The sequence below is a fragment of the Symphalangus syndactylus genome, chromosome 1 (assembly GCF_028878055.3).
Source record: "Symphalangus syndactylus isolate Jambi chromosome 1, NHGRI_mSymSyn1-v2.1_pri, whole genome shotgun sequence".
In the NCBI taxonomy this organism is placed as follows: Eukaryota; Metazoa; Chordata; class Mammalia; order Primates; family Hylobatidae; genus Symphalangus; species Symphalangus syndactylus.
Genome location: NC_072423.2, coordinates 26240768 through 26312856, shown reverse-complemented (window position 1 = coordinate 26312856; position 72089 = coordinate 26240768). Strand labels below are relative to the sequence as shown.

At 35.9% G+C, this 72089-nt stretch overlaps 1 long non-coding RNA gene across 1 annotated transcript; it reads left to right on the top strand.

Moving 5' to 3' along the window:
* The first annotated feature begins 37205 nt into the window (after window positions 1-37205).
* Window positions 37206-44380, top strand: LOC134731981 (uncharacterized). The gene is made up of 3 exons (XR_010114747.1): window positions 37206-37743; window positions 43674-43763; window positions 44031-44380. It is a non-coding gene; the product is annotated as an uncharacterized lncRNA (long non-coding RNA).
* The last annotated feature ends 27709 nt before the right edge of the window (window positions 44381-72089 follow it).

Below are 72089 nucleotides of genomic sequence, written 5' to 3'. Positions count from 1 at the left end.
TATTCAGGAAACCCATCTCACATGCAGAGACACATGAAGACTCAAAGGTATGGAGGAAGATCTATCAAGCAACTGGAAAACAAAAAAAGGCAGGGGTTGCAATCCTAGTCTCAGATAAAATAGACTTTAAACCAACAAAGATCAAAAGAGACAAAGAAAGCCATTACATAATGGTAAAGGGATCAATTCAACAAGAAGTGCTAACTATCCTAAATATATATGCACCCAATACAGGGGCACCCAGATTCATAAAGCTAGTCCTGAGTGACCTACAAAGGGACTTAGACTCCCACACAATAATAATGGGAGATTTTAACACCCCACTGTCAACATTAGACAGATCAACGAGACAGAAAGTTAACAAGGATACCCAGGACTTGAACTCAGCTCTGCACCAAGCAGACCTAATAGACACCTACAGAACTCTCCACCCCAAATCGACAGAATATACATTTTTTTCAGCACCACACCACACTTATTCCAAAATTGACCACAGCAATCTCCTGTGCTGTGATCTCCTCAGCAAATACAAAAGAACAAAAATTATAACAAACTGTCTCTCAGACCACAGTGCAATCAAACTAGAACTCAGGTTCAAGAAACTCACTCAAAACCGCTCAACTACATGGAAACTGAACAACCTACTCCTGAATGACTACTGGGTACATAATGAAATGAAGGCAGAAATAAAGATGTTCTTTGAAACCAATGAGAACAAAGACACAACATACCAGAATCTCTGGGACACATTCAAAGCAGTGTGTAGAGGGAAATTTATAGCACTAAATGCCCACAAGAGAAAGCAGGAAAGATCCAAAATTGACACCCTAACATCACAATTAAAAGAACTAGAAAAGCAAGAGCAAACACATTTGCAAAGCTAGCAGAAGGCAAGAAATAACTAAGATCAGAGCAGAACTGAAGGAAATAGAGACACAAAAAACCCTTCAAAAAATTAATGAATCCAGGAGCTGGTTTTTTGAAAAGATCAACAAAATTGATGGAGCGCTAGCAAGACTAATAAGAAGAGAGAAGAATCAAATAGATGCAATAAAAAATGATAAAGGGGATATCACCACCGATCCCACAGAAATACAATCTACCATCAGAGAATACTACAATCACCTCTATGCAAATAAACTAGAAAATCTAGAAGAAATGGATACATTTCTTGACACATACACTTTCCCAAGACTAAACCAGGAAGAAGTTGAATCTCTGAATAGACCAATAACAGGCTCTGAAATTGTGGCAATAATCAATAGCTTACCAACCAAAAAGAGTCCAGGACCTGATGGATTCACAGCCGAATTCTACCAGAGGTACAAGGAGGAACTGGTACCATTCCTTCTGAAACTATTCCAATCAATAGAAAAAGAGGGAGTCCTCCCTAACACATTTTATGAGGCCAGCATCCTCCTGATACCAAAGCTTGGCAGAGACACAACCAAAAAAGAGAATTTCAGACCAATATCCTTGATGAACATTGATGCAAAAATCCTCAATAAAATACTGGCAAACCGAATCCAGCAGCACATCAAAAAGTTTATCCACCATGATCAAGTGAGCTTCATCCCTGGGATGCAAGGCTGGTTTATCATATGCAAATCAATAAATGTAATCCAGCATATAAACAGAACCAAAGACAAAAACCACATGATTATCTCAATAGATGCAGAAAACTCCTTTGACAAAATTCAACAACCCTTCATGCTAAAAACTCTCAATAAATTAGGTATTGATGGGACATATCTCAAAATAATAAGAGCTATCTATGACAAACCCACAGTCAGTATCATACTGAATGGACAAAAACTGGAAGCATTCCCTTTGAAAACTGGCACAAGACAGGGATGCCCTCTCTCACCACTCTTAGTCAACATAGTGTTGGAAGTTCTGGCCAGGGCAATCAGGCAGGAGAAGGAAATAAAGGGTATTCAATTAGGAAAAAAGGAAGTCAAATTGTCCCTGTTTGCAGATGACATGATTGTATATCTAGAAATCCTCATCATCTCAGCCCCAAATCTCCTTCAGCTGATAGGCAACTTCAGCAAAGTCTCAGGATACAAAATCAATGTACAAAAATCACAAGCATTCTTGTACACCAATCACAGAGAGCCAAATCATGAGTGAACTCCCATTCACAATTGCTTCAAAGAGAATAAAATACCTAGGAATCCAACTTATAAGGGATGTGAAGGACCTCTTCAAGGAGAACTACAAACCACTGCTCAATGAAATAAAAGAGGATACAAACAAATGGAAGAACATTCCATGCTCATGGGTTGGAAGAATCAATATCGTGAAAATGGCCATACTGCCCAAGGTAATTTATAGATTCAATGCCATCCCCATCAAGCTACCAATGACTTTCTTCACAGAATTGGAAAAAACTACTTTAAAGTTCATATGGAACCAAAAAAGAGCCTGCATCGCCAAGTCAATCCTAAGCCAAAAGAACAAAGCTGGAGGCATCATGCTATCTGACTTCAAACTATACTACAAGGCTAAAGTAATCAAAACAGCATGGTACTGGTACCAAAACAGAGACTTAGATCAATGGAACAGAACAGAGCCCTCAGAAATAATGGCGCATATCTACAACTATCTGATCTTTGACAAACCTGACAAAAACGAGGAATGGGATAAGGATTCCCTATTTAATAAATGGTGCTGGGAAAACTGGCTAGCCATATGTAGAAAGCTGAAACTGGATCCTTTCCTCACACCTTATACAAAAATTAATTCAAGACGGATTAAAGACTTACATGTTAGACCTAAAACCGTAAAAACCCTAGAAGAAAACCTAGGCAATACCATTCAGGACATAGGCATGGGCAAGGACTTCATGTCTAAAACACCAAAAGCAATGGCAACAGAAGCCAAAATTGACAAATGGGATCTAATTAAAGAGCTTCTGCACAGCAAAAGGAACTAGCATCAGAGTGAACAGGCAACCTACAGAATGGGAGAAAATTTTTGAAACCTACTCATCTGACAAAGGGCTAATATCCAGAATCTACAAAGAACTCCAACAAAATTGACAAGAAAAAAACAACCCCATCAAAAAGTGGGCAGAGGACATGAACAGACACTTCTCAAAAGAAGACATTTATGCAGCCAAAAAACACATGAAATAATGCTCATCATCACTGGCCATCAGAGAAATGCAAATCAAAACCACAATGAGATACCATCTCACACCAGTTTGAATGGTGATCATTAAAAGGTCAGGAAACAGCAGGTGCTGGAGAGGATGTGGAGAAACAGGAACACTTTTACACTGCTGGTGGGACTGTATTAGTTCAACCATTGTGGAAGTCAGTGTGGCGATTCCTCAGGGATCTAGAACTAGAAATAGCATTTGACCCACCCATCCCATTACTGGGTATGTACCCAAAGGACTATAAATCATGCTGCTATAAAGACACATGCACACGTATGTTTATTATGCCACTATTCACAATAGGAAAGACTTGGAACCAACCCAAATGTCCAACAATGATAGACTGGATTAAGAAAATATGGCACATATACACCATGGAATACTATGCAGTCATAAAAAATGATGAGTTCATGTCCTTTGTAGGGACATGGATGAAACTGGAAACCATCATTCTCAGTAAACTCTCTCAAGGACAAAAAACCAAACACTGCATCTTCTCACTCATTGGTGGGAATCGAACAATGAGAACACATGGACACAGGAAGGGGAACATCACACTCTGGGGACTGTTGTGGGGTGGGGAGAGTGGGGAGGGACAGCATTAGGAGATATACCTAATGCTAAATGAGGAGTTAATGGGTGCAGCACACCAACATGGCACATGGATACATATGTAACAAACCTGCACATTGTGCACATGTACCCTAAAACTTAAAGTCTAATAATAATAATAAAAAAAAAAGAAAATGGAGTAACAAATAGCAAATCCGAGCAGATCGAAAGCAAATGCATTGATTTTGGAACAATGACAAATCATATAATGTGATTAAACTGTGGGTGAGAGGGTGTGTGTGTGTGTGTGTGTGTCATGCTATTGGAAGGCAGCTCATAGCTGTGGATCTCAGGGTGACAGGAAATGTAGAGAACAGAGGCTGGTAATCTATTTTTTTCCAATAAAAATACAGCAATTACATAAAATTAAATGGAATCATATGCATAAATTTTAAATCCAGCTTGTCCAACCTGTGGCCCACGGTCTGCATGTTGCCCAACACAAATTCATAAACCTTGTTAAAACGTTGTGAATTTTTTTTGCAATTTTTTTTTTTAGCTCATCAGCTATCATTAGTGTAATTTATGTGTGGCCCAAGACAATTCCTCTACTTCCGTGTGGCCCAGGGAGGCCAAAAGATTGGACACCCCAGTTTAAATCATTATGGACTGAACATTGCCATACCCTAGAAATCACAATCTTCTTTTCCTGATTAATTAGAATGTGTTAATAATTTCCTTGCTTTCCTCTATAATTTCTATTTTTCAAGTGTGTATCCCTAAACTACAATGTTGCCTTTGTGTGTTTTTGAACTTCTGCGAATGGAATCATTTTATGTGTAGTCTTGTGTAACTTGCTTTATTATTTATTAATATTATTTTTGATTGACAAATTGTAATTGTAGACGTTTATGAGGTACAGTATGTATACAATGTGGAATGATGAAATTAAGCTGATTAACATTTCACCTTAGTTACCTATCATTTTTTATGGTAACTTGAAATTTGATCTTTTAATTACTTTTAATTATACATTATTATTGACTATAGTCACCTTGCTCTGCAATAGATATCAAAACCTATTTTTTCTGCCTGAAACTTTGTACCCTTTGATTAACAGCTCCCAATACCTTCCCTTTGTCCATCCCCAGGCCTCTGGTAACCATCATTCTACTCTCTACTTTGATGAGTTCAACTATTCAAGTGTCCATACATAAGGGAGATCGTGAGTTATTTGTCTTTTTTTTTTCTTGGCTTAATTATAATTTCTGAAACACAGGTTTAAATGAAGAACTGTAATTCATATGGAAAAGATAAAAATGACGATAAATAATTTATTAATACAAAGGCTTCTCAACTATCCAGAATTTTGAGTTAATTGTCTTTCTATGCCTGACGTACATGTGACTTGCTTTAACTGATAAACAGTATGTTTCTGAAATTTCTTTGTATGGATATATTATAAGGAGCAGAATTCTCTTGTAAAGATAATTTATAACTTTCATAATTTCCTTAGTTTTATAATCTCACAGTTGATGGACACAATGGTTTTTTTGATTTTTATGAGCAATGCTTCTACGCAATCTCTTCTTATTTATGTGTAAGAGTTTAGGGCATATACCTAATTATGGAGTATATAATAACCTTGTAATGTTCCTTTGAGAAATATTTTTAGTAAGGAGGGTGCTGACTCCCCCAAAGAAACTAAAGATACATATTCTGCCCACTGGGATGCCCATTGCCATGCTCTAATGCTCCTTTTGTCTCCAGGAGAAGGTGAAAGCAGCTCCAGCTAATCATGACTTAGCTGGATGGAGGTAGGTTATGCAGTTGTTCAGTTTTGCTAGAGAACATTTTCCTAAGTGGTTAAAACAATTTACACTCCCATCAGCAGTGGTGAGGATTTATGTTGTTTCTTATGCAAATGATACTTGGTATTAAGTAGCCATAATTTTTGGCTAATATGGTATGAGTGTGAAATGAAATCTCTCTGTTTTTGTGTTTCTCTGATTATAAATGAGATTGAACATCTTTTCATATGACTATTGGTCATTGGTGGTCTTCTGTGCAATTTTTAATCAATTCTTTTTATCATTTTTATGGGGTCACTTTTTTCCTGTGCATATATAGAAGTTCTTTGTGTTTTCTGAATACTAATCTTTTGCCCATTTTGTGTGTCACAAAATTTTCTCATAGGTTGTAGTTTAATCTTTCTACATTCTGTATGGTGGTGATTTGTTTATATTTTAGTTTACCTGAGCGTTTTCCCTTTTTAATAGGTGAAGTATGTTGGTTTCATATTTTAAGATCCTTTTTACAGTTTGGACTTTATTCTGATGGTAATATGGAGTCATCAGGAGGCACTGCATCCAGAGATGGGAGACCAGTTAAAAAGCATCTGCAAAAATGCAGATTATGAGGGCTTGAAAGTAAACACTTGCATTAGGAATTAAAAGGAAGAAGCATTTGGAGTGTTATTTAGAATGTCTAATTGACAGCCGTCGATAAGTGGAAACGTCTGTGAACACAGAGTTTAGAGGACAGGTATCTTTGTTTATGATGCCATTAACTAGATAGATTATTGGCATAGATATTTAAAATATGTTAATTTTGAGACCATTGAACTATAAGATCTTCCGAGAAGGTAAGATGTGGGTCTAGCTCTCAATAGTGCATGCTGCAAGGTGATACATTAATCTAGGAGTTATCAATTCACAGGAAGTAACTAAAGTCGTGGAAAATCACTTAGGAAATATTTAGGATCTTGGAGAGTCTAATTTCCACACAAAAAGGGATAGTTTTTATCTTTTTCTCTGCTTTGTCAACAGTATCCAGCAAAATACATGATATGATAGGTGCTCGGTAAATATATGTTGAACTAATGGATACCTTGAACTACTATTTAAGAGCATGAGAAGGAGGGAGTAGCTAGGAAAGGAGCAAATTAAAAACTTGAGAGAACAAACAAACCCAGTGGTGAGGCTAATGAAGACCATTTTCAACAGAATCAAGTGACACAGAGTGGGAGAGTAGTTTCTGTTGACCAGTTGGAATAGATGTCTGATTTCAGAGTTGAGGAGTGCTAGGAATGGGGCGGTAGACATAGCAAGATAGCCTATGTTTCACTGTGTGGCAAGACAGAATATTGTGGTAACTGGTCCCTGCTAAAGAGTGCATATTGATGGATGAGTTCAGTTCTAACTTAATACCTATAAAAGAGATTAAGTGCTAACATAGAGACTGTCCAAAGAAATGATTAGAGAGAGGATAGAAAAGGATTAATAGAACAGAAGGGGAGCTTGGAGCTAAGCAAGAAGGAAACCAAGCAATGAAAATCCAAGGAGCAAACAATGGCTTGGACTGGGAAAGGTCATTTGGCAACAGAAACTGGAGACAGCTGTGATATGTGTTATGAGAAAAATTGTGCTGAGTAGTTTACAGGTAGATTCATATTGTTTTAATGGGCCAACGAAAATTTCCTAAGGGCATGCTTAAATAACTTTTATGAACCCTGACCTCTGATTAAGGTGGATGTCGGTTCAAGGGAAGGTAGTTTTTAAACTAGAAGACATTCAAGCATGATCATTGACCAAGAAAAATGTTTTTGGTAAGGATTGAGACTCACCATTTCAAACCAGTTTAAACATTTTTAAAGAAAAAATAATCCCAGTATCCTCTGAGTTTAATTCATTTCAAAAAGGATGGATTAACAGGGAGAGTCCTAGGGTTCCAAAAATGTGAATGAATTGCTCCAGGGCTCTAAAGCTTGGAGAAGAAAAGTCACCTACAGGTCAGTGGAGATTTGCTGTGCCAATTACTTACAGAAGACTTGGGGGGAAATTATGACCCAGAACTGACCTTTATTATTAGTCTAAACAGATAAGCTAGGGCTAACTTTCATAATTTTATTTTGTAAAGGATTTTTTTAAAAGGAAACTACAGAAAGCATTCTACAATTTTCTGAACAAGTTCTTTTTTGTTTGTTTGTTTTCTTTACTCTGAGTGCTGTCTTGAATTCTTTCCAGTCTTTGTTGTTTAGTTTTTTGTGGGCTTTTTCCAACCTAGAGTTACAGAAATAAGACCCACAATTGTTCAAATTCTGAAAAGAAAATGTACCTCAAATCTTGTCACTCATCTGTCAATATTTGACGTGAAACAACTGCTTTTTCAGATGCTGTCCTGAGTTGAATAGTGATCTTCCAAGATTCATGTCCTTCCCAGAACCTCAGAATGTGAACTTACTTGGAAATAGGGTTGTTGCAAATATAATGAGTTAAGATGAGATTATACTAGAGTAGGGAGTACCCTTACTCTAGTATGACTGGTGTCCCCATAAGAAGAAGAAAAGAGACACAAAGAGAGACATGATAGTGCCATGTGACGATGGAGGCAGAATTTAGAGTGGTGTTTCTAAGCCAAGGAATGCCAATGATTACCAGCAATAATGGACCTTAGAAGATAGGCATGGAATTGATTTTCCCCTAGATCCTTCAGAGGGACCATGACTTTGCTGGCACCTGGATTTTCAGACTTCTGGCCTTCAAAACTGTGAGAGAATGCATTTCTGTTGCTTTAAGCTAACCAGTTCATCTAACTGTTACAACTGCCCAGGAAAGGAATACACGTACCATTGGTTTTTTTAAACAGTTCAGGGATAAAAGGCGGTTGGTCCACTGCAGACTTCTGAAATGCCTGTTTGAAAATTTGATGGATAGGTAAAAACAGAACTGGGAAGAGTGATGCTAAAGAGCAGGGGGGAAATCATCACAATCCGTTTAGATTAGTATGATAATTTTAGACTGCTACCAAGCAGTCAGAAAGTTAAATAAATCAGGGTTTTCCCCTGGTTCTTTAAGATTTGTTGGCTGTGGGAGGTAGATTCCAGGAAACTTACTTGATCGGGGATACATGGCCATTTGTATCTTGCTGTGAGATTTTTTAGATTTGAAGGCGTTGCCGAGGTAACTTGTCCATGGCTGAGCAATTCTGGTATGAACAGAAATGGAACTTGGCTGACCAATTAGACCTGGTAGAAGAGGTAGCAATTTTCTGCATTAGTATTCCAGGCTGCCATAACAAAATTCCACAGACTAGGTGGCTTAAATAACAGAAATTTATTTTCTCACATTATTGAAGATGGGAAGTCTGAGATCAACCAGCAGGGTGCGTCAACTCGGAAATCTTTCTCCCTGGCTTGCAAGATGGCCACCCTCTTGCTGCCTCCTCACGGGCTTCTCTCTGCACATACCCCCTGGTGTCTCTCCGTATATCCAAATTTTGTCTCCTTGCAAGGACACCAGACACCAGTCAGACTGGATTTGGCCCTCTCCTGAAGATCGTGTTTTAGCTTAATTACCTCTTTAAAGGCCCTAACTTCAAATACAGTCGTATTCTGAGGCACTGAAAGTTAGGTCTTGAACATATGAATTCTAGGGGCACCTAATTCAGCCAATAACATATCTAGGAAGGGTCAACGTTCAAGATAATTGAGAATTATTTATTTCTCTGTTCTGTAATTGGGAAGAATACAAATGTAAAGGGGAGTAACATCAAAAAAGATAAAAATATTGCCACTTATTGAGGATGTCAAGTGAATACATTCCATGGATTTAAAAAAGGGTTCCTGAGTTGATCCTCAGAATGGAGAAAATACACCACTCTGTCATTTAAATGTAGCTAATATTTTCATGTGTTCTGTCATAAATGAAATAGTAGAACAGAAACTGAAGATTTATTATTGAGATCAGAGCCACTGACATTTACTACAGAAAGAAATTAATTTCTTTATGAAACTTTCAAGCTTTACTGTTTTCTCTGATTTCTTACCAGAATTGTTTTGTTCATCTGTGCAAATACTCAGTAAGACATAGGGATGCTGTGTTCCTCATTCCTATCTGGAAATATAATAGCCACACACAGTGTCTACTCATAAATAACACATACTAATAAAGCTTCTGTAGAGCAGAATAATTTAGACAAACTGCCAGCCTCAGGGTTGCGAAATGTGGATTCAACTATTAATATTTTCTTACATTAAATACATGTTGTGCAACTTATCCCTGACACTTCTTTTGCCATTGCTGAGAAACCAAAAGACTATTTGCCTATATAAAACTTTAGAATGATAGGAAATATATTCCCTTATTGATTGTCCCACTAAGAGTAGGCCATAATAGGATTAATGTCACCTGTAGGCATCAGAAGCAACATGGCAGGAATGATAGGGACGGGGGAGAAAGCAGGATCTGTAAGTGATGTCTGAAAGACATTATAGGTGTAGAAGGCAAGATGCCTTTTCCTGAAGAGTAATTCTACGTCATATTTACTGGGTGTGCCTGGAACTGTTAAGTGCTTTGCAACTATGAGATTTCTAAGGTGGGTACCCCTTATTTCTACTAATAGAAGTAGAAATGAAATCAGAGATAAGTAAGTTGCCCAAAGTTGGCAAACCTAGCAAATGATAAATTTGGGATTTGAGCCCAGGTCATCTAAGTCCAGGGTCTACACTCTTAACCATCAGCCTGTACTATCTCTCTTTAAAGCAAGGTTAAAAATCTAGTGTTATTTAAAACAGGTAATGGAGGTCTCAAGTCCAAAGACAAGAATCAACAGGTCTCAAGTTTCAAATAATCCACTAAATTTGAGATCTGGGTGGTTTGGCAATAAGGGATTATGAATTTCAAAAAGTCTACCCAAGTGGCACAGAAAACCCTCCATAGGAAAGAGTGTTGTTGAAAAATGAGTAAGAGTTCTCCTCTTGCCTTCTCACCTGTGAGAGAAAATATCCTCAGTTCGTGGAAGGACTGAAACCTGAACATGATGGCAAATGGAGATATCTGAACAAAACAGAGGAGAGATCTGGCTTTCAAGGGCTTGCTTTTTCTCTTTTTCTTTCTTTCTTTTCTTTTTTCTTTTTTTTTTTTTTTTTTGAGATGGAGTGGAGTCCCACTCTGTCACCCAGTCTGGAGTGCAATGGCGCGATCTTGGCTCACAGCAACCTCCACCTCCAGGGTTCAACCAATTCTCCTGCCTCAGCCTCCTGAGTAGCTGGGATTACAGGCGCCCACCACCACTCCTGGCTAACTTTTGTATTTTTAGTAGAGATGGGGTTTCACCATGTTGGCCAGGCTGGTTTCCAACTCTTGACCTCAGGTGATCCACTCGCCTTGGCTTCCCAAAGTGCTGGGATTACAGGCGTGAGCCACCACCCCGGCTTCTAGGGCTTTTAAAGCTTGTTCACATTCCTTGGGGCTGCAGGCTCCGGATGGCCAAAGATGTCAAAGTTTCAGAAGAACACACACAGCCCCTATGGAAGATTATACTCCGCATAAACTCCGAGTCTATTCAGAAGAGACAGAATGGCTGCTTGGCACAGGCACTGAGTCCTGGCAAAATCTGGCTTCCACTTAAAGCAGCTGATAGAGTGCCTCATTGATAGCTGACTTGGAGCTATCTGAATCATCCTAGATAATTGAATCCCACATCCTGGTTTTCTTGGTTGCTTTCTTTTCTCGCTGTAGCTCTGATATGTTCTGGTCAAACAATCTTCCTGCTTTCACCACTAATCTGGCCTCGACCTCATTCATCACCAGCATGTCAGTCCCCATAGCAATGTTGTCAGCTTCCATTTGGAACAAGATGATATCTTAGTCACTTAATAGTTTATTATGTAGCTGACTCTTTGACAGCACTCTGGGCATGATGTTTTTCTCAACCTTGGTGCAGAACGACACGTCCCACGCCATAATAGGACTGTGAACAGTTCAGAAACTCATATTTTATAGTTGCCCTTTAACTAGTTTAGAGTTAATTTGTTCAGTGTAACAGAATGTACTCAGTACTCTGGTAATAAATATGAACATCTTATGGGGCTTTAATCCTGACATATTGTGGTCATTTCTTTCCAATCAGCAATTTAGCAAATTGAGTTAAAAAGTGTAGCGTCATGGCTCCTGGATATTAAAGTATATTCAACTCTGAAATGAAATTCTATTTACTTTTATTTGTTTAATCATACGAAGTTGAAATCTGTTACTGAAATATTTCTTGTAAGAAATATTTTTCTCCTTGAAAGTGGAGTGAAATTTCCAGTAAGTTCGTTGTAGATTTTCCAATTCTTTTTACTTAAAAATCAAGTTTGATTTTTCTGTCTATCTTTCCAGAAATGAAACTGTTTTTGAAGGTTGTGCTTTGTTTTAGTTAGAGTCTGATACATTGGAGAGTTGGCAAGACACTTTTTGAGTGTTTCTTTCATTTTGCAGGACCTTCCATATTGTAAAAATCAATAAAGTGCTTGCTTGCTTTTGGTTTGAAATACATGATTTTGCTCTCATTGCTTAATAAAAATGCCCTATAAATGCCCCTTAATCCTTATTTACTAAAAGTTAAAAAATTGGGCAAATTCTTATTAAGTCACTAATCTATGCAAGAGACTTTGCCATGCATGTCAAGCCTTACAGAGAGGGATATTTTTATCTTTGCCCTACTTCCATGCCTTAGACTACAACAAGTATAATATAAGACCTCTTAGACATACTACAAATATTGACTGATATATAGCTAATGAAAATAATTGAAGGAAGACTTTGCTTGTTAATATACTTAGAAAATCCATTAAAGAATGCTGATGGCCTTTCCAGAATGCTTTACAATCATATTTGTGGTTTTTTTCCCTACAATAAATCTGAACCAAGTTGGCATTTATATTCCTATTAGTATTTATAAGCAAAGAAACAGGAAAATGTGAACAACTCAAGTGAATTGTGCAATCACAGAGCAAGTGTGAAAGGAAACACCCTGTTTTAAGTTTTCTGAATGGCACAAAGATTCTTGTCTGTTCACTGCTGTACTCTCAATAAGGCCAGACTGCTTGTACCTTATTCAGCTGACCACCATGGCATTTAGCCAGCCACTGTTGCTAATGTCACCTTGTTGCCATCTACGAACACTTGCCCTGATTGGACTAAGTGATCCTAAACACTGTGCTTATTTCAGAGCCTGTTGCTTTTCCACCCTGCCTCCCCGTGTCTCATCTGTTTGAAATGCATTCCTTTTGCTCAATATAACCATTCCAGCACTCCCCTAATTATTCCTTTTCACCATGTACTAGTCTTCAGAAGTTTCAAATTGCATCGTATCAGGTAATGTTTTTAAAGCAGAAGCTGAAGATGACATAAATATTTTGTTTTCTGCAGCACTAACCTGGCAGTAACACTTGGAATCAATTTTCAGGTCTCCAAATTTGAACCTTATCTAATACCACTATCTTACAATAATAAAGTAAAATTAAGATAAGTTGTAGTCAAGAATGACTCTGAAATGGAATAGTTATTTGAAGTTCAGGTATCTCATTATCTTTGCCATTTCTGTTGTTGTGGTTTTGTCTGCAATTTGTATAAGCCAATGTTTATTATATTTTTTGTAATGATGTGATTTGGAACTAAATTATTTTTCTGTCACACCTTCTCAATCAGTGGAAGCTAATGCACTAAAAAAAAAAAAAAATGTAGTGCAGGCCAGGCACGGTGGCTCACGCCTGTAATCCCAGCACTTTGGGAGGCTGAGATGGGTGGATCACCTGAGATCTAGGGGTTCGAGACAAGCCTGGCCAACATGGTGAAATCCCATCTCTACTAAAAATACAAAAATTTAGCTGATCATGGTGGCGGGTGCCTGTAATCCCAGCTACTCGGGAGGCTAAGGCAGGAGAATCGCTTGAACCCAGAAGGTGAAGGTTGCAGTACGCCGAGATCATGCTACTGCACCCCAGCCTGTGTGACAAGAGCGAAACTCCGTCTCAAAAAAAAAAAAAAGTACAAATGCCTGGGGTTCAGTGGATTACTAAAGGAAACTATTTAATCTATTTAAAATAATTTCTGATTAGTGAAGATTCTGTATTAACCATCTCTAACTCTGAAAGAAGCACAGCACTTCAATCTAATTATTGGTTGACTTGGTCTATTAATGAAAAATGTCATTGATACTACTAGTAGAATTTTAGCAAAAATAATAAGCTATATGTGGTTATTAACATACCATATAAGGTAGTAAAATAATATTACACTGTACTGTTGATATGTATGAATTTATCATTATACTATAAACAGTTGGACCAAAATAATAAAAACTTGATTTTTTAGTGGATTTGCTTTTTTAAAAAATAGCAAACCATTTTATCCTCCTCACTCTAGCATAGTCAGGAAATATAATAAATTAGCTTACATTCGCTATTACTCATTATCATAAAATAATTTATCATGGAATTACATTTTAAACATTTTATACTTCAAATTGGAGCATATCCAAATTATTTTTACAGTGTAAAGGCATCATTGAAGACACAGTTCTAGAAACCAAAGATAAAATTTCAAAATACCAATATTTCCATCTGGCCTTTTTAACCTTTGCTGGTTTTTGAAAGTTGACTAAAGTCTCCAGACTTTCTTTCTCTCTCGTGTCTAAACTACACTGGGACACAAGAACAGGCACACATTCGTAAATTTGCATATACTTTCAATCCATGAATTTTCAGATTAAGAATGACTGCTCTACAGCATACAGAGTTTTATCTGGGATAGTCGCTAAACAAATATTAAGCTCAGAAAATTAACAGTGATTTTGAAAAATATTCAAACAGCAATGCGAATGGAAACTGACAATGTATCAAAACTATTTTGACAAATGTTTTAAAAAATAACTTTGTTTCTGTTGAGAAACAACTCATTTAAGCTTATTAAAGATAGGTACATTTTCCTGCTTTTAGTTTTTAATAATTTTTTAAACAATGGAAATAAAACATACCTTCATTTTGATTAGAGAAATATGTTTCATAACTGTTTTTAAGAGAATATTTACTTATTCACAGTTCTTCAAATTTTAAATTGTGAGATTGAGAGTAGCTTGGAGAATTTAAAAACTTTTTTAAAAAAGCTAAATAGTTTTTGGCTTTATAATTTTTATTTTTATTACTTTTTCCTTTTTATTATTTTTTATTATTTGTTTTTATTATTTATTATATTTATTATTTATTATTTTTTCCTTTTTATTATTTTCCTTTTATTATTGTTACCTTTTTATTTTTTAAAAAATATTTTCCGTTTTTATTTTAGATTCACGGGGTACATATGCAGGTTTGTTACATGGGTATATCATATGATGCTGAGTTTTGAGGCATGAATGATCCTATCACCCTTGTAGTGATTTTAGTATCCAATATATTAGTTTTTCCGCCCTTCCCTCCTTCCTTCTCTCCCTCCTCTAACAGCCCCCAGTGTCTATTGTTCCTACCTTTATGTCCATGTGTATCCACTACGAAGTCCTCGCTTATAAATAAGAACATGCAGTATTTGATTTCCTATTCCTGCATTAATTCACCCAGGATAATGGCCTCTAGCTGCATCCATGTTGCTGCAAAGGACATTATTTTATTCTTTTTAGTGGCTGCATAGTATTCCATGCTTCATAATTTTTATTGAATTATTGGTGTTAGCAGAGATGTTTACACACGACAGGTCCAGAAATTATTTGTGGCATTGTTGCGAGTGAAAGTCTGAATAGTATTTATACATTTATCAAATATACAGACATTTTATAATCCTTATTCAATGCAGAAATGTTTAGAGACTTCAATCATTTGAGATATAGAGTTCGTGTACTTTTTTGGAGGGATGGGCAGTTGATAATCAAGAATGAGTCTAATCCATCACTTATTAAATCTTTGGCATTTAAAACATTAGGATCTAATGCATATGAGGATCAAAAGACAAATATGGGTCCTATAGCAGTGGGATCCTCTGGTTCAGAGTGACAAAAGAAGGATGGAGCCAGCTACACAGTTCTTTGCTATTCCGAGGACTGGATATGCTTGGTTTTGAAGAACCTGTGCAGTGAAAACTCTGAACTTAGAAGAGTTGTACTAGTCCATTTTCACACTGCTATAAAGATACTACCTGAGACTGGGTAATTGAAAAAGAGCACTTTTCTCCTGCCAAAGCCATATGATTGATTTCAGTTTTTTTCATGATTATAAGCCATTGGAAGCTTTTAAGCTGCACATTAGCATGTCTTAACTCATGCTTTAGAATGTAACCTTGGTGGCTATGTGGAAAAGCATCTGTAGGTTGGGAGAACTGGTTGCAATAAGACTCATTAGGGGACTGTTCCACTGACATAGTCAAGACGTAATTAGCATCTAGACTAGAGCAGGAGATTCCAGATTGGAGAGAAGACGCTGGGAGACATTTGGAAAATAAAATCTAGAAGAAATAGGACCTATTTTTTGAAAAAAACTTGACATTAATATTAAACAATTTCTTTATCTTTTAAATTATATTTTGGGACTTAGGGATCTGGAGTATAATGGGAGATGCTTTATTTCAAATGTTCCCAAGTGTCCTACACTCTTGAAAAAGAAAATCAAGAAGGAGCATGAATATGACTACATTTGACCAACATCTTCAGCATTGCTTGAAGGCGTAGAGTAATACAAACTTAAAATTACCTGTCAGCAGAGAAATAAGCCCCAAGTTTTAATACAGCGTCTGCTGCTCCTGCATGCTTGTAAATGTGGAGAACCGGAAAGGGAGACATAAGATTGAAAAGTCTCAGTGGAAGCATAAGCGGATACACTCAGAAAGAGAAAGTTTGATAATAAAAATGCTGAAATATTTACCGCATTTCTAGGGCTCTGTAGTTGACAACACTGACTACAGGGAAATAAGCAGGACTGGAAGTTAGAGCCTCAGCAGGCATTTGTTTCTTGGGGATAATCAGAAAAGTAAAGAAGGAGAGGGCTGTGAAGAGAAATAAACAAATGAAGGAATCATTAAGGATCTTATCTTGCCCCTCCTATAACCACAACCACCACCATCCATTAAAGAAATGAAACCTTATTACACTGAACAAATAGTCTTCTACATTTGAAATATTATCCTAAGATGCCTAAAAATAGAGAAAAAACTCAATTTAAATCAAAACTGCTGTAACAAGTAACCTAAAAATGTTAATCCAAATATTTGAACTGATGAAAATTCTCCTAAAACAACCATGAAACAGAATTAGAAGGTAACAAAATGCTACAAACTGAATTAACTATCTTCATATAAATATTTGGCGATAAACATATTTTAAATCAGTAATTCAAAAACTAACACTATAACAAAAAATGCAAATTGAACAAAGGAAAGAAATAGAAGAAAAAGACTATTGGAAATAAAGGTAAAACAACAAATACAAAGTGCTCACTGTAGAATATATTCAAGTAATAATTAATAAGGGACATTGAAAGACTAGGCATGGTGCATGCCTGTAGTCCCAGCTACTTGCCTGCGGGGTGAGATGGGAGGATCGTTTGAGCCCAGGAGTTCAAGGTCAGCCTGAATGACATAGAACCTGTCTCTAAAATTAAATTTGAAAATTAAACAAAATAATAAAAAATAAAAATTATAACAGTAAAATAAGAGACATTAAACAAGAGGAGGAAAACATTCAAGAGGATGAACATAATACAACGAACAAAGTAAAAAAGTGTCAGGGAAAGTGTATCAAGTAGAAGGCAAATAACATCCAATAGATGTATAATAGAATCCCTAAAGGAAAAAAAAAAAAACAACAATAAAATCCAACTAATATTTAAAATTATAATCCAAGAAAAGTTCCTGGACCTAAAAGACAACCAGAATGCTTCTGGATTAGGCCCACCGATGACCTGGGAAAATTGATCCGGGACAGTCAACAAGAAGATACATCCTGGTAGAACTATGAAAATGTTAGAAATAAAATTTCATCCGGTTGCCAGACTAAAAGACAAAATACGAGGAGAAGAGAATTACTCTGGCATCAGACTTCTCAGTACAAGCATTCAAATCAAAGCAAAAATAGAGTAGAATTTTCAAGACATTTAAGGAGAGAAAGTGATAACCAAATAGTGTGTTCTTTCTAGGCAAGAAAGGAAATTAAATTGCATTCTTAGTTTGTGAATACTGTCAAAACCTGAAAATTTCATTTAACATATCTATATTTTCTTATTCTCTCTCTCTCTCTCTTCCCTCTTTCCCCCTGCCCCCCCCGTTTTTTTTAAAAATTTTGAGATGGAACCTCACTCTGTCACCCAGGCTGGAGTGCAGTGGCACGATCTCAGCTCACTGCAACCTCTGTCTCCGTGGTTCAAGTGATTCTCCTGCCCCAGCCCCACTAGTAGCTGGGACTACAGTTGTCTATAGTCCCTAGTAGCTGGGACTACAGTCACAAACCTGGCTAATTTTTGTAATTTTAGTGGAGACGGGGTTTCACCATGTTGGCCAGGCTGGTCTCGAACTCCTGACCTCAGGTGACCCGCCCATCTTGGCCTCTCAAAGTGCTGAGATTACAAGTGTGAGTCACCATCCCCGGCCTCTATATTCTCTTTTATTTCCATTTGTCTCACTTGGCTTATACCCACCGTGTGTTAGGCACATGTAGCTGAGCTTATCACATTACAGAGAGTTATAAATTCTAGATTTATGTGCTGCTGCCATGAGTATATAATTCAATTTATATATTGAAGAATTAGATAATTTAATAAAATTATAGGTCTAAAATTTACTTGTAAAAAGTTTTCAAGTTTGGAAGTTTTAACTGTATAAAATTAAAATACTACATTAAAAATATTCAAAGAGCCTTTGAAAAAAATTGATTCTTCAGTGAAAGCTTTTTAAAGCAAATTTAAATATCCATAAAATTTTATCTATGTAATGCCCATTCTTATTCACTTAATAACACACATAAACTTTATTCTGAGTAATTTTTAAATATCTCGTTAGTACTATTTTGCTTATAAAGAGAATCCAAGTTATGATCCATCTTTGATACCTGCTTTCTAAGATAAGGAGTTCAGGAGAATAATGATATCTTGTGATCTCTTATGAAGCCTGTTTTTATTTTCTGAGAATTATTTCAATTCATTCTTTTTCAATCCAGCTGTTTGACCCACTACCCATGTGACTGAGATAAATCTGGAAGGACTGTTGATTTCTATCAGTCCCTGTTTTACAGAGAATATGTTCCTTGATAAACAGTTTGTAGAACTTACACCTTCTCTAAGCGCTTTACAAGCATTAGCTTATTTTCTTAATGCTTACAGAAGCCTTCTTTTCTAGGTATTATTTTTTGCCAGTTTACACATGAGAAAACTTACACACAAGGTAATACAGTTAGTAAATGACAGAAATGAGATTTGAACACCAGCATTCTGGCTCCAAAATCTGTACTTCAAATCTAGAAATCAAAGGTGGACTTATAAGTATTGTGATTTTCATGAATATATTAGTGTTACTTGCATGATTTAGAATGCCTTATAAAAATCCCAGGAGGTTTTTTGTTTGTTTTGTTTTTTTTTTGCATATAAGATACAATAGACAATAGAAGTAAAATATAACAAATTCTAATACTCAGATGACTGAAAAGTCATAAATGAAAAAAACCAAAAATCACTGGTTGTTCTGTGATTTAAAAAATAACCATGGGATCCAGTAGATGTGGCTGCCTAGAATCAAAGTTGAAATTTTAAGCAAGAGTGGATACAAGAGATAGAAGTTAGAATTCATAAAGGGTAGTTTATTTCTGATAATATCGAGGCAGATGATGTTAACAAAATTAAATTTATCATGATTAACACTAAGACAATCCCAATAGAAATTCTGAATCTGGTTGAAGAACATTGATATACTCAAAGTTAGTCTGAGATGGATTCCACTGGACCGTGAATCCATATATATTCCTTCTCTTCAAAGTTGTGGCAGATACAGCACCAAACTGTTGCATCTTGTCAACAGGATTTAAATAATTTGACAGCTTTGGACTGAGTATCATTGACTTTACGTCTCTGACCAAAGTTTTATAGATGGAAAAATAATTAACTTTCCTTTGCATTACAACCATAAAGTCTCACTCAACTCAAAGGAACTTTTTATTTACAAGAATAGTTAATTGGTAAGTCAAATACTTTGAAAGAATACATGTTTAATGTTTTGGAATGCCTTTTTTCTCCCCAGTAGACATTCTGTTCCAGTAAACTGACACGATTTATAAGTAGTTCAATAAAATTTAGTTTCTTATACCTGCAATAAATTGTGTAGAAAATCTTCTTAAATAATCTTTCAGGGTTTACATTTTATGCTATATGTTTCTGAATCATTTAAATGTTTTATAAATATTTCCATGTGCAGTCTCATGGAAAATAGTTTCATATTAAAATTCAAAGGAAGAAGATATCAATTAAAATGAGCACTGATTGTGAAGTCAGAAGGACTGGTTTTATGTCTTGGTTCTGAAAGCGAGTAACTCAATAACCTTAGGAGATTAATGTAACCCCTGTAACCTTTAGCTTCATAATCTGTAAAATAAAAGTCATAATAGTATCCTGCCTACCTTACTGTGGTATTGATGAATTATATAGTGTGTATGAAAGTATGTGAATTATAAACCTGCAATCAAATGTACATTAAAACTGCTAAGAAATAAAAATATTTCCACTTCTGAACTCTTTGATTATGGTGTACTTATTGAAGAAAGGGTGGAATATTCACTATGTATCAAGTAAATGCAAATAAGAATGATGTACAAGTTTAGTGAATAAATATGGACACAATTAATGTTACTATTTCTTTAAAGGCTATGTCTTTGATTTCAGTAAGAGCTAACTGTCCTTAACTTTTGAAGAGGTAGAAAGAACAGGAAAGTCAAAACACTGCTATTTGTTAGCAGTGACTTGGAAAAGTAATTTACCCCTTTGTTCCTGAATTTCCTTATCTCTTGTCTCTCTGTGTATATGTATATATTCATACACACACACACACACACACACACACACACATCACTACATAGGTATATACAGATATATATGTGTGTGTATATGCCCATTTAAATACATATCAAATGTAAGTCTATGAATCAAAAGAGAAAAATTCAGCTAATTGCATAAGGCAAATAATGTAGTCAAATCCTCCTTTTTGGTACTCTGCCAATCATTTTCTATGGCCTACTTTCTTTCCATTTGTACAATAAAGGCTTAGTTACCCTTGTGCTCAGTTCCAGAGAACAGGTAACCAATAAAACATGCTAATAGGAATTGGGATCAAAGCCAATGTCTTCTTAGTCACATTCACATTAATTTCCAACACTCGACATTTCTACAGCAACATCCTACAGTGTGCCTTCATGACAGTACGTCACTTTTGGAAGACATTTAGATTGAAAAACGTTTTCTGACTAGATGCTAAGTTATTTGGAAAACGTCAAATAAGAATGCCTGGCCTGGCGCGGTGGCTCACGCTTGTAATCCCAGCACTTTGGGAGGCCGAGGCGGGCGGATCACGAGGTCAGGAGATCGAGACCACGGTGAAACCCCGTCTCTACTAAAAATACAAAAAAAAAAAATTAGCCGGGCGCGGTGGCGAGCGCCTGTAGTCACAGCTACTCGGAGAGGCTAAGGCAGGAGAATGGCGTGAACCCGGGAGGCGGAGCTTGCAGTGAGCCGAGATTGCTCCACTGCACTCCAGCCTGGGCGACAGAGAGAGACTCCGTCTCAAAAAAAAAAAAAAAAGAATGCCTTATCTCTCAAACATTTAGGTTGGTTTTTGTTGAACTGAGTTACTGAAATTAAATTATAACTACACTATTGAGATTTTGGGAGAGAGAAATATTTTGCAGGAAAAGGGTGATTTCATTGTATTTTAACTGCAATAGATTCTATGCTTGTTAGTGCACCTGAGTGGCTCGCAAAATGGGGAAAGGGTCAAAAATTAATCACCAACTCACTGATTAGTTAAGACAAATGAATTGCAACCTCACAGTTTTACTTGGGGGTAATTATTAACAGACAGGAATAGGCTAGGCTACTAACAGGGTGATTGCAGGGGCATAGTAATTGGCAGAAAACAGTACAGTAAAGTTCACTGACCACCCAAAATCAGAGAATTTTGTAACAAATTGTTCTTCAAAGTGGAGAAGAAAATGGAAATGATATATGCAGAGGTTTGAAAAACTTAGGTACCAAAACCACATTTGTAAGGGAGTTAGCTGATTGCTTGAAGACCTTATCAATGCTTGGAGGTTTTAATTTTTTCCCCAGAAATATAATACACACAATTCCACTGCAAGTTTTTATGTTTCTAGATCGGAGGAGAATATGATTGTTGCTATTTAAATTCTTGTCATCAGTTATCACCATCCAAAATTACCTTGTTCGATTGTAATGTTTTTTTGTTGTCTCTCACTCTCCTGGAACGTAAGTTGGAAGAATGTGAGGGGCCTCTCTTATTTACTACTTTGTTATTGATGCCTAGTATAGGGTCTGACACTTAGTAAGTGCTCAGTATGTATTTATTAAAAATTAAATTATTTGAAGGCAGATTATAGTGAATACAGAAGAAAGTGGAAAATAAAAATGTGCTGAAGTAGTCATGGAGATGGGGGATTTCTGTGGTAAGCAGTTTTGAATTGTGCATTGTTGCTGGAAAGAAAAAGCCTTAAAGATGATTTAGGAAATTGCCATTGTTATATTTCCTGAAAAGTGCTAGATTTGGGCCAACCAGTATTACCTTGCAACCATGTAATTTTTATAGTTTTACACAGTGGCATGTAGAATTTGTTGCAAGTCTGCAAACATTCCTGTTAGAACCAATGGTGGTATTTTGGCTCTCTAGTAATTAATACTCAGTTGGGTTCCATCTGGTTCAGATTTAATTTCTCTCATGAATCTGATTCATCAATCATTCCTGGCAGATTAATGATATGGAATTAGCATTTGAGTGTTCATACTTTTGGTGTGAACTGATTGAAACATTTCTTTCTTTAAACCAATTGGATTCCTACAATTATAGAATTATAGAAACATTTCTTTATCCATAATTTTTCCAAGATGATAAACAGTTTAGTAAATTTTTGTCCTTTATATTAATCACTATTTTTTTGAGACAAGGCTTCACTCTGTCACCCAAGCTCAAGTGCAGTGGCATGATCATAGCTCACTGCAGCCTCAAAACTCCGGGCTCAAGCCATCCTCCTGCCTCAGCCTCCTAAGTAGCTGGGAGTACAGGCACATGATACTACATCCAGCAATTTTTTTATTTTTTTGTAAAGGTGGGGTCTCTGTATATTGCCCAGGCTGGTCTTGAATTACTAGGATGAAGCAATCTTCTCATCCCAGCCTCCAAAATTGCTGAGATTGTAGGTGGGAGCCACTGCACCTGGTCTAATAACTTTTTTGTTCTTAAAAAACTTGTTTCATTCATTTTTTAATCTTACATATGTAGAATCACACATTAACAGTCTCATTTGTGATCCTCTCTAATTTCTTTCAAGTTTGCATTCCTGTACTAATAAGAGTAGAAAATGTGCTGTTTCCAGATGTCCTTGAAGCGAGCGTGCAGGCATATTACCTCGTTTCTACAAATTATATATTCTTTTTAATTTATCATTTTGAGGTTAAGATTATGCTTGTGGGATTCTTCCATATTGTTGTGTGTAACTGTAGTTTGAACATTATTTTGGCTGTTTAGAATGAAATGGGATAAATATTTATTAATATGCTTATTTATACTATTGATTGGCATTTAGATTGGTCATATTTTATTTCTAAGAATAATATTGCTTTGCGTAATCTTAAACACATCTCTTCTGTGTGCTTGTGTGAAGTGCATATCTAGGAATGAAACTTTGGATCATAGAATTCTGGGTATTTTTGACTCTAAAACATAATGACAGCCTATTTTGCAAAGTGATGTAAACATTACACACCCACCTTTAGTGTACGAGCACTCTTGTTGCTCCATCTGTCAACTGACAATGCTTGATATTGTCAGGTTTGTTTCATAAAGAAATTTCCATGGATGTGTTTAGATATTTCACTGTGCTTTTAATATACTTTTTTGTTTTTTAAGAGGTTGAGACTTTTTATTACATTCAAGAATCAGGTAGATTGTGTTATGAAATGCCAGCTCAAGACTTTGCCTATTTTTCTCCGCTTTAATTATATAATTTATATGCTTTATGATTTAATTTACTCTTCTTTATTTGGGTTTACTTTCCTTTTTTTTTGATTATAGGTTTTAGTCATATTCTTAAAATTTTTTCAAAATGAAAAAGAAGTTTTTTTCTAAAACATATGCCTTTGAGGGAATAAATCTCTCTCTAAACTCTGCTTCTTCTTTATCTCACAAGGTTTTACTTGTAGTATTTTAATTTTTATTCTGTTGAAAATATCTTTTTCTCACTTGTATTGTGCTTTCTTTTACTCTTATTTATCATGTTTTTTGTTTTTTGTTTTAGTTTTTGTTTGTTTGTTTGTTTTGAAACAGAGTCTTGCTCTGTTGCCCAGGCTGGAACTCAGTGGCGTAACCTCAGCTCACTGCAACCTCTGCCTCCTGAATTCAAGCAATTCTCCTGCTTCAGCCTCCCAAGTATCTGGGATAACAGGCATGTGCCACCACATTCAACTAATTTTTGTATTGTTAGTAGAGGCGAGGATTCTCCATTTTGGACAGACTGATCTCGAACCCCTGACCTCAGGTGATCCGCCTGCCTCAGCCTCCGAAAGTGCTGGGATTACAGGTGTGAGCCACTGTGCCTGGCCTATTACGCTTTTTATTTCCAAATACATAGGATTTCGCATTACCGTTCTCCTTTGTTTATTACAGTTTTAGGACTAAATTCCAACCAGTGTTGTTGGTCTTTCTTTGTTGGATCTTGCTCTATGACCCAGCATATAGTCACTTTGTTCTAAATGTTTTATCTGCACCTGAAACATTGGGTTTCCTGCAGTTGTTAGGTATAGTAAGTAGTCCATACATGATTGTCGGGTCAAGCTTGTTAATTGTTCGCATTTTCTAAATCTTTATAGTGTTTTGTGTTTTCTCAGTGATAAGTATATATTAAAATCTCATATTATTTCTTTATTTACTGCTCATTAAAAGTTCTGTAATTTTGCTTTATGTGCTTTAAAGTCTTTTTTTTTTTGAGACGGAGTTTCACTCTTGTTCCCCAGGCTGGAGTGCAGTGGTGGGATCTCGGCTCACTGCAACCTCCGCCTCCTGAGTTCAAGAAATTCTCCTGCCTCAGCCTCCAGAGTAGCTGGGATTACAGGCGCCCACCCCCACACCCGGCTAATTTTTGTATTTTTAGTAGAGACGGGGTTTGCCATGTTGAGCAGGCTGGTCTCGAACTCCTGACCTCAGGTGATCCACTGACCTCAGGTGATCCACCCAACTCAGCCTCCCAAAGTGCTGGGATTACAGGCGTGAGCCACCGCGCCTGGCCACTTTAAAGTCATTTTTAGGTGCATAAAAATTTAGAATTTATATATTTTCCCTGTGAATTGAACCTGTATCATTTTTAAGTGTTTATCTCCAATAGTACTGTTTGTTTAAAGTCACTTTTGTCTGTTTACTAAGCTTCATCATTATTCTTTCAGGCATTTTATCTGGTATTCTCATGAAGTGTTTTTTTCTAGTTGTTTACATTCATTTCTGCTGTTTCACTTTATTTTAGATGTGTGTATGTGTGTATGGAAAAATATTTTTATCTTTTAATTGCAACACTTAAGTCCATTCACATTCAATGTAATAATGGCCATATGTGGGTTTCAATCTACCATTTTAATATTTTCTATTTGTTACACTTGTACTGTGTACCATTTTCTCTTTTCTGGACATTTTTGGGTTTATTGAATATTTTTTAAAAATTTCACTTTTCCCCTGGCACTTTAAAATATAATTTTTAAAACTATTCTTTTATTCTAAAGCTCTTATTTTGTTTTCTTTAATTATCATGGTCTAAGTTAATTGGTACTTTTGTCTTGATAGACAATGAAAAGACCCAACAACCCGTGAGTTCTATTTATTTTCACCTATGTGCCATTGTTACTTTATACTTTAATGTTACACCCATTTCAAATACTCTCAATAATTGTTATGATAGCTTGAAACAGCGTTATTCTAGACTTACCCATGTGCTTCTCTTTTTCTTCTCTGCATTTGTTTTTGCATTCCTAACTTTGAATCTGGGATTACTTTCTTTCTGTCTGAGTTTCTAATTTGAGAAAATGTGTCTGTTTACTAAATTTGAATCATCAGCATAATCCATTGAAAATATGTTTTGATTGTTTTGTGTTATCAATTGGAGTTGAGGTGGGGAAAAGTGGTCAATACCCTATCAAGTGGGAAGGCAATTCTAATGATTGATGTATGTAAATAAACTGTTTATGTTCAGCATGATCTTAAATGAAAGGCCGTGGGTACCTAGCAAGCATACTAAACAAACTAACGCTTTGAGTTTTTATTCACCCCCTAATCATTATTTTAGTTTTTAGTTTTTCAATTCTCTGCTGAATACTTCTGACTCAAGAGAGTTGCCGGTGAGTTCAAAATGGAAATAATGTTATTATTTTTCAAAATTATTTACAAAAATACGTGCAGTCCTTTGATCAATACTTACATCAACAGAAGCCTCTTAGAGAAAACAGTGCAGGAATCCATTGGTTTAAATAACAAAAAGTGACTCTTCATTCAGGTGAAATCAAAAGTCTGTCGAGGGAGTGGGAAGCATGTGCCCAGAAGAGCAAACAATCGATACTGGGTATATTGTGAGCTTTGTGATGGACAGCATTGAGACAATAAATAAAAATTAAAATAAAAGGGCAGCACAAGGGAGTTTTAAGAGCAACAAATCATAATTTTAATCAATAAAAATTGCTCTTGGGAACCTATCTGATTGCTTTTGAAAGTAATTATAGTGTTGCTTCAGCTTGTTCTATGAAATATCTTGGAGGGGTAGCACCTAAATAAACTATCACGATTGGGTTTTTACAAAGCATGCTTACATATAAATTATAAATGCGGTACCATTTGACTTTAAAGTTTTAGAAAAATCTTTCTTCCCACAACCAGTATGCAATCAGCCAATAAAAATGCAAACACACGTCCAGTTGTTACAGCAAGTGTAAAAACCTCACTGTTTTTATATTGTAGTAAGATCATATATTTGTTATACATTGAAGACTAAAAATGATTTCTAACAGTCACGGTTTATTTACATAAGGATTTCATTTTATTAGGTATTTCCTAAAACAAAATTATGCCTTGCAATCTGTTTTGCTAGTTTTTTTTTTGTTTTTTTGTTTTTTTGTTTTTTTTATATTGAGACTTTAAAATTTTTATTTATTTTTGTTGACATAAAATAATAGATGTACATTCGTTGGGGGTACATATAGTTTGTTGCATTTATATAATTAAATTAGGGTAATTGAGCTGCCCATAACTTTAAATATTTTTCTTTATGCTAGGAATATTCAGATTATTCTCTTCTAGCTATTTCAAAATGTACAATAGATTAATGTTAACATAATCACGCTACTGGTATTATTGCTAGTTTTAAGAAAAATCATGTTTGAATGATTAAAGGAATGAATATTCTGCAAAGTGCATAAAGCTTGCCACTTTGAAGGCTGACTTGATTGATTGTATTTGCAGATGCAGGTTTCCAGAGCCAGAAAATATTAGCTATGATGTTCCTTGCATTACCTTACCTAAGATTTTTTACCTTGACATTTCCATAAATAAATGAACCTACCTTCACAAACCAAATAAAAGCCTCATACATTTGTCATTATTGGCAAAAATAAAGTTGTCATTTTGAATTTAGATACTATAATAGAGGGCGTAATTAATGTCATTCTTTGTGTAGTGCTGGTTCTCTTTTCAAGATAACACTTAGTCAAAGATTTCTATAGCTGCTAACTCTGAAATCATTATCATTTTGATTTCTTTGTGGTGAGTAAGACTGATTACTTTTATCACCATTTTCAGGATATATTTATATCTTGTACACATCAGATCATCTGATGAAGGACATTTATATCAATGACAATACCTTGTTAATCAGAAGAAGCTAGAATCAATAAATTGAGACTTTCATGTATTTTTTTAGAATAAGTAGGCTTCTATTAGAATATGACTTTAGAAACTGAATACTAATAACAGAATGCCCAGTTCTTAAAGTCTACTTCAAGGGCACAGGCCTAAGAAGCTGATGTCTCTATCCCTTGGGGACTCAAAGGAAAAATAGCTATATTTTGTAAAGTTCATGTAACATGTCAGTTTTTCAGAAAAATAACCTGTTGCCAGTCAATTTTTTCCATTGTGTTTATTTAGACTGTAAGTCAGACAATTCACTATCATGTTTTTTAAGACTGTAAAAGAAAACTGAGATAACATCATACCTCTAATGATTCTCCTATATTAGAAAAGTACATGTTTTTCAAAATCGCTGTATTAGAAAACTTCAAATATATTTTTCTCTATAAATTTTATCTACACAGGGAGAAAACTGAAATGGTAGTCAGAAGGATCATAATAGCCGTCTGAATATATTTTCCTCACAGGCCCTTTTTGGCCACCATCCTGTCTGGGAATCTTCCAAGACCACAGTGTTTGTTGATTGTTCTTTTAGAATATGTATCTTTTACTGTACATGTATCTCAGGTACAGAATCTGAGGATTTTTACCCATAATGCAATCATTTGAATTATGCAAATGATTATCAATGTACATTGAAATATGCTCTAACATTGTTCTTTAAATGGATTCACCTTATTTCTTTAGGCACTGGTTGGAGATTGCTAGGTTATGAATATTTTATGAATAAAGCTAACACATTAACTTCCATTGTTTACTTCCAGTTTTTCTCAGTCATCCATTCCAATCTAACATTAGTGTTTAGATAGAAAAAAATTTTATCATGACTAAGTTCTGTCTTATATACATGTTTGTGTACTTTCTTTTTTAGCAATGTTTTAATTAGATAGGAAATGGCTACGGTGAAGAAATTCAAGTTGCAGAAGTATAAAAATGTAAAAGTGAAAAAGAAAGGTTGTAAAGTGGCTAATTAAATTAAAATTACTAAAAGTATAAGTAGTTAAATTCTTCGAACTCTGTAGTGATATATAAAATGAACGTATATATGTAAATATATATATGCAAAAATATTAGAAGTTTAGTGTTTATATACAATGATTATACAATATGTAAAATTCTATATTTTTTGTAGTAATATGCTGATAACGCGTTCTGTAAATATCCCTATAAGTATGTATCCAAAATTAATGTCTACTTCTCATAGTCTAATGCATGCAGATTATTGTAATTTTGATCATTTTTTTATTTGATGCATAGCCTGTAATTTTCTATTAAATATTTGAGCAAATCTATATATCTCAGAATCCCTGAAACATCGTTAACGAGTTCAAAGCTGGAGGCTATTCATAAAAGAGGAATCTGTGATTTCAAGTTTTTGAATTATTTTATGGAAATTTGATATGCTCACTACGGTACAATATAAACGATGACAAGTAAGTTTGTGTGGAGAGATCAGGACATCAGTTTTGGCCTTAAATGACTGAATTGATTTCCTGGGTTCCATTCCTTAATTTCATTTCTCACTAGTGCTATTTGTAGACACTACAGGTATGAATAAGATGGCCCATTCTTATTTAAGGAGGGTGTAGAAGACCTGCCTGTAACAGAGACTAAAAAAGCTGAAGAAGAACCAGGAAATAGTAGTGGTACAGGATCTGAGTAAGGAAAAAAATCAATAAATAGAATGTGATAAAGGGTGACAAGGATTGTAGAAAAGTTGAGGAAGATAAGGGCTGAAATATACTGACAATGCAGAGGTTTTACTGATGATGGCCATGCTTCGCAAATGGTTTAAAGGATGAGAGGGAAGCAGAAAAATGGGACAACAAGTATAGGCTGCTCTTTCTAGAAGCTTGTCTGTTAATAGATTCACATTTTACTATGCCAGAGGATTAAAGGAGAAGTTTTGCTTAATCTCCTTTTAACAATAAAGGTAATAAATATATAAAAGTAGTGAAATAGAATTAAAAACTCCTATATTCTTGTTAATTAATATTGCTCTTTTATATTTAAATAGTACTTTTTAACGCCGGGCTTGATAGCTTTGTCAACTTAGGAAAATTCTTCTATATCTTTTAATACTGCTCCTTCTCTATTTTCTGTCTCATCTTCCCCTAAGACTCCAATTATATATATGTTAGGATTTTCCTTATGTCTCATAAGTGTATAAGAAATCTGAAGGTCTGGCTGCCTAGTAGCACTTATATGGAAGTCAGAAGTGGTGGCTATGACTTACGTCTTAAGACTGTGTTAAGATTTGTCATGGCAAAGAATGCATGTGTGTTTCCCTGGAACAAGATAAACAGGAGGAAAAGCATAGGGTAATATTAAATCATATTCAATTAATATGCCTGGAATGATTACAAAATCCTTTGAGAGAAAGAAGGTACTAGTTTCTCAGGGAATGAGAAAATAGGCAAAGGTCACCGGCTGGAAAGGTGTATTTGCCTGCATTGAAGAAACCAGAGTGAAAAAGCTATAGAAAACTATAAATGGAGAAAACAAACCCTAAAATAGTATTTTATGAGACTTCTTTAAACACTAACCAAGACCAGGGTGGGCTTATTTCATTTCATAGCCATGTTTGTAAGTACAAATTTTTTGGCTTCTTGTCTGTATCTTGCCTCCTCTCATCCTACAGGTAGTAGAAAATGCAACAGCAGAGGGAGAAGAAGAGAGTAAAAGTACAAGGTGAAAGAAAAAACTCAACCAAATCATCTGTACTTACCACTAGTAGCCGGAGAGGTTCCATAATTTACATTAATTTTGAATATTTTAATTATTGAAGTAAAGCGGCGATATAAATTATTAAACTGCACTCTTTTGAGAATAGAAGTAAAAGTATCACTTTTTATTACTTAACAATAATGAGAAAAGTCATAGACTTTGCCCTGAATTTCATCCAAGTAGCAGGAAAGTCTGCACAAATAAAATCAATTTTAAGGTACTTTGTTAGATGAAAATAAGGTTACATTATAAGTTATTCCATGATCATGCTTATTCAACTAAATCATTACACACATCATCAATATCAACTAAAGTATATGGAAAGGCCATCCTTTTGTATCCACTAAAAATATCTGAATTTATCTGAAATGGAAAATAATGATATAAGTTAGTATATATTTCAGGTAATAAATATCTTTTATTTTCTATTTTCTTCAAAAATTTCAAGTTAAAATGTATGCTACTTTATTTAAAAATGGCGAGAACTTTTATTCATAATGTACTTTTTTAATATTTCTATTTTGTACTACAGACAGGGTTTTTGCAAAATTACTTATCAAAAGAATTTTTATAACAGCATTTGTTGCAAATGAAGTAAGACATTGATGCAATATCTCAATTTTAGAGACCCATGACAGCTACGTGCTTATGTTTGCTGTGCCATTTTTTCCAAATGTCTATTTCTAAGTATATATCTGAAATCTATCCTAATTAAAAGTGATGTTTATAACATGAACTTTTTGAGAATATTAAAATTTTAAATGCCATCGAAATATTCATTATGTATTTTTGGTTTTGTATATCTTATGAATCAGGCTGCTATGGATATCAGCAGCTAGTTAAATATGATCCATCAGATCATAACACCTCATATGTCACCCATGACAGCCCAGCATTATTTAATAATAATAATGGCATTATTAAAAAATGAGGAATCACTTAGAGGGAAAAAAAAGCCTTTAGCATAATGTTATTGCTTGGATAATCCAGACTCCCAATTTGCACTTTTATATCAGAAAATTCTATTAGTGATAAATCAAAATTTTTAAGTTTTTCAAAACTTTATTTTCTCTAATTATAAGATTAAGATGAATCACTGAGTTATTTTCCTTATATCTACAGGTATATATATATTTATAGTTAAGTGTCTTATTTGCATTTTTCTTCATTTCTACTTTCTCTCATATCTATGCCACCAAATTCTTGACTTGTATAAATGCGTGCTTGCAAGTTCATGTCTGCTTTATATCCTATAAAAATAAGGACAGTCACATTGCAATCATATTCTCCTTTCAGATCTTTTTTGAGGTATGACATTTCCATTGAATTTTGTGAACCATTTGGCAACCATTGCTTAGATACACTCCCTTTTGTTTGCTTCATTCTTAGCCGAGTAGTAAAACTCCAACTGTGATGATGATGACGATGATGATTTTTTTTTTTTTTTGAGACGGAGTCTTGCTCTGTCGCCCAGGCTGGAGTGCAGTGGCGCCATCTCTGCTCACTGCAAGCTCCGCCTCCCGGGTTCACGCCATTCTCCTGCCTCAGCCTCCTGAGTAGCTGGGACTACAGGCGCCCACGACCACACCCGGCTAATTTTTTGAATTTTTTGGTAGAGACGGGGTTTCACCGTGTTAGTCAGGATGGTCTTGATCTCCTGACCTCGTGAGCCACCCGCCTTGGCCTCCCAAAGTGCTGGGATTACAGACGTGAGCCACCGCGCCCGGCCCCAACGATTATATAATGAGGATTTCTAGATCTCATCTCATTCCTTGCATTTCAGAACCTTTTATTTGGTTGTCACATGTTACAGAATGCATGGCTGTATGTACAGGAATACACAAATAAAAAAGCTTAAAACATATTCCCTTAAAGTTTATTACCCAGAAAGAAACATTGCTCTTGTTTACATCATCTGTGTATCTATCTGTCAATTAATCAACCAATCCATCTTTCTTTGGACATTTGTGCAGAGAAATAAACATAGGGATAGATGGGTAGATAGAAATGCTTTTATAAATATGGTTTTATACTGAAAACACCATTCCTAAATAAAAGGTAGTGTTTATTTTTACCTACATTTCACACCAAAAGAAGTAAAACTGAAGGAATTATGTAATTTAATAAGTATTTCTTAATCACAAGACATTATTTCTTTAAAGATCCTTTAAAACTAAGAAAAAAATATGAGAGACTTAAGAGGTAGAAACAACACTTTTCACGTCTCATTTTTAGACAGTTTTAATTTTTCTTGCTGTATAAAGTAGGGTATTGATATTTACCCACTTTTCTATTTCCTTTTTTTCTCACTTTTCAGTATTTATCAATATTTTGCATTGTATCATTATATGAGCTTTACTGTTCTTTAACCACAATTCCCGTGTTGTTTAGTGTGTGCAATTTAAATGGACTCAGTACTCACTATCTAATTTCTTTTGCTGCAGCTTCTCCAATACCAAATTCTTTGTTGATTGGCACAAGTTTATCCCACCTTCACCCCCCTCCTGAAAGAGGATCAGAGATACCATTTATTCTTCGCTTTTTCAAGTTGTCACATTTCTTAAATTATATCTTGACTGGCTATGAACTGTTGGGTCATTCTTTCTGTGTCTCCCCATCCCTACTCTAAAGTTGTAGACATTGTTCGATTGCCTTCTGACAGTTATAATGTTTGAAGAAATTATTTCTCCAAGAAGGGAAATTGTTTCCTCTTATGGATTTGATATTTGTGTCTAGAAGACATGTTTTGTTTGTCTTTAAAGTTTGACAGAGTGACTAGAATACATATTTTTATTGAGCATTTGTAATAAATTTTTATTTAATTCTATTTTAATTTTAAATAAAAATTTTATTTCCTCTTTTCTGCAAATACAGATTTTTATTTCAGGGAAATTTTCTTATGTCCTCAAATTATTCTTTTTTATTTGTTGAATTGTCATTCTTAAAATCATGTCTCCAAATGTTTTTGCTTTTTGCTTTTTAAAATCAGTCTTCTATATATTTTAATTTCCTTCTAATTGGCTTTTTAAAACCCTTCTGGATTTTTGTTATCATTTTGATGTGTTTCCACATGTGCCATGCCACTTGTTTTCATTTTGTTCATGTTTTGGGAGCTCTGAACAGACATTCTTTTCCCATGAAGTAGAGTAAGTGAATTAATCGTTCTTTTCCAACTGTATCTAAAGTGATTTCTTTTTCTCCTCTGAGCTATTACTTGAGGGCTGCAATATTATATATTTTCGTGGCCTGAAGGAATGGTGTGGAGAGTTAGAGGGTTTAGAAGCAAAGACTTCCACCTATGTTAGGCCATCTAGGAGCCATAGTCTCTTCTGATATTTTTCTTACGTTTTGGGTACCAGAATTCGTACTTCTTAGAAAGGAGTGTGTTGCATTTCAATGATAGACGTGCCCCTTATATGGCATATATTGCTGAAACTGCTGCTTCCTTCCGAAAAAGCCTCTCCACTGTTCACTTTCCAGCATCCTCACCTCCTTCTCACATCATTGTTTATATCCTTCCTTGGGCTGAAGGAATAAAAGATGAACAAAGTACTCAATTTGCCTCCCTCCGGCTTTGGGGGTAGGACTGGGTGTTTTCAGGATTGCCATCTCCTTAGAAGAAGATACGAAGTCTGGAGCCCCAGTGAGGAGCTGAAAGCTCCAGCTGCCTCTCAGTTCTGCCATAGAGTCTTCTGTATTCTCTGGTTTTCAGGCTGTACAGTTTACCATACTGGTTATCGCATACTCATTGTTGACGATGGCTGTGTTTGTCAACTTGACTAAGTCTGGGAACCACAGTGCCAAGAATTACCTTCTGTGTTTTGGCTCAGAGTTGGCCAAGAGAGGAATTTGGGTGAGATGTAGAAGGGATATGGGAAGCGGAAGCCATTCCTCCCCTCTGCTGATGTGCGGCCTGTGTACCCAGATGCTGGCCTTGCAGACCAGTGGTGCAGTCTCTCCAGCAGGCACCCGACTTGACCCTCAGAGGTGGTAGTCGTACAAAGACATGGAGCTGACCATTTCATAGACCTTTCCATGTCATTCTACCTTGGTGGCTTCCTGGTTTTCCCAGCAAGCTCTGACTTTTCTATTGCCAATTTGGCCAGCTGGTGAGTTACTTTTTTTTTTTTTTAATCTTCTGGTTCCCCCACATTTTTGTAATGTGTATTCTTCCCATAATCACTGTATTCACGTAACATGTCTAGTGGCTCTAAATTCCTGACTAAACCCTATGAATACACTGTTGATTTTTCCCCTTTTTGATGTGTGTGTGTAATTTTTTAGTTATTTAGGAATAGAAAATTTGATAATTTTTCTTCATTAACTCAAAATATATTTTTTGGATTTTTTAACTGTGAATCTATTCTTTTGATTTTTTTCAGAAGGTGGTAACATTTTTCAGTCAGCAACCATAGCTGCTTCTTTACCTCAAGTCATTTTTTTCCTAATACAATCTTTAGTACTTTGTTTATATATTCTACTTATTTACTCACCCTTTAAACTGCATCAGTTACTACCCTATGACCTTCATATTGATCACCCTTTTTCTCTGCATTTTCGTTTATGTCGTCATTTGAATTCTGACAACTTAAGGTGATGTTTACCACATCACTGATTTTATTTTCAAAACCTGAATGATTGCCTTTATTGTCTCCTTTTAATTGTGGTATTTATTTACTCTGTTAAGTTTTTATATCTCTTCCTATGATTTTTCACTTCAGCTTGGTATCTAGTTATGGCATTCTGCTTCAATTCTGTTGGGTCTTTTTTTTCCCTGACACTATTGAGAATATCAAACGATGTCCTGAATATTTTCTTCTATATTCTTTAGTAGATCATTGTTAACATACTTATTCTTGAATTCTCTCAGAAGCTGTTTCTTTTCCTTTGTTCTAGATTACATAATTGAGGAGAAAAGCTGGGTGACTGTTACTGATTATTCTCTGTTAATTTGTATCATGGTTGAGGCTGGATCTTAGATATAAAGCTGGAGCACAGGTTGATATGCATGAATCCCTTTCTAATTCCTGCCAAATGCACCAGCTGCACTAAAGTACTCTTATATCTAATGTAATTGTTAAAAGCAGGGTTTTGGAATCGGGCCCCAGGGATTTGAATCCTAGGTCTCTTATTGAATTCGTGTATTATAATAGCGCCTACATCAAATGGCGGCTACTGTGAAGAGTAAATGAATTAATTCAGACAGAGTACTTAGAACAGTATCTGAAACAGTAATAACTTAATCAGTATTATCTGTCAATTACATCCTCTTCCTTATAAGTAATGTAGTTATTTCCTCCTACCACCATATGATTCTTAAATACTTTAAACAACTGAAGTCCAGGTAAAATCACAGCTCTCAGCATGGAAGATTCTTTCACTGTTTATTTTTATCTAGCATTTTAAATATACTGATAAAAATAAAATGTTTGTTTTCTATTGCCCACAATCCTGTTTTCTGAGAGCTGTTTTAACATAGAGATTTTACTTCTTAAACGTGGTTATACACTGTCTAACTTCTGTTGACTTTGTGTAGTATAATAGAACCTACAACAAATGGCTACGACTGTGAGGAGTAAACGAATTAATTCATACAGAGTACTTAGAACAGTATCTGAAACAGCAATGACTTAATCAATATTATCTGTCAATTACATCCTTTTCCTTATAAGTAATGTAATTATTTCATCAATGCCTGTGAGTAGAGGAAATGATTATCAATTTTCTAGTTGGTATAGAACATAAAATTTTAGCCAGGGGCTAGGCTTTGGTTGAGGAATCATGTCTTTCCATTGTTTTGAAAAATGTGATCTTATTTTCACAATTTGAAGCCTAGGTATGCTTTTTTCAATCCATTTATGGTACAAAGTTTGCTGTCTGTCTTGGTTGCTGCTGGTTGTGAGTTTTGTCTTTTTTTGAGTTTTCATGAATCTTAGATTTTTAATTTGGGGGGTTGCTGCACTAGGGTGCTGCTGGTTAGATGCCATTTATTATCAACTGCCTGGGCTGCTAATTTAATAAGAATTTCAGGAGGTGTTGTGAATAATTGAAATTCTACCAGTATGTAATAAAACAAAAAAAATCAGTATTGTAATACATGTATCTAAGAACTTCATTATATTAGATACTATGATGTATAGATTGCTTCAAATAAGGTCTGCTTTTTTCCTCACAGTACATATTGAATAGGAAATGTATTTAATAATTGATATTTAGACACTAGCGTTTAGTAGATGGCTATTTTTGGCCAAAATAAATCATTATATCATATAACATTATAACCATTCTCTTTCTTCTCATACTATCTCCTTACCTAATTGTGGTTGCTGTTTATCTCCTAATCAGCGGTGGTTTGTCCATTCTTTATTTTTCATTTATTTTAAATAACCAAGTAACTCCTGCACATTTCTATTAAATTGTTCAATAAATATTATAAATAGACAAGTTCATTAATGAAACACAAATATAAAAAGAATGATAGTTCTATTTTAACTCACATATTTGAGGTGAGAAATTTAAAATATACTCTCAGCAACTTTCAAGTATATAATACATTGTTAGTAACTATAGTCACCACGTTGTGTAGTAGATCTCTTGAACTTATTCCTCCTAACTGAAATTTTGTATACTTGACCATCATCTCCCAATCCTGCTGCCCCTGGTAACCGCCCTTCTACTCTGTTTTTATAAGCTCAATTTTTGTAGTTTTTTTTTTTTTTTTTTTTTGAGGTGGAGTTTTGCTCTGTCACCCAGTCGTCCAGGCCGTAGCGCGGTGGCGCCATCTTGGCCCACTGCAAGTTCCGCCTCTCGGGTTCACGCCATTCTGCCTCAAGCTTCCTAGTAGCTGGAGCTACAGGCGTCCGCCACCACGCCCGGCTAAATTTTGTATTTTTAGTGGAGACGGGGTTTCACTGTGTTAGCCAGGACGATCTGGATCTCCTGATCTCGTGATCTGCCCGCCTCGTCCTCTCAAAGTACTGGCATTTACAGGCGTGAGCCACTGTGCCCGCCAACATTTTTAAGTTCTACGCATAAGCGAGAAAATGTGATTTTTGTCTTCTGTGTCTGGCTTCTTTTATTAAACATAATGTCCTCCAGGGGCATTCATGTTGTCACAGATGATAGAATTTCCTGGGTTTTTAAAGGATAAATAGTATGTCATTGTGTATATATATGCTACATTTTTCTTATCCATTCATCCATTGATGGACGCTTAGTTGATGCCATGTTTTGAGTGTCATGAATAATACTGCCATGAACAGCAGGAGTGCAGATATCTTTTTGACATACGAATTTCATTTTTAAATTTTTTTGGCTATGTATCCAGTAATAGCGGAATTGTTGGATCCTATGGTAGTTATATTTTTAGTTTTTTGAAAAGTATTCATACTGTTTTCCCTAATGGCTGTACTAATTTACATTCCCACCAACAGTACACAAGGGTTCCCTTTTCTCCGCATCCTCATCAACACTTTTATTTTGGTCTTTATAATAATAGCCATTAGAGAATGATAATTAGGTTTTAAACCTTACCCATTGCATGCAAAATTGTAAACCAACTATTACATATATTTTATATATTTTTTGGGTAGTTCTTCAAATCTAATCAATAACTATGTATGAATTGTGAACTACCTCCGTTTCTAAAAGCTCAATTTAGCATATTTTAAGTGATATTTACTGATAACAACTCAAGATTTAGCTTGCTGCATTGAAGAAGAAAATCCGAACTAGAAACAGGGCCTGTCAGTTGAAAACACAAAGCAAAGAAATAAACAAATTAGTGTTGATTAATGATAATATTTGTAATATAACATATGCTAAAACACTGGGTAGTTCAGGACAATTTTCTTTGAAGGTCTGCAAAAAGAAAAATCAATTTTCTAAGACAAATCTGTTGAAAAATGAGCTTCCATGTCTAAATTGAAGTAGGCAATGATTTTTTCTTTTTACTTTCAAATTGCTCTAGGCATTTTTAGAGTGGCAGAAAAATATATACTAATTTCACCTGCTTTTTGGATTAAGAGTAAACACTATTAAATGAATGCAATTTTGGTAATTTATAAATATTTTACTACAAATTCATTTATAATTTACCTATTTTATAAACTTTTTTATGTCTTTAAAGTTGTATCTTATGAAATTAAGAGGATGAAGAATGGAAAAAGATGGTGAGTTATAAAAAATGGAGAGAAGGCAAAATGTGAGATAGGCAGAGAAGAATACATCATGAAAAAAAGAGCAGAGACAAGAAGGAAAAGAAAGGACTGTTTCCCCAGAAGTAAGGACTAGAGAAAAAGCCATCATGAGCCAATCTAGCTTCTTTCCTCCATTGTTGCTGTGTCAACTGTAATTGACTGATGTTTTTCAGGCTGACTTGCACACCTTAGAGGTTGTAGCCATTATTCTTTCCTGAATTCTCATTGAATAGGCTCCTGTGCAGCCTCTTCCCTTCAGGGCTGCACTGACTAAGCTTCCTCAGTGTCAAAGCTTCTAAGCTTTCTAAATGAGAGACTTGTGTTCTAATCACATTATCTATCAGATGTTCTCACCAGTGTTAATTCTCACCTGGAACAAAGTCCTTCTCTGTCTTTGTTACTCATGTTGTCTCATTTGGAGTAAATTGAAATTGTGGCTAACTGTAAATCAGTAACCTGTGCCTCTCTCCATGGAGTATTTTGTTCTCTTCAGTGCTATTAGTTCTGCTTCCCAATTCTGCCACCTCAGGGATTCTTCACAGTTGCCTGGTACGCAACACCTAAACACTTAAGTAACATTCTCTATCTTTGAAATACTCAGAATATGTCTAGCTTGGATGCCTTTTAGAGATTCTGCTTAAAGAGACCATCAATTTTTTAAATATACATTTAGAATATCTCAGAGATAAGTTTCAAAGCATTTACATATGTGCATTGTTCATAATAAAATAGATTTGTAATTTATTGGCAAAGTATGATATAGATTCACAAACAATATAATATCATGCCAGTATAAGAAAAAGATTAGCTAAGTGCTGCAAAACAAAAATAGCATTATGAGAAAAATATAAAGTGGAATTCTTAACTTGATTTTTGAAACTGTGGCCAAGGTGCTAATATTGTTTTATTTGCCTTGGGACAATTAAAGAGTGTTTATGTCATACCCTCATTCACTTCACCTGTATAGCTTCTAAAAAACCAGATGAATTGTGGTAGATGATGATGAAGTACAATAAACTTTAGTAGTAATTCCAGTTCCTACTGAGCTGGATGTAGTAGAGATTTAATAAAGATTTCTTCTTGTCTTGAATATGTGGCACATAATAAAATGGAGAGGCCAAGCTAACATTAATATCTGATGATTAATTTAACTTTCTAGTTCATTTGTCGAGTGCCTGTGCTAGGTACATGGAATCCAGGGTGAATATGGAATGGTTTATGCCACTAAGTAGTTCACAGGAAAGTGGTGAGGAAACAGAAATGAACAAGAACTTATATCAAACTAGTATGCTCTGTGTTTTCCAAACAGTAAAATATCAAGACATTTACAATACTCATATATATCTGTACTGTCACAGATCTCTTAGTTTAATGGGTGGTCCATTACCTTATCTTTAGGAAACAACCTTGCTTATGTGTAGCTCTCAGGTATTCAAATCATGTAGGCCATGGTCCCTGCTCTCAAGATACCCTAAAGGAAAAAGAAAGTAGAATAGAGACTATAGAACAAAATGCCTGTATCATCATAAACTCTCCAATTATTTTCCATCTGTAAACTAAGCTATCTTAATAGTTGTCTAGGGAATTAAAAAATTTATGTATGTAAAGCACTTTGACGTGTCTTACATGGAAAAGCAGGTAAGAAGTGGTAGCTGTTATTATTTTAAGTGGATATAAATGCCACAGTAGCAAGAGAGAAACTCGTAAATCAGCTGTTGGGAAATTGTGGAAGACTGCAAGGAGGAGAATTTGCATGGCCAAGCTTGCTCTACCAATTAGAAAATGAAAACAAAAAGTGCAAAGGATCTTCTTGGTAGATAGAAGCAGTATGTGGTAGAGAGCAGCAAGGACACATGGCATTTTAGAGAAATCGTGAGTGGCTTATATGACTGGAGAGATGGAGCAATTGGGGGTTAGAGACGATTGGCGAGGGATCCTTTTTGATAGTTAGGCATTGGCTGGACAGTTTGAACTCGCCTAAGAAATGTGACTGATTGAAGGCATGGATTTTAGAGTGAGAATGATTCGGCTTAAAACCCAACTCAAACCTCCCCAACTGTATGATATTTGGAAGCTGTATCTATTCTCTAAATTGCAGTTTTTAATCTGTTAAATAGATACGATAATATTGCTTAACTCACAGGATAGTTGAAAAGATACATGAGATAAGGTAGCATAACAAATGTGTACTACATCCGTTGTATCATTTGTTGAATGTTTATTATTAGCCTAAAAGTTATGAAAATACACAGAAAGATTTAAGCAGGGGAGAGAGATGATCTTATTTCAATTATACAGGGTTCATTAGATGAGCATGGAGATATTGGATTGTGGTTAAAGGGTTGAGAGTTTGAATACAGGGAAAGAAGCTGAGATGGCTTTTGTAGGGTGAGAAATGAGGAAGCAAAGTCATGATTATAGACATGAGGAGGTGGGAAGATAAAAGGATTTTGAGAAGGTCAAGGCCATGAATTTAGTGGCTAATTCAACAGGGAGAGTGTCTGAGTGAGAAGGAGAAGTGGAAGCTTATTCATGTGTTTGACTTGGCTGACCAAAGTAAGTTTTGGAGTCTTTCACAGATGCAGAAGAGATATTAGAAAGTTCAGGAACAAAGTAAGTTGAGGAGGGGAGAGCCAGGGGATAGTCAATAAGAAATCTGCAATAATTAGTTGGAAGCAGGTGGTCCTAGTTCATTTTCTGTTGCTTACAACAGAATACCTGAAACTGGGTAACTTATAAGGAAAGAAAATTTATTTCTTACGAAGGCTGGGAAGTCCCAGATCAAGTTGCTGCATCTGATTAGGGCTTTTTTGCTAGTGAGGACTCTGCAGGGTCCTGAGTCAGTAAAGGGCATCATATGAAGATAGGGCTGAGCATGGTAGCTCAAGTCTCTCTCCCTCCTTTTATAAACCTATCAGTTCCCCTCTTTGATAGCCCATTAATCCATTAGCTCATTAATACATTAATTCATGAATGGGTTAATACATTCACGGGAACAGAACCCTCATGATTCAACCACATTTTAAAGGCCCTTACCTCTCAATAATGCCACATTGGGGATTAAGTTTCAAAATGTGGTACAGGAGACATTCAAACCATAGAAGAAGCATAGACAACAACAGGAGTTTCTAAATGGAGGTAAAAAATATGAATCAGCACACAAAGGAGAGTTAAAGCTTTGGAAGAAAATGAATTTACTCAGGAAGAATAGAGAGATGGGAAAAGCTGAAGGCAGGGCCAGGTGTGAAAACCGTCAGTGAGAGTGTAAACAGAGAAAATCCTTTGAATGAATCTGGGCAGGAATGGCTTGAGAGGTAGGAGAAAACCAGGCTACAGTAATACCACAAAAGCATGATGAATTTTTCAAAATGGTTGAGGGAAATTCAAATGCTCAGAGAAGTGTAGGAAGGTAAAGTATCAGTTAGAATTTTTTGCTATGGGAAAGAGAAAACAATTCAAATGAATACACAAAAATCGAATTTTATCTCGTGACAAGTAGAATGAAAATTGCTCTGCGTTTGGTTTACTTAGTGGGACTATACAAAATGATGATAAAATCATAATTGTTCCTACAATAAAAGTCTTCCCACTTAGGCTGGCTCATCTTCTAATCCTACAATGATTGCCATAATTCCACATAGCACATACAAACCTTGCAACTTCCTCTTTCCCTGCCCAGCAGACTTTCTCTTACACTTTGTGGTAGGCAGAAAAACGCCCCCCACTGACATATCCACATTGTAATTCTTGGAACCTGTAAATGAATTATGTTGTGTGCAAAGCTGAATTAAGGTTGCGGCTAAAATTAAGATTGCTAATCAACTGACCTTAGATTCAGAGTTTATCCTGGATTATCCAGGTGGACCAAGTGTATCACAAATGACCTTAAGAGGGAGGCAGAATAGGGAGAACCAGAGAGTTTGCAATGTGAAAATGATGTGGTCCTATATTGCTTGTTGTGAAGATAGAAGGTTGGGGCAGGCATGAGACAAGGAATGCAGGCAGCCTCTAGAAGGTTAAAAATAGCAAGCAAATGGATTCTCTCCCAGAATCTCCAGCAGGAATGCAGCCCTGCTGGCATCTACATTTTAGCCCAGTGAGACCCATTTTGGACTTCTGACCTCCCAAACTGTAAGTTGATGTTGTGTTGTTTTAAGGCAGTTTGTGATAATGTGTTACAGCATCAGTCCCCAACCTTTTCGACACCAGGGATGGGTTTCATGGAAGACAATTTTTCCATGGACCAGGACAGAGGGAAGAGGGGGATGGTTTGGAGATGATTGAAGTACATTACATTTATGGTGCACTTTATTTCTGTCATTATTACATTGTAATATCTAATGAAATGATTATACAATTCACCATAATGTAGAATCAGTGGGAGCCCTGAGCTCATTTTTCTTGCAACTAGACAGTCCCATCTGGGGGTGCCAGGACACAGTGACACATCACGCATTAGATTCTCAGAAGGAGTGCGTAACCTAGATTCCTCTCGTGCACGGTTCACAATAGGGTTTGTGCTCCAATGAGAATCTAATGCCGCGGCTGATCTGACAGGAGGGGGAGCTCAGGTGGTAATGCTTGGTACCTGTGGCAGTGGTGGTACAGGTGATAATGCTCAATACGGATCCGTGGCCTGGGGGTTGGGGACCCCTGTGTTACAGTAACTACAGAAAATGAACATACACCCCCATTGGCAAGAGTTGCATTGTGGGCCCAAGCCTAAAGCATTCACTTCCAAGGGGAATTGAATTTCCTAGACAGGCTGAGGCTGTTATGAAGCATATGGTCCCCTGATTCCTGAGAAAGTCTTGGGGATGGGAGGGAAAGGCTGTTGGATAGGCAACAAACTATCATATTCAGGCAAGGATGGAAAAGTTATCTATTAAATTTGATAGTTTGGAGGCCAATAATGATATATAGAGAGGAAATTCAGTGGACAATAGGAAATTGGTGGCTGACAAATATTTTAAAGTAACTTGTACATAAATAAAAGGCAATATAGAAACCTGACCATTTATATAGAAATACAATTGTTTGGTGTTTTTTTTTAATATGGGTGATAATGGAAATCTTTTTATGTAGAAGGAGCCAGAGCCAGATAGAAACAGGAGTGAGAAAGGTAGAAGATGAATGATTGAGGATGAAAACTCCTTCGAGATTTTATTTGACCAAGTATGTCCACACTGTTACTTAAAAGCATATGTTTACTTCCTGTAAGAAATCTGTAAAAATCATTTTAGAGTGTGAATAACAATCTTCTTACATGTTTATTTTATTTATTTATTTTTTTATTATTATACTTAAAGTTTTAGGGTACATGTGCACTATATGCATGTTTATTTTACAAATTTTGATTTTCTCTGTAATGGTAATTCGTAAAACATAGGTACTAATATTTCACAGTTCATTTATTTATATAATAATTCTACTTGTACCTAGCATCAATTCAATGAAAGCTGTGATTAAGAGGTTTCACATGGATGGAGCTGGAAGCCATTATCCTCAGCAAACTAACACAGGAACAGAAAACCAAATAGCACATGTCTCACTTACAAGTGGGAGCTGAAGAATGAGAACACATGGACACAGGGCGGGGAAAAGCACACACCGGGGACTGTCAGAGGAGGGCAGGGGGAGGAAGAGCATCATGATAAACAGCTAATGCGTGCATGGCTTAATACCTAGGGGATGTGTTGATAGGTGCAGTCAACCACCATGGCACACGTTTACCTATGTAACAAACCTGCACATCCTGCACATGTGCCCCGAACTTAAATTTAATTAAAAAAGAAAAAAAAAAGTTTCAAATCATAGTGTCAGCTAGAACTGGTGACGTCTTCCTAAATACAGCTTGAGACTTCATAAAGGAGCTCTCCTGAGATTTCTTACCATGGAACATCTTGTATTTGAAATCTCCTCTAATAGGATATTTTGGTACTTCAGAAACTCACTCTCTTGGATTCACTTCAAGAGGGGCTTTATACTGATGACTGTCTCTCTAGGGTAGCAAGAGAAGGACAATTGGGTAGAGCGACCAGCCTGGTTACAATCCTACATTTATGATTATATGACTCCTGTTCTGTTCTTTAGCATCATTTTAAACCGGTTTCTTGAATTCAACTTTTCTTTCGGAATGTGTGAAGCAGATTTTCCCTGGGTTATTGTTCCATGTTTATTTATACAACAACCACAGAGTTAGAGGAGAACAAATGCCCATATGAAGAAGCTGACGATTATTGCTGTGGCAGATAAAAACTCCCTGCTATTTATTATAATCGAGCGGAAGAAAGCAAATAGTCAGTGGGGGCAGAAAGTTTGTTATCGATTGCACAGCAACCCTACTGTTTCTTTTATCAGCTCTTTTCAGTAATCTCCAAAACTCCTTTCAACAGAATCTTCTCTATTGTCAGATTTCCTTGCCTATTAGTCAGGCTCACTCTCAGCAGCTGACTTACTTTCTTATTTTATGCAGATTATAGAGTCCAAAAAAAGTAAATTCTGTAATTTTCCACCTAGATATAAGAACTTAACTCTCACCATTCATTCTTTTCTTTTTCTCTCACATTACAATTCACAAGACATGTTTTTCTCTGCTTCAGGGATAATTCCTTTACCTGCCCTCTGGATCCCATGTTCTGCCTGCCTGCTCAGGAAATTTTGATTACTTCCCTTCTTATACTTCCAGTCTCCTGTATTACTGATTTCTTCTCACAAGTAGTTAAACTTATGCCTCCCATTAAAATAAAATTAGCAACAGCACCAAACCCAGCAACAATAAGGTATCATTATCATCAACATCAGTAGTTCTCACAGTTCCCTCTGATTCTCTGTTGTCTTCTCCCCTTTGCTTTCTTTTTTTGCATTGTGCTTTCTGAGAAGTTTCTGCACTGGGTGCCTCCAAGGCCTCACTCAATCCTGAGCTCCTCGTAATCTAGCTTCTGCCTTTACCCAGTCCATGTTAATACGATGCTACTAAATTCTGCAGATAATGTCATTACTTTTCTTAGTTGGCCTCTCTCCTAAGCAGGCTGTATTTCTTCATTGTTGATATTACTTGTCGTTTTCTCCAAGCCCTTCCTCTTTTCTCACTGGAATATTCCTCCCTGGAGGTTCTTCAACCCCACAGCTGTAGTGAGCACTTATTTGATGATATGCTGATATGATAATGATTGAATAATGGTATGCTAATATAATGCTGATAGTGTTGATGGTTCCCTTTTGAACAACAGATTTCTATATCAGTCTCATCATGTTCAAAGCTGAAATCATTCCCACTAAACTTTCTCCTTTTCTCGTGAATCTTATCTCAGTGAATGGTGCCAATATCCATCCAGTTCTTTCAAAGGGAAAACAAATTAGCATTCTTAATTTCTCCTTCCCTCTTACTATCTCATATCTAATAAGTCAAAAGGTCCTATTCTGTCACCCCAATATTGCTTGTGTTCATTCATTTCTATCCATCTGACCTGACTCTAGTTTATTTCATTATAATCTTTTATCCAGATGGCATTAATTGTATATGTGGGAGCCCTGCTTCTAACGTTGTCCCTCCAAATGGGTCTCTCTACTGCAAGCAGAATGATCACTCCCCTGCTTAAATCCTCCTGTGGTTTCTCATGATAAATTATGATCTCAAAAAGGCTTGTGAAGTGCTATTAGGTTTGACTCCTAACTGTTATGTTTTTTCCCCTGTGCAAAACATGTTTTTAAAAATTTCTGTACTTTTCGTTTTACTAGAACTTTGGATCTTTGCTCCTGAAACAAACACTCATTGCCTTCTTTTCCTCTGTCCTACTTTACATTGCAAAATGATTTGGTTAACTTCCATCTATATTTAGATCTTAGCTGAATCTCTGAATAGACCAATAATAGACTCTGAAATTGAGACAATAATTAATAGCTTACCAACCAAAAAAAGTCCAGGACCAGATGGATTCACAGCCGAATTCTACCAGAAATACAAGGAGGAGCTGGTACCATTCCTTCTGAAACTATTCCAATCAATAGAAAAAGAGGGAATCCTCCCTAACTCATTTTATGAGGCCAGCATCATCCTGATACCAAAGCCTGGCAGAGACACAACAAAAAAAGAGAATTTTAGATCAATATTCCTGATGAACATCGATGCAAAAATCATCAATAAAATGCTGGCAAACCGAATCCAGCAGCACATCAAAAAGCTTATCCACCACAATCAAGTGGACTTCATCCCTGGGATGCAAGGCTGGTTCAACATATGCAAATCAATAAATGTAATCCAGCATATAAACAGAACCAACGACAAAAACCACATGATTATCTCAATAGATGCAGAAAAGGCCTTTGACAAAATTCAACAGCCATTCATGCTAAAAACTCTCACTAAATTAGGTATTGATGGGACGTATCTCAAAATAATAAGAGATATCTATGACAAACCCACAGCCAATATCATCCTGAATGGGCAAAAACTGGAAGCATTCGCTTTGAAAACTGGCGCAAGACAGGGATGCCCTCTTTCACCACTCCTATTGAACATAGTGTTGGAAGTTCTGGCCAGGGCAATCAGGCAGGAGAAGGAAATAAAGGGTATTCAATTAGGAAAAGAGGAAGCCAAATTCTCCCTGTTTGCAGAAGACAGGATTGTATATCTAGAAAACCCCATCGTCTCAGCCAAAATCTCCTTAAGCTGATAGGCAAATTCAGCAAAGTCTCAGGATACAAAATCAATGTGCAAAAATCACAAGCATTCTTATACACCAATAACAGACAAACAGAGAGCCAAATCATGAATGAACTCCCATTCACAATTGTTTCAAAGAGAATAAAACACCTAGGAATCCAACTTACAAGGGATGTGAAGGACCTCTTTAAGAAGAACTACAAACCACTGCTCAGTGAAATAAAAGAGGATACAAACAAATGGAAGAACATTCCATGCTCATGGGTAGGAAGAATTGATATCGTGAACATGGCCATACTGCCCAAGGTAATTTATAGATTCAATGCCATCCCCATCAAGCTACCAATGACTTTCTTCACAGAATTGGAAAAAACTACTTTAAAGTTCATATGGAACCAAAAAAGAGCCCGCATTGCCAAGTCAATCCTAAGCCAAAAGAACAAATCTGGAGGCACCAGGCTACCTGACTTGAAACTATACTACAAGCCTACAGTAACCAAAACAGCATGGTACTGGTACCAAAACAGAGATATAGACCAATGGAACAGAACAGAGCCCTCAGAAATAATACCACACATCTACAACTATCTGATCTTTGACAAACCTGACAAAAACAAGAAATGGGGAAAGGATTCCCTATTTAATAAATGGTGCTGGGAAAACTGGCTAGCCATATGTAGAAAGCTGAAACTGGATCCCTTCCTTACACCTTATACAAAAATTAATTCAAGATGGATTAAAGACTTAAATGTTAGACCTAAAACCATTCAGGACATAGGCATGGGCAAGGACTTCATGTCTAAAACACCAAAAGCAATGGCAACAAAAGCCAAAATTGACAAATGGGATCTCATTAAACTAAAGAGCTTCTGCACAGCAAAAGGAACTACCATCAGAGTGAACAGGCAACCTACAGAATGGGAGAAAATTTTTGCAATCTACTCATCTGGCAAAGGGCCAATATCCAGAATCTACAATGAACTGCAACAAATTGACAAGAAGAAAACAACCCCATCAAAAAGTGGGCGAAGAATATGAACAGACGCTTCTCAAAAGAAGACATTTATGCAGTCAAAAGACACATGAAAAAATGCTCATCATCACTGGCCATCAGAGAAATGCAAATCAAAACCACAGTGAGATAACATCTCACACCAGTTAGAATGGCCATGATTAAAAAGTCAGGAACCAACAGGTGCTGGAGAGGATGTGGAGAAATAGGAACACTTTTACACTGTTGGTGGGACTGTAAACTAGTTCAACCATTGTGGAAGACAGTGTGGTGATTCCTCAGGGATCTAGAACTAGAAATACCATTTGACCCAGCCATCCCATTACTGGGTATATACCCAAAGGACTATAAATCATGCTGCCATAAAGACACCTGCACACGTATGTTTATTGTGGCACTGTTCACAATAGCAAAGACTTGGAACCAACCCAAATGTCCAACAATGATAGACTGGATTAAGAAAATGTGGCACATATACACCATGGAATACTATGCAGTCATAAAAAAAGATGAGTTCATGTCCTTTGTAGGGACATGGATGAAGCTGGAAACCATCATTCTCAGTAAACTATCACAAGGACAAAAAAACACTGCATGTTCTCACTCATAGGTGGGAATTGAACAATGAGAACACATGGACACAGGAAGGGGAACATCATACACCAGCACCTGTTGTGGGGTGGGGGGAGGGGGAAGGATAGCATTAGGAGATATACCTAATGTTAAATGACAAGTTAATGGGTGCAGCACACCAACATGGCACATGTATACACATGTAACCTGCACGTTGTGCACATGTACCCTAAAACTTAAAGTATAATAAATAAAAATAGATTAAAAAATGACTGACAGCATGTTTAAAATTAAGATCATTCGGTTAGTATTCTAAGCAGTGTTCAAGAAATAGCAGATTTCCTCTTGAAATGTTTTGTGTAATGTATTAAATTTATATTGCTAGTTTAGGAATGGCTTAAAGTGCTGATAACTCTCAAATAATTAGACTGGTTAAGCAGTGCTCTACCTAAATGGAATATATATTTTAGTGCACAGACACTACAAATTAACCAGAATTATTCCTAATGAAAAATTAAAATAAAATTTTATTTACATTTCATTATAATTACTTTCAGATATAATTAAAATTCTTATTCTTTTGTTTTCCAAAAAAAGATGGTACTTGTTTTGGTAAACTTTCCCTGATTGCTCCCCTGCTACTGTGTTGAATGTTTCTGGTCTTCACTTGGTTGTAGGTTAGGTTCTCTGGAATCAGATATTGGGATGGAGATCGGCTTGTGAATTATTTATTATGGATCTATCCCAGTGAAAGGAAAGGAACCAGGGTTGCGTAAGGGAAGGAATCAAACTACCATGTGGGGACGAGAAAGCTGCAACCAACCTAGCAGGGTGCTGTGAAATGACTACTGCTCATCAGAGCTGTCCACTTTGGGCTAAAATCATCCAACCTTGTCCCCTCAATGGATGTAGGCTGCCACAGGATGGGCATGACCTTGATTGAAGCAGCCCTCGGCAGCTGAAGTGTGGACAGCTATCTTCTGACCACAGTCCCCACAGCTAGTGAGCACACACTCACTGTAAGGGTATCTAGGCAGTGTACTTCCATGCTTACTACACACTCTTTTGCCCTGGAACATTGTACCATTGTGCCTTATCTTAATTTGCTTTTTGATTGTTGGACTTATTTACATTCTTTAAGTTTCATAAACAACTTAATAATTTTTGTCTTATTCCATACTGTGTGCTCAGTATATAGCATAGGCTTGACACACAGTGTGTACTCAATAAATAATAGGTTGAATACATGGATTTGGGGATCTGTTTTCTCAACATTTTTCTTCCTAATGATTGCTAAAACTTTCTTTACATTCTAGCTCAGTTATTTGTCTTGGTTTAGAGTCATCCAAGCATTCTAATTATTCCCCAATAAAAAACCAACAAATTTATGGCAACATTTTCATGCATTCCTGGGAAAGGGTTCAGGTATCTAGAAATAGAAAATTTTTATAAAACTGCACAGTACTGATTGTAGTAAGAAGAATTTATCCCAGACATAAAATACTTCAGGCAATGTCTCTTGTAATTACTAGTTTCATCAGATAGGAAAACATTTTTGGTGCCAATACCACCTGAATCACTTCACTTTTTATTTCTACCCGTTAACCTGTCATTACATCAGGGTTCAGCCTCACACTCAGAAGCAAGCCACACATTCCTTCTTGGGTTTTATCCAAGTTACCAATCACACTACTGCTCTTCCTCAAGGAAGTGAAATGAGTTTTACTGTGCCTAGGAAGGCACTTAATTTAGAAGAAAACATATTCAGTGTTAAATTAGGGATTAAAAATAGGTTGATGGTTTTTCCATGCACTCATCTAAGTCTGTACTTTTATGTATTTCATCTAACCTTATATAAGTAAATGAGTGAATGAAAGGCCAGTTACTAAGCTGATATTCTGAAATGAAACAAATTTGTTTCTTTTACTAAACAACAAAACTATTAATAATAGAGTTGAATTTGTGTAGGTGTCATGCATGAAATATTAATGACAAATGTTAAATCAGCAAGATTTATATCTTTTCCAAGAGAGATTTTTCTTAGTGCTTTTCTTTATATCAAATTTTGTGTTTCAGGGCATGCAAACCAATTCTAAACCTGAAAACACAGTTGGGAAGGTAAATTCTCTGCAAAAATTGTCTATCAGAGTGAAACAGAAATAATTTCCTCCCCTTCTCAATTATCTATATCAATTTTTGCTTCCATTACAGTGGATAATTCAATACTAGCATTAGAAATTCAGTACAGGTTATTGCGTGCTTAGTTAAGACAGAATACAGCACTATGAACTAAAGTAGGCAAAGATGTAGGTAACAACAGGGCTCGCTGTGGGATATAATAGTAAAATTTTTATAAAAGAGTTAGAAGAATTAGAATTTAGACATAAGGCTTAATGAAGTAGTCCGCAGAAATTATGGAGACTGGGGGACATCTGGGACTCTCTTCTGGGTTTCTTAGATGTCCTGTGATGTTGATTTTCTTCAGTTCTTCAACTGATCATAGAGGCCAGGGCTCTGATTCATACCTGTTAAACAAGTTATTTCTGCTTTCATCTCAGATATTTTTGGCCATTTACTTGGTTCTGAAAAATTTAGAAGACCCAACACTAGGCCATGATACTTCCATATCTCGAGTTTGAGTGTTTCTTAAGCGGGCAGTCCAGACACTCTTTAATGCAAACTTTTTTGGTAACAATTTGCATGGTTCATACTGGGTTGGAAGTCATGCACTATATAACAGTGAAAGGAAATTCTGTGATAGCTGCAAATTCAAATAAAAATGTTGGATGAGTTCATGTCCTTTGCAGGGACATGGATGAAGCTGGCAAACATCATTCTAAGCAAACTCTCAGAACTGAAAACCAAACACCGCATGTTCTCACTCATAGGTGGGAGTTGAACGATGAAAACACACGGACAAAAGGCGGGGAACATCACACACCGGGGCCTGTCGGGGGATGGTGGTCTGGGGGTCTGGGGGAGGGATAGAATTAGGAGAAATACCTAATGCAAATGGTGAGTTGATGGGTGCAGCAAACCACCATGGCACATGTATACCTATGTAACAAACCAGCAGGTTGAGCATATGTACCCTAGAACTTAAAGCATAATAAAAAAAAAAGTGGGACCATGGAACCAGAAGAAGAAAACTAGAGCAGTGTCTATATCAAATGATTCTACTCACTGTAGAATTTCTTTTAAATATTGCTTATAATAATTTTAAGACAGCCTTGGAAGAATTAAGCTACTTAATTTCTCTTCATCAAGTGGCGCAATAAAATAATTATCTTTCACTAAGTTAAACCAGTTGACTTCTGGCTTTTATGAGTTGCTTATACAATGTCACTCTCAAAAATTTCATAATCTAGTGGTCCTTTAGGAAACTCCAAGCCTGTGATGTTTTAAAATATGTCCGTAAAGTCATCAACTCTTCATTTTAAGAAGTGGAACTTAATTTCTCTCCTCTTGAGTGTCACTGGAGTTGCTTCTGATAAATAAAGTAGAAGTGGTAGTGTGCAAATTCTGAGACTGAGTCATAAAAGGCACTGGGGCTTCTTCTTGATCTTTCTGTTCCCTGTCACTTGCTTTTGGAGAAGCCAGTTGTTATGTCATGTGCAGTCTTATGGAGAGTCTCATATGATGAGAAAGCAAGGCCTCTTGACAACATCCAACAAGAAATTGAGGCTCCCTGTGAGCAGTGATGTGACTGAATCCTCTCGAAAGTGGATCCCCCAGATCTAGCCAGTCTTCAGATTTCTGAAGCTTTGGCCACATCTAGACTGCAGCCTCCTTAAACTCTGAGCCAGAACCACCCAGCCAAATTGCTCCCAAATTTCTGACCAACAGAAACTGAGATAATAAATATTTGTGGTTTTAAGTTGCTAATTTTGAGGAATTTGTTCCACAGCAGTTGATAACTAATACAAGCACATAGGCAACTATGTAATGGTGAAAATGTTTCTTTCTCAAGCAAAGTTTCCTCTGAAAGAAAATGTCATACTCTAATAGAGATAGTCATTGACTGAGAACACATTTGGGCTTCCTACTTGACAAAGGAAAAGGCCCCCTAGTCTCATGACTTTTTTTTTCCTGCTCTGGCATGAATTGCTGTTACACTGACCGCTCTGAGTACTTAAATGTCAAGAAAGGTGAGCTTTGTCAGAAACAGGATTTGAGTTGCTTACATTTGAGAATTTTGTGAAGAAATGGGAATGAAATATAAAACGTGTTCATTTTTACGGTAGAAATTTTCTGGCTTTCCCAGAAAAAAAATTTCTATTAAATTACTGCCAGAAGGGGCCCTTTAAAAATACTTTTAAAAGAGAAAAATAGAGCCCATGCAGAACCATTTTCAGGTGAATTGTATTAAGTTTATTCATAATTTGGATGAACTGGCACATGTTCTTGGCAAAAAAAGGAAAGTTTCTTGTTTAAGAATGTTTTCCATAGGCCGGGCGCGGTGGCTCACGCTTGTAATCCCAGCACTTTGGGAGGCCGAGGCGGGCGGATCACGAGGTCAGGAGATCGAGACCACGGTGAAACCCCGTCTCTACTAAAAAATACAAAAAAGTTAGCCGGGCGTAGTGGCGGGCGCCTGTAGTCCCAGCTACTCGGAGAGGCTGAGGCAGGAGAATGGCATGAACCCGGGAGGCGGAGCTTGCAGTGAGCCGAGATTGCGCCACTGCACTCCAGCCTGGGTGACAGAGCGAGACTCTGTCTCAAAAAAAAAAAAAAAAAAAAAAAAAGAATGTTCTCCATTATAAATCCTGATGAAAACATACTAATTATTTTAGCTAAGGTGTCATTGCTTATAAGGAGATTGACAAGTATATTTCACCAATGTAAGAATTTTTTGGGGGGACCATCAAAGCCTTTTCAGTTTCGCTTCAGGTATAAACCTGAAGACATTTAAAAATACATTTTTTGAAAGGCTACTATTGTTCAATCAAATGCTATTTCTTTTCTTCATTTTTCTGACCTTAGTGATGAAAATGAGGTCAAAGATGACTTCATTGCCATGACTACAAAAGAATTGATGTGATATATTTTCATCTCAAATGTTCCTAAATCATATTGGATTTTCTCATGTGTTATGTCAACAAAACAAGTTGGAACCGTTTGTGGGAAACAGGTCACATATGTGGCCATGTTAAAGTTAACTTGACAATTTTAAGCTTTTTATTCAAGCCAAAGCATAGCAATCTTCATTTAGAGTTTGACCTTTGAGAATAATTGAAGTTTTATTATTGGATTTCGTTCTTTCCTTTTCTTAAGGAAGTGGCTTTAAAAAAATGAAAACAAAAGGTTGAGGGAAGCATTAGCTTGGTAATATTGTTTTGCTCTCCTCTTTGAAATACATATCCAGTTGAAAGTATTGTGTGCGTTTTTCCGCATGATTACTCTGGAATGGAGAGCTCCAATGTTTTCAACAAAGTAATCTCAAAAGTGTCCTTTGACTCTAAATGTTGAATAACACTTACTGACACAGATTTTTTCTCCTATTTTCCTTCTTTGGAGAATACTTTTAGAGGTCATTGAAACTTCACTCAGTCAGTTTAGCTCCATTTTACTTGAAAACTTATTCATTGATTACCTTGGATAAATACATTGGTAATTTATGCCAAGGGCTATTTATTTTTCTATTAGACACACTTGTAATGCAAACCAATGTCAGATCTACTGTAGTACACTGTCAAAACTCACCACCTGAGAACCTTGAAACTACACCTTTAAATATATCTGTACATTTTAAAAAGCAAATGTAACATGTTCTTTAGGAAAAAATTCTCTATTTTTGAGTTTAAAAATAAGCTCAGCTATCTCTTTAAGAGGTGATATAATGATACGCCACACCTGCCTTCAGAGAACTGAGTACAAATTTTGGTATGGTTCAAATTTTCTGGCTTTCCCAGAAAAAAAATTATTAAATTACTGCCAGAAGGGGCCCTTTAAAAATATTTTAAAAGAGAAAAATAGAGCCCATGCAGAACCATTTTCAGGTGAATTGTATTAAGTTTATTCATAATTTGGATGAACTGGCACATGTTCTTGGCAAAAACAAGGGAAGTCTCTTGTTTAAGAATGTTCTCCACTATAAATCCTAATGAAAAATTACGAGTTATTTTAGCTAAGAAGTTATTGTGTATAAGGAGACTGACAAGTATATTTCACCACTGTGAGAATTTTTTGGGGGACTCTCAAAACCTTTTCAGTTTCACTTGAGGTATAAACCAGAAGACATTTGAAAACGCTTTTTTAAAGGCTACTGTTGTTCAATGAAACACTATTTATTTTATTTTTCTGACATTAGTGATGAAAATCAGGTCAAAGATGACTTCATTGCCATGACTACAAAAGAATTTATGTGATGTTTTCAACTGTGTACTCCATAGTTCATTATCTTCCCTTATATAAGTAATCTTCAGAAATCTCACACAGTGAAATACTTAAAAGTAGATTGAATTAAAACTCTATAAAACACATCATACTTACTTATAAAATTAACACAAGACCTAGCACAAGTTATTAGCAATATTTTGATGGTTCACTTATTTAAAGTATATATCAGTCATGATAGTTTATATTAACAGTACAGCTTCTATTAAGCTAACATTGGAATAGTGTGAAAGATATTTGCTTAGAGAAAGTAGTTGGTGAAAATGCTCTGAGTCTTTTTGTTGCTCAACAAGGGAACTTTTGGCAAGTTAACAGTGAGCAGGATTATCTTTCTTTAGAAAACAATTTTATAAATTGAATGCGTTCTAAGAGCTCATTAGGGGACTATTTGGCATGTGAAATGCATTTTTTTAAAAAGTTTAGGTTGCAAGGCAACAAGCCTAATTTAATGCAAAATATAGGTGAAATATTATACCTTAGCAATTAAAATAGTGAAAAGGTTTATATGTGAAAGTTGACATGCATATTGACATTTTACAGATTACTTTTACTTTTATGTGAAGGTAGAAAAGAGAAAGAGAAGTGAAAGGAGAAAGAAGAAAAAAGTGAAAAAAATATTATAAATAATAGTTCAAACAGCATTTTAATTCCATATATTCCTATTTGCTCAAAGGTTCCTGAAGATGACTCTTGTGATCTCCTGGCCAATTTAGCCCTACCTCTAGTGTTATCTCGTTCTGTGGTCTTTGTACTTGTCTTCCATTTCAAACCTTTTCCAAAACCTTTGTCAAAATAGGTTTTCTTATCTTGAAAATAGATTGGGGAGCACAGCACTATTTTTTTACACCTAGAAAGTAATTTGTTTGGCTATGAAGACATGAAGCAATTAGTATTACTTGAAATCATATCTAGTTTCTACCTTATGAAAAAACATTATCTTTTAGTTTGATTAAAAAACATACAAATTAGCCCTTAAATAACGTGGGTTTGAACTGCTCGGGTTCACTTATACACACATTTTCAAAAAAAAAGTTGCACCAAGTGTTCCTGCTTCTCCTGCCTCCCTTTCACCTCCTCCACCTGTTCTACTGCGGAGACAGCGAGACCAAGCCCCCCTCTTTCCCCTCCCCCTCATCCTACTCAATGTGAAGGCAATGAGGATACAAACCTTCATGGTGATCCACTTCCACTTAATGAATAGTAAATATATTTTCTCATCTTTATGATTTTATTAGTAACATTTTCTAGCTTGCTTTATTGTAAGAATACAGTATATAATATGTATAACCTACAAAATATGTGTTAACTGGCTACTGATATTATCGGTAAGGCTTCCAGTCAGCAGTAGACTATTAATAGTTTAGTTTTGGGGGAGTTAAAAGTTATACACAGATTTTGGACTGCAAGAGAGTGGGTACTTCCTAACCCCCTTGTTGTTCAAAGGTCAACTGTACATCCTTTTCATAGAAAAATATAGAAATATATAAAAAATAATTTTTAACTTTGTTTTGTGTTTGTATTTGTCATACTTTTATACAAAGATACCTATACAATTTATTTTTAAAGAAAAAATGATATTCTGCTATTCTATTGAGTCTAGAACCATCAATTATTAAATACAATTTTTATTGTGCGGCTAAGAAAAGAATGCCATTGTATTACAATGCTTTAAAAAAATCTTAGGTTTTTAATAACTTTTTGAAAGAACTTGTTATTTAGACATATAATTTTAAAAGGCTGAATAATATTCCATTGTAGTTTCTTTATCCATTCATCTGTCAACAAACTCATCAGTTGTTTTTGTATGTTGGCTATTGTGAGAAATGCTGCAATGAACATGGGAGCACTGGATCATATAGTAATTCTATTTTTAATTTCTTTGGGGACACCTACACTGTTTTCCACAGTGGTCACACCAATCTACATTCCCACCAAGAGTGTACATGTGTTTCCTATCTCTCCATTCATACAAACACTTGTTATTTCTTGGTCTCTTGATAAAAGCCATCCTAATAGGTGAGAGATGATATTTCATTGTTGTTTTGATTACATTTCCCTCATGATTAGTGATATTGAGCACCCTTTAATATACCTATTGGCAATTTTTGTGTCTTCTTTGGAAAAATGTTTATTCAGATGCCAATTTTTAAACTGGGTTATTTGTGGATTTTTTTGTTTACTTTGTTTGCTGTTGTTTGTTTGTTATATAATTTGGATATTAACCCCTTATCAGATATGTGGTTTGCAAATATTTTCTCCTAATGTGTAAGCTTCTTTTTCATTTTGTTGTTTGTTTCCTTTGTTGTATGAAAGCATTTTAGTTTGATGTAGCTGTAAATATTAAATGTGCATTATTAAATATTTTAAAATCAATAATTCATAATATGCTATGATGTATGTTCTATTATATAATCCACATTCTATTATTTAAGCATTTGGGCTCTTTTGATCTTTCATCATAGAAGCAATGCAGTAATAAGAATACTTTTAAGAATGTGCATATTTTCAAATTGCTTCTATAAAGATGGTTCCAGTTTACATTTCTGTTAGGAATAATATTCATACTCTATTAGTGATAATAAAGTCTTCTAATTGATATCTACTTTGTATTTCTTTTAAAGTATACTTTTCTGCTAATGGTTTGCGCCTTCCTTTGCGGTTTGGAATATTGGTCTCCTTATGGAAAATACAAAGGCTAGTTATTTTGTAACATAGTGTTTAATGTAATATAACTGTTCAATTGTTTCTTTTCCTACTCAAAGGTTTAAACTCTCCTTCCTTCTCTCCCTTTCTCCCTTCCTTCTTTCCTCCTTTCCTTTCTTTTTCTATTTTTGTTTAAACTTCTAGTTCGCTTATACATCCCTTTCATTCCATGGAATCGGACTCATGCCTGTCTATTTCCGAGATTTATCTATTTCCAAGTATCAGACAAAGGATTAACGATTTATCTCTTTCCAATAAATATTTGAGAAAAGTGAAAAGTTAATTTTACCTTAATTAACTTTAATCAGTTAATTTTTACTTTTTTATATTTAAGACATGACAAATTATTGATAGTTCTAAAGAAAAGTAAAAATATAAATGTCTAGGGCTGTTTCACATGCTAACTGAGCACCTCAGTTTCAGACACTTAAATAATTTTTAATTGACTGGGCTGATGTGAAAATAAAATGAATAATAAAGTCGTGCTGGCAATTTACAATTTTTCAAGCAACATACAAGAAATCTAAAATAGCTGTAAATCAAGGTAAGTTTATCTCGCCAAGCTGTGTCTGTATATTAATTTCAAATGACAGAAAAATATATTTTTTTTGCTGTACTACACACACACACACACACACACACACACACACAGACACACACACGTACCCAAATACTTGGCTCTGCTTTCAGAATTTTCTCTCAGTCTAGTAGTAGTCTGTAGATTGGGAAAGATGAAACAAAAAAAGATGGGTGTGTCGAAAACGTTTAAGTGGTAAAATAGATCCATCATAGCATATATTTGAAGAATAGTATATCTGCAATAGATGGGTAAACTTTTTCCTTTTTGTAAAGTTTTTCAAATAGTCTTACATTTTATAGGATATAAGAGACGTTATAACCGCATTATTAAAAGAAAGAGATCTGAAGATGGACCTGGGTTCAGATATAGGTCAATTCTGAATGGCCTGGCCATGCCATTCAACTTGTCAAAGCCTCATATTTTTTATGTATGCAACAAAGGACACCACCAGCATCCCACAGGGTGGCTGAGAAAGTTGAATGCGATGTTTTATAGACAGCACTCATTTTAGAGGTTAATACATAAGAAGTGTTCAACCATTATCCCTTTTGATGATCATGGTTATTGTTGTTAATGGAGGAAGTGAAATGATGGTGTGAGGATTCCTTCTTGCATTCTGAGGAGGGAAGCCTGTATTACATTTGGTACAGGAAAACTGCAGGTATAGGAACTTTCTAAACCATGGATGGTCCTACAAATATATAGGTTGGACATTTACAGAATCACATTTTTGCTTCAGTTAAACATCTTGTTCCTATCCCAGCCTTGTTTGATTGGGTAAATACTAATTTGATAATACATTTGAACAAAAAAACTACCCCTTACGCCAAATACCTGAATGTGAGAAGCTGTTCAGAAAATATAACCTTAAATTACTTGCAGTAGAACTATTATAAAAAGAGTTGAGGAGAGTTCTTTGTAAGCAAGAGTGGATGAAGGAAATGTAGTCCATTTGCTCTTGTAGATTTAGTAGATTTACTAGACCAGTAGTTGTCAACAAATTGTCCTGATAGGAAAAGAGGGTCCTTCATGGACAGAGAATTTTGTCTATGACTTGCGGCCTTTCAGCCATATAGTCCAAATTTATTGCCCTAGGAAAGGAACAGCACCAACTGCCTAGAACAAGAAAATAATTGTTTAGTTAGAGTTAAAAAGCAGAGTTTTAAAAGTCTACAATGGGACAATCCCATTGATAGCCTGTATTTCATAAGGGGGAAAAAAGTATATTCTCAGACTTTCCTAAGCTGGTTTTCATATGTCAACACAAAGCCTAAAGGATTAAGTATAGAGAAAATTACTGAGTAAATTAAATAAGGACAAGATATAAAGGAAAATTCTCCTACCCAGGAAAAGGAAAGTCCTTTCTATTCTCAAAGGAAGAGCTTGGAAGATAGCTAGAGCAAACAGGAGGCACTAAGTCATATAAGGATATCCTAATTCCTGCTCAAGAATCAGCATTTCTAGGGAAGAAGAAATAACTATCTAGATTGGATGAGAGAAATGTGAGAATCTTCGTGTTGGTAATGTCTGGGTATAGCCTCTTAGAGAGGCACATTTCATGCAGCTTCATATTCAATATGCTATCCAAAGTGGCTTGGAAATGGAAGAATAGCTGGGGGTGAGGCCTAGAATAGCCAGCATGAGCATAATTACATAGGTGCCCAATCACTCCTGTTTCAGCAATGAGCCCATTTATAGGTTCCAATGGGAGTGTAATTTATGAAAGAACCAGTGAATAGCCCTGGAGCTGAGAAGAGGGGCTTCGTAACACAGGTATCTCTCAACCAGAGCCAACGTGATTGAGGGACAGTATGGTTATAGCTTTGTAAGAAACTGCGAAGCTATTTTGTATTGTGGCTATACCATTTTGTATTCCCACCAGCAATAAATGGGAGTTCCTGTTGCTTTGCATCCTTGCCAACAGTTGGTATTGCCAGGTTTTTGAATTTTAGCCATTCTAATAGATATAGAGTGGAATCTTATTATTGTTTTAATTTGTAGTTCCTCAGTGGCAAATCATGTTGATAATCTCCACATAAGCTTTTTCCCATCTACCTCTTATTTGATGAGGCCTCTAATTGGTTTCTTATGGTTGAGTGCTGAGATTATTTTGTGTTTTGGATACAAGTCCTTTATCAGAGAAGTATTTTGCAATTTTTTTCTCCCGCATGTTTTGGCTCTCTATTGTTAGGTGTATACACATTTAATATTGTTATGTCTTCTTGAATAATTGACCTCTTTGTCGTTATGTAGTGCCTCCTTTTTCTTCTGGATAATTTTTCTTATAATATAGTTTGTTTTCTCTGAAATTAACATAGCTACTACAGCTGTTTTTTTAAATTAGTGTTAGCAAGGTATATCTTTCCTCATCCCTAACTTTTAACATATCTGAATCTTTTCATTCTCAAGTCTTTATATTTAAAGACCCATATAATTGGGTATTTTTTAATTCCTTCTGGTAGTCTTTGTCTTATAATTCATGTCTTTGGATCATTCTATTTAAAGTGGTTATTGATATATTTGAATTAATATCAAACATGTTTATAATTTTTTAATGCCAGAGGCTTCTTCTACCTTCTCTGAATTTAGTTGAATAGTATGATTCCATTTATCTCCTTATTTGCACATTAATTATGCTTATTTTTTAATAGTTTCCCTAAGGTTATAAACTGGAGTGATAAGATACAAGTTTAATTACTCACATTTGCCTTCAAATTACAGTAATTTATTTCATGTGTAGTGCAGGTAACTTAGAGAATTCTCAATACCTCCGTCCCTTATAACATTGCTATCATTTATTTCCCTTATCCATATGATATAATCACCAGTAAACCAATACATGGTTATTATTTAATATTATTATTGAATTACTTTATTTTTCTACTCTTATTTTCTTATTTTAGGTTTGGGGGTACATGAGCTTTCCACAGTTGTTGAACTATTTTATATTCCCAGCAGCCATGTATAAGTGTTCCCTTTTCTCTGCAACCTCACCAGCATTTGTTTTTTTTTTATTTTTTAGTAATGGTCACTCTGACTGGTGTGAGATGGTATCTCATTGTGGTTTTGATTTGCATTTCTCTAATGGTTAGTGATGATGAGCATTTTTTTCATATATTTATTGTCTACATGTATGTATCCTTTTGAGAAGTGTCTGTTCGTATCCTTCGGGCATTTTTAAATGGGATTATTTATTATTTGTTTGTTGATTTAAGTTCCTTATAGATTCTGGATATTAGACTTTTGTTGGATGCATAGTTTATGAATACTTCCTCTCAATCCACAGGTTGTCTGTTTACTCTGCTGATAGTTTCTTTTGTTGTGCAGAAGCTCGTGAGTTTAATTAGGACATACTTGTCAATTATGTTGTTGCAATTGCCTTTGGAGACTTTGTCATAAATTCCTTGCCAAGGCTAATGTCCAGAATGGTATTTCTTAGGTTTTCTTCTAAACCTTTTATTGTTTTTGGTTTTACATTTAAGTCTTTAATCCATCTTGAGTTGATTTTTATACATGGTACAAAAAAAGTGGTCTGATTTCAGTCTTCTGCAAATGGCTAGCCAATTATTCCAGCACCATTTATTGAATATGGAGTCTTTTCCCCATTGTTTGTTATTGATGACTTTGTTGAGAATCAGGTGGTTGTAGGTGTATGGTTTTATTTCTGGGTTCTCTACCCTGTTCCATTAGTCTTTATGTCTGCTTTTGTACCAGCACAATGTTGTTTTGGTTACTGGAGCCTTGTAGTATTGTTTGAAGTAGGGCAATGTAATGCCTCTAGCTTTGTTCTTGTTGCTTAGGATTGCATTGGTGATTTGGTCTCTTTTTGGTTCCATATGAATTTTAGAATAGCTGCTTCTAATTCTGTGGTATAAGAATAGCCACTCATTTTTGTCTTCCATTGCCTGATAGATCCTTCTCCATCCTTTACTTTGAGCATACAGGTGGCATTACTTGTTAGATAGGTCTCTTGAAGATAGCAGATAACTGTCTTGTTTCTTTATCCAACTTGCTACTCCATGCCTTTTAAGTTCGGCATTTAGTCAATGTACATTCAGTGTCAGTATTAACATGTGAAGATTTGATCTTGCCATTGTGGTGTTAGCTGGTTGTTATGTAGACTATTCTATAGTTGCTTTGTAATGTCAATGGGCTGTGTACTTAAGTGTGTTTTTGTAATGGCAGATATCTTCTTTCATTTCCATGTTTAGCACTCCCTTTGTCACCTCTTGTAAGGCAGGTCTATTGGTAATGAATTCCCTTAGCATTTGTGTGTCTGAAAAGGATTTCATTTCTCCTTTGTTTATGAAACTTAGTTTGGCAGGATATGAAACTCTTGGTTAGAATTTATTTTCTTAAGGATATTGAAAATAGGACCTCAGTCTTTTCTGGCTTGCAAGGTTTCTGCTGAAGGGTCTACTGTTAGGCTGATGAAGTTCCCTTTGTAAATGACCTACCCCTTCTCTCTAGCTGCCTTTAAGGTTTTTCTTTCACATTGACCTTGGAGAATCTGATGACTATGTGTCTTGGGGATTGTCATCTTGAGTATATAACATCTTACAGGGGTTCTTTGTATTTCTTGAATTTTCATGTCAACCTCTCTAGTGAGATTGCAAAAATTTTTGTGAAGCAAATTTTCAAATATGTTTTTCAAGTTGCTTGCTTTTTCTCCTTTTCTTTCAGGAATGCCAATGAGTCATCGGTTTGCTCTCTTTATATAATCCTATATATTAGAGGTTTTGCTCATTTGTTAATTATTTTTTTTGTCTGCCTGTGTTGCTTTGAAGGAGTGTTCTTCAAGCCCTGAGATTCTTTCCTCAGCTTGGTCTTTTCTGTTGTTCACGCTCCAATTGTATTTTGAAGTTTCTATAGTGAATTTTTCATTTCCAGAAATGAAATAGTTTTTTTCTGGAAATGAAATAGTTATTTAATTTCTGGAAATGAAATATTTTTTTTTAAATGATTATGTCATCTTTCAACTCTTGGATTATGTTACTGTTTTCCTTGTATTGGGTTTCAGCCTTCTCTTTATGCTGATGATCTTCCTTGCCATCCAGATTCTGAATTCTATGTCTGACATTTTAGCCATTTCAATCTGGTTAAAAAATCATTGCTTGGGGGCTAGTGTGATCATTTGGAGGTAAGAAGACACTACTCTGGCTATTAGAGTTGCCAGAGATTTTGTGCTGGCTCTTTCTCATATGTGAGAGCTGATGTTTCTTTATCCTTTGGAGTTGCTGTCCTTTGGAAGGGGCCTTTTGTTTTCATGCTCTTTATTGCTCTTGAGGATTTGACTACAGTGCAAGTTTTTTTTTTTTTTTTTTTTTTGGAGACAGAGTCTCACTCTGTCACCCAGGCTGGAGTGCAGTGGTGCGATCTCGGCTCACTGCAAGCTCTGCCTCCCGGGTTCACCCCATTTTCCTGCCTCAGCCTCTCCGAGTAGCTGGGAATACAGGCGCCCGCCACCACGCCCAGCTAATTTTTTGTATTTTTAGTAGAAACGGGGTTTCACCATGGTCTCGATCTCCTGACCTCGTGATCCGTCCGCCTCGGCCTCCCAAAGTGCTGGGATTACAAGCGTGAGCCACCGTGCCCGGCCAACTACAGTGCAAGTTGTATGTGGTTGAATGGTTCTGTTTCTGGATGCTTTTAGAGGCCATGTATCAGCTCTACACTTCTGGGCTGCATGCGCTAATTCGGGCTGGCTGAGACTGGGTCCATGGCTTTGTCTTCTCATTCCTTGACATCAAGCTCTGGCTGAGCAGGAGGGGCTGAAATGCTCCTAGACCACTGACATCAGCCCATCATCTGGGTGGTGGGGGTGCCATGAATGGGAAATATCCTGGTGGGGGTGCCACGGGTGAATATGCTCTAGAGGGTTATGGGAGGGTGCACTATGATGGGAGGCTGTCAGCAAAAGTGCTCTGGTGTGTGGTGTGGGGGCACTGCAGGCAGGAAGCACTGCAGCCCGGGGAAGTGGGGGTGCTGCAAGGGAATGTGCTCTGGAAGCGTGGGAGCAGGGTTGCAGGTGAGCATGCTATGGCAAGGGGCTGTCAGCGAAAGCACTCCATTGTGAGTGGTGGGGGTGCCTGGAGTGGGAAGCACTCCAGCAGGAGTGCCAAGGGTGAACATGCTCCAGAGTGCAGGTGTCGAGGTAATGGCAAATGTGCTCTGGCAGGAAACTGCCAGCAGAAGTGCTCTAGTAGTGCTTATTATTATTTTAAACAAGGAGCTATCTTTTATACCAATTAAAATAGGAAAAAGTATTTTATTTTGTCCACAGTTATTTCTTCTCTGATAGTTTTTTTCTCCATGTAGATCCATGTTTCTTAACTCTATCATTTTCTTCTTCCTAAATAAAATCCTTTAACATTTCTTGCAGTGAAGATTTGTTGGTGATAAATTCCCTCCGTGTTTTATTGTTTGAGAAGGTTCCACTCATCTTGTTAACTACTGTATTCCCCAGCAGCTAGAACAATGACTGGTACATAGGATTCACCAAATATTTGTTGAAAGTAAGAAACAAAGAAAGAATGGCAATGAGAGAGAGGTGGGGAGGCATAGAGATACATATGTAACATATATGATGTATATGAATATTGGTGTGTGCATTTGTGTGTGTTTGTGTGAGACAGAGATAGGGAGAGAGAGAGATTAGCAGTATAGGAGTATAGAATCTGATGTTACTATAGTTTGTAGTTGGTAAGGGACAAGATGACCTTTGTTGAGACACTCAAGGAGAGTGTGTGGAATAGGAAGAGAGAAAACACAAAGTCCAACACCCTAGAGAACACATCTTTTTAAGAGGCTGGAATGCCAAACACAGAAGCTAAGGTTTCAGATGATTTTATGTTAAAAGGGGGATGCCAAAAAGTTGCCGATGTTCCAGAGAGTCCAAACGACTGAGAATGGCAGTAGGGTCATTGGATTCATCGATTTGGTTTGGATGTTTTGCCACTAAATGGCTTCAGTGGAGGGGAATTCGTGACTCATGGAGTTTCTTCCATCACCTCATAGAACTACCTTCACTCAACTGGGATTTTATATTTCACTCCTAAGCATATATTAAAGAATCTTAGAACGAGCTTTACAAAACCTGCTGATGAATTTACTCTGGGAGCATTGCTAAAGTTACTGACCATTCTCTTTATGAAAGGCAACATGAGAATTGTAGAGTAAGTACACAAAAAAAGTTAGCCTACCACCAGGAACTCACATACTTTCTCCCGACTCTGGGATATTACTGAGAGATTTTATTTTCTGTGTTCCTGTAACTTTATTTAATTTTTCTATAATGGTAAAGTAAGGATAATAAAAAGTCATACATGCTAATGTTGGTAGTGTTTCATGAGTCATTCAAGCAAAGCACTTGCATAGTGCTTGGCTCATGTTAAGTAATTCATAAGTATTGATAATCATTTGTATTTATAAGCACAATTACTTTATATTTTCTTATATATGTTCAGAAATTCTCTGTAGAACAAAGAAGTGTATGAAGAAAATACTTTTTATTCCTGACAGAGTTTTGATATCCATAGGCAAGATATGGAGAGATTCATTTTACACAATTATTCCATACCATGTTATTGACATCTCTGAGACCTGCTGCACCAATGTACGATGAAGCAGTGTTACTTCCATGATTATATAAATGCTAGGTTCAAATTTACAATAGGACTTTGGCTTTGAGCTCTATTTTGTATATAGTAAAGTTCTCAAAGATATCTTAGTATATCATGAACTCTAAATATTTTTCCCTTCCTAGGTGACAGAGTTTGCTTTGATCCATTTCATCTTTCAGCTTATCTACTTTGTGACCAGTGACATGTGAGATTACACAGCAGTCTCCATGAAACAAGTTCATTAAATGATAGTGACCTCATGTAATTCATTGACAACAAAGATATATTTGTTCCAGTTTCTCACACATGCTTTTGCCCAGGATTAGATTTTCACATCACTTTATTGACAATGTAACTGGCAAAGAATTTCTGGTTCCCATGATACTTGAGTTATGCATCTTTTAAGTGGCCAAACATAAACTTTCTCCCTGGGATCCTCTTTTGTCTAATCTAGCTTTCTTTCCATTTTAGTTTACATTTTTGCTATGGAGAAATCTTTTTAGAAATTGTGCCAAAAAATATAACATGAGATCTACCTTCTTAAAGTTTTTAGTTCGTAGTTCAATATTGTTAACTGTAAGTCTGGTCTTGTACAGCTGATCTCCAGTATTTTTTATTTTGCATAACTGAAACTTTACACATATTGAACAGCAACTTACCATTCTCCACCCTCCTCCCACGCCTTGGAAATCATCATTCTACTTTCTGCTTCCATGAGTTTGCTACTTTAAATACCATATATAAGTAGAGTCATGTAGCATTTGATTTGCTTCACTTAGCATAATGTCCTAAAATTTTGTTTATGTTGCTACATATGACAGGATTTTCTTCATTCTTCATTTTAAAGGCTGAATTATATTCCATTGACTCTATATACCACATTTTTATTATTCATTCATCCATTGATGGACATTTACCAGCCCTCACATCTTAGGTGCTGTAAATAATGCTGCATTGAACATACAAGTACAAATACCTTTTCCAGATTCCAATTTTAATTCTTTTGGATAAATACCCAGAAATGGGATTGCTGGATCATATGGTAGTTCTAGTTTAAATTATTTTAACACATCTCAGATTTTTTTCCATAGTGTTGCATTATTTTACATTTCTAACAACAGTGCATAGGGTTCTAATTTCTCCACATTTTTTCCAACACTCGTTATTCATTTGATTGCACAGTGGCCTTCCTAACAGGTGTGAGGTGATATCTTATTGTGATTTTGATTTGCATTTTTCTCATAATTAGTGATGCTAAACATCTTTTAGCATACCAATTAGCCATTTGTATTTCTTTGGAGAAGTGTCTATGAAAGTCTTGCCTATTTTAAAAATGGATTCTTATTATTTTTTTGCTGAGATATAGGAGTTCTTTATACACTATGTAGTTTAACTTCTTATTGGATATGTGACTAGCAAATATTTTCTGTTTCAGAGATTGCCTTTTCACTTGTGATTGTTTCTTTTACTGTGTAGATTTTTAGTTTGATATAATTTCACTTGTCTATTTTTGCTTTTGCCACCTAAGCTTTTGGTGTCACATATAATAAAACATTGTGAAGATCAATGCCATAAAGCTTTTCCCTTATATTTTCTTCTAATAATTTTAACGATAGTTTTAGGTCATACATTTAAGTCTTTAATCAATTTTGATTTGAATTTGTGTATGACATAAGGGTGCAATTTCATTCTTTTCCATGTGGATATCAATTTTCCCAATACTTCTTACTGAAGAGACTATCTTTTCCCATGTGCGTTCTTGACATACTTGTGGAAGATCAGTTCACTGTATATGGGTAGGTTAATTTCTGGGATGTCTGTTCTATTCCATTGACCTATATGTCTGTTGTTATGCTGGTACCATACTATTTTGATTACTGTGGCTTTGTAATATATTTTGAAATCAGGCAGTGTGGTGCCTCTAGCTTTGTACTTCTTTTTAAAGGCTGCTTTAGCTAGTTGAAGTCCTTTCTATTTCCATATAAATTTTAGGATTTTTAAAATGTTTCTATAAAAAATTCCACTGGAATTTTAGTAAGGATTACACTGAATCTGTAGATTTCTCTGTGTAGTATGGTCATTTTGATAATATTAAATCTTCCAATGGTGAGCATAGGTGTTTTTCTTTTTATCTGTGCCTTTAATTTCTTTCAGCAATGTGTTGTGGTTTTTAGTGTACAAGTCTTTTATTTCCTTTTTTAAGTTCTTCTAAGTATGCAAATATCCTTCACAAGATACCAGCGAACCAAATTCAGCAGCATATTAAAAGGCTCATACACCATGAATAAGTGGGATTTATACTTTGAATGCAAGGATAATTCATGTGAAAATCAGTCAATGTGATAAACCACATTAACAGAGTGAGGTATAAAAATCATGTTATTGTCTCAAATGCAGAAAAATCATTTGACAAAATTTGACACCCTTTTATAATGAAAAGACTCAACATACCAAGAATGGAAGGAAGTTGCTTCAACTTCTTAAAGGTCTTATATGAAAAGCCCATAGCTGTCATCATACTCTAAGATGAAAACCTGGAAGCTTATTCTCTAAGATCAGGAACAAGCCAAGATGCTCACTTTCACCACTTCAATGTAGTATCAGAAGTCCTAGTCAGAGCAAATAGGGAAAAATAAATAAATGGCATCTAAGTTGATAAAAGAAGTAAAATTTTAAATTGATAAAAGAAGTAAAAAAGAAGATTATGTCATCATGCAGATGACATAATCTTATATGTAAAAAACTGTAAAGCATCCACCAAAACTGTTAGAACTACTAATACAGTAAAATTACAGGGCATAAAATCATCATACAAATATCAGTTCTGTTGCTGTACACTAGCAATGAACAATCCAGAAGTCAAATTAAAAACAATCCCACTTCCAACAGCATCAAATAGCTGTAAATAAATCTTGAAACAAAAATAAATAGATACAGTAATTCAATAGGAATGAAAGGACTCAACTCCCAAAAAGAGTATATTTTTTCTACAGTACGGGAAACATGTCCTTTTCAAAATGTATTTTTGCCCTAAGCAGTTATAGCTCAGTGAAATAGCTTCTATGATGGAGGCAAAATGCTACTGGAGGACAGAGGAGGACATCTGGTCCAGAGGGGGACATCTGTGCTGTGGGTGAGGTCCAGGCCCCTGAGTATATATCTGAACAGTGTGTTAATAGAGTTGCAGGGATCAACTGGATGAAGATAGAAGGGGATAATACAACTGACAAAGACAGTAAACCCAGTAAGAAAAGAGACCTTCTTTATAACATTAAACGTTCGGTATGCCAGAGAACCTTTTTGTGTGTGTGCGAGAGAGGAGAGAGAGCTATAGCTTTGGAGGGAGGGAGGGCTAGATAATAAAGGACTATGTGTATCTTGACAAGTTCATAGTGTCTCTTAAGATAAAGGTGGTTCATATAGTAACTTTAGACCAAGGAGATTTACTTTTAACAAAATCCAACTTGTCAGAAACAAACGATGCTTTTAAAGGTGTGGGTTTGAGTCTCGTGACAGAAATGTAAGTTAGGAAGCTATCGATAGAAAACAAAGAAAAGATGTAGAGTGCTTTAACTCAAAAAGAGGTAGCAGAGGTGGAAATGAGGGGGTAGCTCCCAAAAAAACAGATAAGGCTTGGTGACCAATCAGATTGGCCTGATAAAAAAGAGGGAGAATTTTAAGATTAACTGCAGGTTTGTGGTTAGGAAGTGCTGGTGGACAGCAATGTCATACATTGGGTCCTGCTTGTTTACCTCAGTCATCAGCAGAACTGTAAGATTCCATGGTTGACTATTAGTATCTGAAGTTTCATCCACATGTATACATATCCTAATGTAACCCTATTCTTCAGTCATTGTCATTTCAAATCCTTGTGCTGTGGCTCTAGAAATTATATTCTGTGAACAGGTAACTTCCCATATCTTAAATTGCTTGATCTTTTCACCTTAACTAAATTTGGCTGTCCTCTGAAGTCACTGCTTCCCTTTCAGAAATCAAGTGAATTATTATTATTTTTCTTATAAATTTCATTTTGGGGGGCTAGGGCACTGAATGGCTATTCTTCTTCCATCAAGTCTCTTGTCATCCTTCATCATCATGTCCAGGCCAATGTTGTTCAACTCTATTTAAGAAATCTTCACTCACACATTGAGAGGTCATGTTATCCAGACATATCCTCATGTCCACCTTTTCATCATTGCCATCCTATGACTGGATATTTATTCATCCATTGAAGACTTTGGACACTAGTTCCCTGTCTCCTCCTCCAACCCATTTCCTGTCAACATCTACAATGATGCCTATTCTACATTTGTTCTTCCAGTTTCTTAACTGCAACTTCAATGTATTTTTCTTCTATACTATATTAGCTACCAATTCTTATGGGTATTTTGTAAATAAAAAAAAAATAAAACCCAAATCACAAATGCACACTCCTTTCCTGCCCAACACTGAGTTCCGACTCTTACAGCTCATGCTCCAGTAGTTACTCAACGTCATGTTGACCTACAATTTATTGTTTCCATATCATTTTTTCCCACTATAGTCTCCTTTATCTTTTCACTTTTTTGTGTACTGCTCAGTATGTTGATCTATAATTGTAATCTTTCCCCTGAAAATTCACTTCCCCTCAATCCACTCCCCTGTCCCTATCCCCTGATGGTCATACTTGCCTTGAAAAACCCCAATCCTAGATGAACTCAGTCATATAGATTCTTTATGCCTGCACTCATGTAGGTGAACACAGTGAGAAAAAAAAATACATGCAGTGGGGCTCACTGGTTTAATATCAAGTTTCCGATATCAGCACTGCCATGTAATCCAACATTCTGCTGCTTATAAATTTTCTCATTTTCTAAGCCAAGAGTTGCAGACAGTATAATCTCTCCTTAACCTACCTCTTTTTTTTTGTCTTTTGTACTGCCATACCCAAAACTTACGGTCTTAACTCAAACACTAATGAAAAAATAATAGGCCCACACGCAAAATGTTTTTTGTTTTCCTACACATCTTTGAGATTACTCATATTTGCATTTATCTTTACTTTTTAAAATCTCCTAATACAACTGAAGAAGTGACCTTCTTCCTTTCAAAGGCCAGTCTCTTGATATGTGTTCTGCAACTCATCTGCCCTCAAGGCCTTTTGTTTCCCCAATTCTCCCCTTTTTCTCTTGTATCAATATGACATGCCATACCCACTTATTCTCACCAGCATGCAAAAACACTGTAAAATCTCCCATGATCAAACAAAAGAAATACCTACAAACACACGTCTTAACCCCACATCAGCATGCATTCATGGCTGCTTTTTTAGTGTCATTTTTCATAGCATAATTTTTCAACAGAATTGTTCATGTGCATAATCTCATTTCCCCGCCCATCATAGTTTGGGCCCTACTCAGTGATTCCACAGAAAACGGTCCTGGTTAAGGTCACAAATAACTTTTATATTTTTATATTACATGGTCTTTGATACTCCCATTGTTTTTGGCCTCTTCGTAACATTGGGCCTTGTTAACAATTCCTCCCTCGAAACTGTCCTCTTTTGTCTTCTCTGACTACCACCTGCCTGGATTTCTTCTCATACTTCTTGCTTCTTCTCAGTTTCTATTGCAGGTGCAGCCTCTTATATCAAACCTGTAATTGTTAGGCCTCCTTCTCTTTGCTTTCCACACTCTCTCCCAAGAATACTTCTTTTCATTGGATTTTAAATGTTACCTATGTGATGGTGACTTACAAATTTATACTTCCAGCCCAAGTGTCTCTGTGCTAGTTTCCCAGGGCTGCCAAAACAAATGATCACAAACTTTGTGGCTTAAGACATCAGAAATGGATTTTCTCACAGTCTGAAGGTCAGTGTCCTAAATCAAGACTTTGGCAGAGTAATCCTTCCTCTGCAGGCTCTAAGGGAGATTCCTTCCTTGCCTCTCTGGTTTCTGGTGGCTCCAGGCAT